Source organism: Pleurodeles waltl, chromosome 1_1, assembly GCF_031143425.1.
Source record: "Pleurodeles waltl isolate 20211129_DDA chromosome 1_1, aPleWal1.hap1.20221129, whole genome shotgun sequence".
NCBI classification, from domain to species: domain Eukaryota; kingdom Metazoa; phylum Chordata; class Amphibia; order Caudata; family Salamandridae; genus Pleurodeles; species Pleurodeles waltl.
The window spans coordinates 578,422,265-578,494,353 of NC_090436.1; positions in this window are offsets into that span (position 1 = coordinate 578,422,265).

Here is a 72,089-nt window from a genome sequence, read left to right on the forward strand (position 1 = left end):
GTAGCACACAATCCCCAACATCAACATTACACATTACCAATGCTTACATATGTAGTGTTCCATGCCAATCCTATACATAATATATGCTCCGTCTCAGCAACATAAAGCTGGGTGGATCAGAGATTGGGGCAGTTCCAGATTGTTAAGTGTGGTGCAAGTGCCATCAGAACACCAACAGCAAGTGTAAAGCCACAACATGAGAATGGAAGTAGACGGAGGGTTGAGTAGGACAAGAAGATGGCAATATACAATTTGGGCAGAACCTACACCTAGAGGATGTGATGCTAAGAAGTCCCCAAACTGCCCACAATACATGTGACATGCAGGTGGGGCATAGGCCTGGGAGAATGCTCATATTAAAGACAGGAACAAAGAACAGGAACCAATATCACAGTGTGCAACTAATAAGAAGACAGGCACGTCACATTACAAATGCCATAACACAGACAAACTAATTGTACAGTATCTCATTGCAGAGCACGATGGCTCTCCTGGGGATATGCCTGTCCTGGACTTCCCTGATGACATGGATGACGAGCAGACAAACATCAGCCAGCAGACCCTCCAAGATGTCCTTGAAACTCTCCAGACCCCACCTTCAGTCACAAGGAAGAGCACAGATACAACAGCCATCAAAGAGGACCTCCCTACCCCCCCAATTGTACTACCTGCCAGCTCCAACCCAGCTGAGGACTCTGATAACACTGGCACCAGCTTTGAGAGGACTGTAGTTGGAGTACAGTGAGAGCTGGCCAAGGAGGTGCGGGTGGGGATGGAAAATATGGCAGCCAGCCTAGAGGGGGCGCGTTTGTGCATGATGTCAACTGCAGAACAGGCAGCAGCCATGCAAGGGCAAACATCAATCTTGCAAGAACTTGAAAAAAAGTGTGAAGGAAATCAGCACAGCAGTAAGAGAGTTGACACAACACCTCCAACAACAAACCTTTCAACGCGTGCACGAATGCAATATTGACCCCCTCAGGGCCAACCTGGCTGCCTACCACAGTGATGTGGCTGATATCCTTAAGAACCAGCAGCTCCTCCTTGCTGCAGTACTGCCCTTAATAGCCCCACAGCTGGCAGCTACCGGGATTTCAGAATCCAAGTCTTCAAACACTGAAGTGTGTGTTGCCCCTTCATACCAACCACCACCAAGGACAGAGGAGACAACACACACATCAGAAGCTGAAGACGTGGAACAGATCACCGTCACCCGTAAGAGTAGCCGGTAGCACTAGTCCCTCCCACATGGCCACTTATAACCAAGGTCCTGTGCTTTGTAACATGCCAGTCTTGCAACAGCTGCTCACAAGCACTGTTCTCCAGCCCACTGTTTACCTTGTCACTATGCCCTGTGATTGTCTCTTACTACCTCATTGGCAATTCATGTCCCTCTGCACTGTATGACACTTCACCCCAGCATGTCCAATGACATATCCTTTTGCACTTGTGTAGGATCACAATGGAAGGTGTCACACTAATGGACTCACAATCTTGGACTATGTAAATATAGCACTTCAGCACTTTAAAATAAATAGCACTTCCACAACCACTTTGTCTCTGTGTAATGTGACACATTAAACGTGAGGGAGATTAGTGATGTTTGGCTCATATCAATGCCCATAGAATGTCAATACAACTGCCTTGAAAGATTGTGGGCTGATAACTATGCACTGGGGTCTGGATTGTACCATCATCTGCCCTTCCTGAGGGTTAATTCTGAGGTAAATACAAACTACACTGTATAATGCTGTGCCGGACAGAATAAGTCTTCTTCAAGGGATGTTTAAGCAGAAAAATATTGTCTTCTAATTTTTCTTCCAGACAATCTTTACATATGTGACATTTGACTCAAATTTTCCTCACACACACCATACAGCAGGAATGGATGTGTATGAGTGTACGTACAAATAAGTAACCTGGCTGTACAATGTAACAAATGATAGGTGTTGCAGTCATGTATACTATACTACATGAGATTATACCACCACTCACCTTATCAGGGTTCAAATGAACATCAGGCTGCAGGCAGACGTAACACAGTGTCCTCAATACCAAATCGGGTCTCAAAGTATGTCAGATTGAAATCATACATCCAAACCTAACAACACATTGGAATCCATAGTAAGCGTGAGTGGTGGGTGCAATGGATGACAGATGCATAGAGAAGTAGCTTTGGTGTAGCTGCCAATGTGACAGCTCAATTGGGATTTGGATGCAGGATGGAACACAAATGCAAATACTAAATTGTCACTGTTCACCCATGCCAAGGCCCGGATCCCCAAGCATATGACACATACTGTAAAGGAGTACCTAAATGTTTATTTAACTGTAAAAAAGGATACTAAAACTAGGGGAAACACCTTAACTAACCTGACCTTTCCTAACTACACATTACCCACAACTGGCCCTAACTACCCTAACCCAAACTTACTTATCACATTTAACTAAACACTCTAAACATCAACTCCCCACCCCACTTATATGACAGGACACATGGACAACAACATATACTAACTTAAACACATATTATCTTATACTAAACAAATTTATTTTTGGGGGTTTATTTTTTTAATATGTATTTTTTTATACACAAAAACACTATCATCACCCCCCACCCACCCACATAAAAAAATGTAGAAAGATCATACCCTCCATCCCCCAACCCACTACTATTCACTAAACTAACAGCCTATTCTAACCTAACACTAAGCCCCATAAACCCACTAATTAAAAGAACCAGAAAAGAGGAGGAAGGGGAGGGAATCATGGGTGAGGGTATTATAGTCACAAGTTCTCCCTCCGCAGGGTCTTCTTAATGGCACGTACCCTCTTATTTACTTGCGACACCTCCTGCTGCAGCCTGTCCAGTCAGCGCAACATCCGTTGCATGTCACGTTGCAGAGCACAAAAATCACCAGTGTTAATGACTGCAGCAGGGGTGGTGTGAGTGCCAGTCGTTGTGGGTTGTCCACTTGGTGGTGCCATGCTTGGAGGGGGAGGTGCAGGTGCTGCTGTCAGTTGTCCTGGAGCTGAGGAAGTTGAATGTCCTGCAGTGGTTTCTGGCATCCTTGGTGCCGCCTAGTTCGTAGTGGCGGTGCTAGTGGTGGCGGCTGTTGTGGACACAGAGGGGCCCCCTTAGGCAAATGCCCTCCACACCCCTGAGGCTCTTTGATGGCGACAATGCTGAGCCATGTGGCGGAACCCAGACTCCACATCCAGAATGTGGCGGTAACGTATCGCCTGCCACTGAAATTCATGGATCTGGCAGACATCCATGTTGGATGCTGTTAAAAAAGATAAACCCAAACATTAGGTACATCATTGTGTGATACAGCTACTGATGAGAATAAGACAATACATCTAATGTAGCTGAATTAGGCCATATCACCATACAGATCACAGATTCTTCCTGAGGAAGTACATGCCAACGCAGCCTACACATGTCCTAGCTAACAGCACATCAATGCTCTAAAAGACGTGTACCAACTTAAATGATCTAAGCATCATTGTTCAGCCATTAGACACATAACAAATGCTGCAAGTCCTCCACCTGTGCAGGGCAACTAATGACTATCTTCTGGATGACAATCAAGCGCCACAAGATCTGTGATTTGTAAATGGAATTTCCAGGATGGTATGCAGTTGCAAATCAAAAGTGGGTATCCTAGGTTTGGACAAGTGATTTACAGATTTACATGTCTGTGTACTACACTTGGATCATCACACCTAGGTACACATTTCATAACCCTAAGCCTGTGCCTAACGGGGGGTGGACTAGCAACACATACTTTCAAACATCAAGGACACCCAGGAAGCTTTGGACAGCTGTACATGGGTTTAGTCAGTCCACCACAGGTAAGGAGGGTGTCCAACTAGGATAGACACAAGCCTTGGACAATCCCATCCACATTTATGTTTGTAATTGCAGGCAATTGTCAACATAATTTGATCCCACCAATACCTCTCCTACAGCAAGAAGATAGATGCAACCACACATCTGGGCAGGAGCTGCATGCACACCTATGACCTTATACTCAAGTTCCAAATACACGTAGCACAACATGTGGAGCTAGATGCTGCTAGGAAGTTAGATATACAGTCAAGCATGTTTATTAGTGAATACGGAGGCTCAGGTCTGTGGGTAAGACTTTGGCATCCCTATTCTGTGAGATTCAGGGTCTGACTTGCTGACTAAATCATGAATATGGCCCTCTGCTAAATTTTCTTTACTCTAAATGTAAAAACAAATGTCACCCTATTCACATGGCCATGCCTACAGGGCTGCACTACAATCCCAAAATATGACCATACACCACTGTTTGTCCAACTCAAATATGGAGAAAAAAGTGAAACTCCAGTCAAGTTACATATCAGATCATGTGCCAGCACATCATACCTTGCTATGTGTCCAACACACAGGAGTCAATCACACAACAGCTGCAAACACAACACAGAACAGAAATATCAACACTTACTGAATATGTCTGGGTCCGCAAATCGAGCCACTTTGCCAATTGTGTAAGGGGCAGGTCCACCTGTAAAGCATGGAAGGGTGAAATGTGGTCAATGTCTGTGCACTGTACAACACTTTCAAATAAAATAACTGTGTGTGACATTATATCTGAAAGTCCAGCCTCTCAGGCATGATGATACTCCAACATATTTGGAACTGCAAACATGTATAGACTCTGTCACTCCGGGGAGTGATACACACACATATGTACACATGCAGTGGCCTTAACTATCATGTGGTGACAAACATGATCCATCAGTTGGCTGCAGACTAATTTATGGAGTGTACTCCTTTCATCATTTGTAGTAATGAGAGACATGCAAAGCCACATTCATGGAGCACTGCAATACCAGTCACTCAGGTATTGTGGCTTGTGCATCAAGGGACAATCAGTTACTGTGTGATGCTCATGTGGGTTGATTGAAGGTCATGATTTATTATGTTTTCTATGTTCCCTTACATGTAGGGCCTTTGTTGTGTGTAGGTTACATATGCTACATTAACAGTGTACCCTGAGCCACATATGGACCCTATGACACCATAATGACAGGGATCCTGTGCTTTACTTGATGACAATTTGGTTCAAAACATGGATTGGCCATTTTCAATATTTTGATACAATGAAATATATGCTGACAGTGTATATTGTGCTCATCCATGACAGAATGCATGGGCACAGGTGTAGTGATTATACATGAAATGTGTCACTCATTTTCCTGTGTACCCATAATGGGTTTTGGAAATCACAGTTAGCCACATTCATCATCTTACATTTGCCAAGTTGGGAGATCAGCGGGTATACATCAAACTGACACTGTCCCAATATTGAAACATGGTTTAGCAAATGTACTACTGTGTCAATCATGATGACATAGGTTTCAAATTGTATGTACCTTCGGAATGGCAGCAGTCACAGGAAGGCTGGTCGTCTGATCTTGGCATACACCCATGTGTGTGATAGCCTCCATACTGGGAAGTTAGTTATTGTACATATGCTGCACTAGATCAGCAGGGGTGTACCAAGCGAAACTAGCAAAGTATTAGGGAACTTTATATTTATGATAAAATTGGTCAGGGGGCCCTTGCACAACATCATGCATGTAATACATTGTGACCATGTATTCCCCAATGTCAGGTATCCCATGATGACACCATAACGTATAAAAAGTGCATGGCTATAGAGTAATACAGATGGGAAATGCATTAGCTCTGTTCCAGCTAGTGAGCCAAAAACCAAAGTAAAACACACAGGTTCATTGAACACAGGGCCAGGGATAGTTGTTATCCCTCAATTTGTATAATTTGCTTCATGTTATATGCTACAGCTATGGAAAGTACCACCAAACATTTTGATATGAACCTGTGTGCATTACTTAGGCATCCATTCCTAATTTAATTGCGGCACAACCAAGTCAAACTATCAGCCTAAGATATTACCGGAGGTTAGAAGGAAATTAGTACGTATGGGCCAGAATACAGTTCAGACATGTATTCAAAATAATTGGGGAACACCTTAAGTTTTTGAATTAGCTTGTGAAAAACATCTCTTTTCTGGTACACACACAGACCATTGATAAAACATATGTTTGAGCCACATTACCATCATCTATTGACATGAAGGCAGCACTAATTTACAAGATCCAGTTGTGTTTTGTAAGTTAGTGCAGCTGTTGCATCAACAAATTACGGTAATGTGTAGCAATTATGGTATAACTCATGGCCAATGTATGTTTTACTTGCATTCCACATGTCCAAAAACATTGCCTGCAGCATATCAACAAATCTGTTACTGTCACTACAGCGCATTTAAATGTGCACATTACTCAGAATTGTACTCACCAACCGGGCCACCAATCACAATACCCAGGTGGTCCAGCAGGTCTTGCTCCATGGCAACAAGGTCAGCCCAGCGGTGCTTCAGTTGGTGGTCATTGCGCGGTGTGTTAAAGATGCGTCGCAGATGGTACAATACCTTTGACCACCGGAGTCTCCTTGTCTCTGTGTGATACCCCTGTATCACTCTGCCACCTGCTTCTGTCATCAAGGGGAGGAAGTGGCACACCAGCCAAATGAATGCCCCCAGCTCCTCCTCACCCATTGTCCCCAGACGAGGCCTACCAAACATGACAGAAATAAAATAAAGGGTAAAGAAGAGAATAAAGGGAATGGAGGGAGGAAAATGAATGAAAAGTAACCCTAAAACAGCACAACTACCCCCAAACTAACAATACCCACAACAGACTCCCAACAGTACAGAGTCAAAATTAGACAACAAATATGACAAATAAACACTTACAAAGAACAACTGAGACAATTACAAATAAAACAGATGACAAATAGGTTGGCACACAGGAGACAAAAGCACAATTGGGACAGACAAAACTCTAAGCACAGCCACACAGTCTAGAAAAATCACAGACTGCAAAGTGAAAGTGAAAGTACACCCACTGTACCAATTCTGTAAACAGGATATCCTATTACATTACGTCCTGCCTCAAATGCGGTGCATTTCTATTATGATGCGTCAAAATATGATGCTTACAGTCTGTGCGTCAATTTTATATGACGCAAATGCTTAAAAATTACCACACATCCATAGTTAAAAATATTTCGCATTGGCAATCAATTTCATGGGGTACAGTGTAGGAAATACCGCTCGGGCCAATGGATGTTACATGGCTGTGGGCGTCATTTTTCAATGCATATGCGGTGATTTTTGACCCATATGCACCTTTTTTTACACATTTGCGTCAAAATGTATGTATTTTACTGGGTTTGTGTCATTTCTCACACTTTTATAGTAAATGACAGCTGTAACTGTACAGAGATAGGCTGTTTGCACCTGCATTGTGCATGCCAGTGTTTGGGCACATGTGGCAGATCACACTACTACTCATGTTGTTGTACCGGATGAGCACTCTTCACTGATGCAATAGATACCCAAACATTTGGAATACAAATTAATATTACCCAGTTTGAGCAGGTTGTGCGTCAATAGAGAATAGCAAGGCTACGCAGCTTAACACATTGACTCATGGCCTGTGTGTCAATATCTGTGAATTGGCTATTTCAATTTTAGTTGGGCCTCTCTGTGAACATCACAAGACGCGTTTTCAAAACTGTGCTTGTATGTATGTGATGTAAATGTGGATAACCATCAGATGCTATTCAGTTTGGAAATGAGTCAGGAAATGTGTTTTCATACACGTAGCAACTAATGCTGTTTGAACTTCCCTGAGTTTTGGGACAAAAGCATCTCCCATGACAAACTATGCACAGGATAGATAGAGGACGGTTGATAATGGCAATGTTACTAGAGTAATCCATCACTTGTACTGGAATGTTGGATACCACTTCCTGGTCACTTGTTTGTATACTACCCATGAGTCAGGCAGTTGAAAATGCTATGTAGGTACACAGTTTGTGACAAAGAGTCCCAATACCAATCCAAAAGGTTTATGTCATTCCACAGTTTCTCTTGTGGCAGTGGAGGACCAGCAGACCAAGCAGCATGTGTTCACATATTTCCAGTGATTATTAGCACAAAGGTTTCCAGTTCAAGTGTGTGGCCATGTGTACCCTGTGTCATTATTGGGCTCCTTGTTGTCACAGTTATGTGCAGGTCTAGTCATGAGTCTGTGGAGCCATTCCCTGCATTAACAGAGTATCCTTCAAAGCAGAATTGACTGAAAGCCAAATAGGAATTGACAACATACATGGGGATGGTCCAGAAGTTTTATGAGACTGACAACAGGGCAACCTTGGTGTGCTCACAAACTTTATGGATCAGTAAATAGAAACCAGCAGGTTCCATCAGAACATTTGTACACAGGGTGGCCTCTAAAATTCCCACTGCAACAGGGAACATCAGTGCCTCTGTGCTGATTAATCTCACAGCTAGTCCCCACGCAAGCACCATCATTGGGTTGCAGCCAGTGTGAATCTTTGTGTGGACCGTCAGGGCACAAACATGTTTTGTCCTTTCATGCACATTAGCAAACGTTGTTTTTTGTGCTGGAGGCACCATACACAATCCATGCATACAGGAATGGTACACTGTCACTGTTTGTCACTAATGCATACATGAAACGCAGACAAGGTATAGGGCAGGGATTAGGCTATTTGAAGACATGTCCCAGACCATGATACAATAAGTAAACTGATTATGCTATACAATCTATTTGAGGATTCATTGTCAACCTACCAGACACAATGCCCCAGGAGGAAAGTGAGGCGATGGAAAGCAACTATGAGACAAATGTTGCCACAGGGAGCCTTTATGGTAACACAAAGACAGGAACCAATCAGACTAACAGGATGGAGGCTCTGTCAGGAACTTACATGAACAAGGCAATTACACAGTGAGCAGACTCTGACTGGAAAAAGCTGGCACAACACTGTGGAAAATGAAAACTGTATTTGTGCTGTGGGCTGCAACGTTACACAATAACCCAAAGGCTGTGTTACACAAGTGATTTATACGGCAATGCACAACAAGGATATACATAAAATGGCAGCTTCCAAGCTGTTCCAGCAGCAAGAGCAGTGCAGGTTCAAATGGCTGGTCTGCATGGAGGTGCTCATAGGTGTGTGCAGCTTCAGTCTCTCACAAGTCCTGTAGGTGAGAATCAAGTTCAAAGGGCCAACAGTACCTTTCACATGGGAAGCATTGGACAGGTGATTACAGGTCCTACAGACTACCAGGCAGTGCATTATTGAACCTGAAGTCCTTGCATACAGATGAACTATGACTATGGCAAGCCATACTAAAGAGGGAAGCACACTGGAGTCAGAATGTGAGTCTGGGTGTGTGTAGATGAAGGATTATCAGGGTACAACTAGTCCATTTACAGGGCCCCCTAGAGAAGGGTGGGGAGAGACTGAAAACATGCCTGTGGCAGGACTTATCACCTGGGATGGCATGCACAGGGCATTTCTTGTGCGCAATGCTTGTCATACCTGGGGAACTTGTGCTATCCATTTGCAGCTTACATGGACTTCTTGTCAGACATACTCCTTGCAAAGATAGCTGATGTCACACTTACTGCTGTCAAGGGTCTGGTCATACATTCCTGTTACCAATGCAATGGCACATCCATTGCCTCAGGTATGAAGCAGTTTATTTCCTAATGATTGATGATGTCTTAGTTGTGTGCCATATGCTGCAATGAACCAAGTTGCCAACATGGATGTGTGCCATAGCTGTGGTACTCTGATATTGCCCTTCAAATGTGAAATGGACAGGATATATGTCATTAACATTGCTTGTGAAGTTGGGTGTACATTCATACCCATCAAATGTGATGTGGCTTTTTCAATATCCTAATCTGTATATCTGTAATGCCCCATGAGGCTAAACTCTAATTATGACTCCTAGGGATCATGTGATGCATAAATAATTACCCAGACCATGATTTAGCTATTAGATTAGGTGTTTAATGACATATGGTAAGACAGTGGTGATGGTGAGTAGAGTTAAAAACAGTTTTGTACAATGTGTTGTCTCCAACACAATCCTGCAGCAGTGTTTGGATGGTCCTGCTCATGTTGATGGACAACATCCTCATCTTCCTCCTTTTCAGGCATTTGTGGGTCTGGTTCATAGAGAGGAATGTTTCTCCTTACACAAATGTGGGGCAGGATGGCACAGGTCAAAATGATCTTGCACACCATTTCCGGTGAGAATAGGAGGCTGCCTCTGGTGATATTGAGGCACCTGAATCTTGACTTCAGGATGCCAAAGGTCCTCTCTACTATGGTGTGTGTCCTCCAATGTGCCTCATTATTATCTGATCCTGTGCTTAGGTTTGCAAATGAGGTCATGATCCATGGCTGGATCCTATACCCCTGATCATCTGAAAGAGAAAATGAATGGAAAATTTTGATGGAGCTTGCACCATGATTATCAGTTTGCATGGCATTCGTTCTCTTGTGTTGTCTGTGTCTCATCTGTGTTTGTGTTATTTTGTGGAATCCTAGGCTTCTAGGATGGACCATCAGCACTGGGATCTTTCAATATCTGAACTGTTGTTTGGCTGATTGACCTGAAATCTTAACTGGGGGTGACATGATACTTCCACACACAGAATCAGTTCCACAGTGGTGGTAACACGGTTGCATCTATATGGCCTGGAAATCTCATCCAATTTAACTTATGCAATAGCATTTGTTAAACATCAGTGAGGCCCTTTGATTTGTCTAGGTGACAATGTACAACACATCTCTATAAGTTGTCAGCACTGATGTGTTGACAATTGACAATGCACAAATATCCCATGTGTGACAAGTTCTATGCAGACCTATTTATCTGCCCTCACCGAGTTGACTCATGTTCAAACATGTACCTGATCTACTGAACCTGGTTCAGGTAAGCTGGCTGTCATGGTTGTGGGGTTGAAGGTTTAAGTGTCGGAAGGTCCATATGCCTGTACATCTGTTGTGTATATGTGTAATTGTCTCTATCCGTATTTGTTGGAATATGCACTTTGCAATATTGTCACATCAATATGTGTTCTTAGCACAGTCCACTTGCTTATTGGTAGTGGGCAATGTTAGCCCAGGAGTGATGTGAGATGTTGGTACAGCCTCAGTGATTCCATGTCCCATTCATTGGAGTCATCATCATCATGCTACGTGTGTCATGGTGTTAGACCTTCAGTGAAACACATTGCATACCCCTTACACATTATATATTGTTTGGAAGGGTGTGTGATTGAGTATCATTGATGTGATATTGTAAGATTCCTCTTCCAAGTTGTACTGTCAGGGCTTGTCATTGTCACTGAGTGGTTTTAAATTGTTCCCTTGTGTCTCTGGAGTGTTATCTGTTGTTATTTGCATCTGCCATTTGTCCCTAGGTGTGTATCCCATTGGGTGAGTATATCAGACATCATGCCTAGCAGTGTCACAACCTCAGTGTCTTCCTGGCCACGTATCAATGTAGTGGTGTATGTGTTGTGTGTCCTACAGGGTTGCTGTGTTGTGTGTATATAACTGGGTTTCTGTACTTACCAACAAGTAGGCCATTGCCATATCTGCCATCCTGGAAGTGTTGATTGATGGTACAGTGGCGGAAGATGGATGAATCATGTACACTCCCAGGATACTTTGCCACAATGTTGGTGATCAATCCCCAGTGATCGACAATGGCCTGCACATTGATGGAGTGTGTGTGTGTGAGAAAGTGGCCTCTTTCTAGCCTTGTTACCCCCACTTTTGCCCTGTTTGTGAGTATATGTCAGGGTGTTTTCACTGTCTCACTGGGATCCTGCTAGCCAGGGCCCAGTGCTCATAGTGAAAATCCTATGTTTTCAGTGTGTTTGTTATGTGTCACTGGGACCCTGCTAGCCAGGACCCCAGTGCTCCTAAAGTGTGCCAAGTATGTGTTCCCTGTGTGGTGCCTAACTGTATCACTGAGGCTCTGCTAACCAGAACCTCAGTGGTTATGCTCTCTCTTTACAAATTGTCACTAACAGACTAGTGACCAATTTCACCAATTCACATTGGCATACTGGAACACCCTTATAATTCCCTAGTATATGGTACTGAGGTACCCAGGGTATTGGGGTTCCAGGAGATCCCTATGGGCTGCAGCATTTCTTTTGCCACCCATAGGGAGCTCTGACAATTCTTACACAGGCCTGCCACTGCAGCCTGAGTGAAATAATGTCCACGTTATTTCACAGCCATTTACCAGTGCACTTAAGTAACTTATAAGTCACTTGGTGAAGGTTGGGTGCTAAGTTACTTAGTGTGTGGGCACCCTGACACTAGCCAAGGTGCCCCCACATCGTTCAGGGCAAATTCCCCGGACTTTGTGAGTGCGGGGACACCATTACATGCGTGCACTATACATAGGTCACTACCTATGTATAGCGTCACAATGGTAGCTCCGAACATGGCCATGTAACATGTCTAAGCATTGGGGAGACAATTCCATGATCCCCCGAGTCTCTAGCACAGACCCAGGTACTGCCAAACTACCTTTCCCGGGGTTTCACTGCAGCTGCTGCTGCTGCCAACCCCTCAGTCAGGTTTCTGCCCTCCTGGGTCCAGCCAGGCCTGGCCCAGGAAGGCAGAACAAAGGACTTCCTCAGAGAGAGGGTGTTACACCCTCTCCCTTTGGAAAAAGGTGTCAGTGATGGGGAGGAGTAGCCTCCCCCAGCCTCTGGAAATGCTTTGATGGGCACAGATGGTGCCCATCTCTGCATAAGCCAGTCTACACCGGTTCAGGGATCCCCCAGCCCTGCTCTGGCGCGAAACTGGACCAAGGAAAGGCGAGTGACCACTCCCCTGACCTGCACCTCCCAGGGGAGGTGCCCAGAGCTCCTCCAGTGTGCTCCAGACCTCTGCCATCTTGGAAACAGAGGTGCTGCTGGCACACTGGACTGCTCTGAGTGGCCAGTGCCAGCAGGTAACGTCAGAGACTCCTTCTGATAGGCTCCTTCAGGTGTTGCTAGCCTATCCTCCCTCCTAAGTAGCCAAACCCTATTTTCTGGCTATTTAGGGTCTCTGCTCTGGGGAATTCCTTAGATAACGAATGCAAGAGCTCATCAGAGTTCCTCTGCATCTCTCTCTTCACCTTCTGCCAAAGGATCGACCGCTGACTGCTCAGGACGCCTGCAAAACCGCAACAAAGACGACTACTGCAACCTTGTATCACTGATCCTGCCGCCTTCTCGACTGTTTTCCTGGTGGTGCATCCTGGTCCCTCATGGGCCACAGCAGCATCCAAAAACCCCAGCTGCGACCCTTGCAGCTAGCAAGGCTTGTTTGCAGTCTTTCTGCGTGGGAACACCTCTGCAAGCTTCTTCATGACGTGGGACATCCATCCTCCTAAGGGGAAGTTTCTAGTCCTCTTCGTTCTTGCAGAATCCACAGCTTCTACCATCTGGTGGCAGCTTCTGTGCACCCTCAGCTGGCATTTCCTGGGCACCTGCCCACTCTCAACTTTGTCGCGACTCTTGGACTTGGTCCCCTTGTTCCACAGGTACTCTCGTCCGGAAATCCACTTTGGTTGCATTGCTGGTGTTGGTCTTCCTTGCAGAATTCCCCTATCACGACTTCTGTGCTCTCTGGGGAATATAGGTGTACTTTACACCTACCTTTCAGGGTCTTGGGGTGGGCTATTTTTCTAACCTCCACGTTTTCTTACAGTCCCAGTGACCCTCTACAAGCTCACATAGGTTTGGGGTCCATTCGTGATTCGCATTCCACTTTTGGAGTATATGGTTTGTGTTGCCCCTATACCTATGTGCTCCTATTGCAATCTACTGTAATTCTACATTGCTTGCATTACTTCCTTTTGCTATTACTGCATATTTTTGGTATTGTGTACATATATCTTGTGTATATTTGGCATCCTCATACTGAGAGTACTCACTGAGATACTTTTGGCATATTGTCATAAAAATAAAGTACCTTTATTTTTAGTATATCTGTGTATTGTGTTTTCTTATGATATTGTGCATATGACACCAGTGGTATAGTAGGAGCTTTGCATGTCTCCGAGTTCAGCCTAAGCTGCTCTGCTATAGCTACCTTCTATCAGCCTAAGCTGCTAGAAACACTTCTTCTACACTAATAAGGGATAACTGGACCTGGTACAGAGTGTAAGTACCCCTTGGTACCCACTAGAAGCCAGGCCAGCCTCCTACAGTGTGCTTCCTGTTGCGGTATAGATGCTCGGTTGCAGCAGGTGGTCACTCATTTTTGGGGACTGGAACTTCTTTTTCCTCCTACGGCATTTACCGGGGCATAGAGAGGGAAGATAAATAAAAAGGGAAGATAGAGGAAGAGAAAGATGGAAAAATGTCACAAAGGGAGACAGCAGAAACCTGCAAGAGTGAGATTGTTATACTGCTCCTATGAATCAAGTAGGACTGTGTATCTGGAAAACATAAATGTCAGTATATTGGGACTCATTCATCCGATATCATCAAGAAATGTTGACATGGTGCCTAGCTAGCTCACAGTGTCCCATCTGAACCCCTAAACACACCAGGGTGCCAGATGGATTTTGCAACCTCGAACATGACTACTCAGATTCCCAAGGAAATCATGGAAACATATCTATCTTTTCTTTGTCACTCAGTCTGCCCAAGGTGAGGCACAGGAAAAATGAAAAAATGTATTTTAGAGCATTTTTTGCAGCATGCCTTATTCTTGCATAAAAAACATAAGCTGTGATTATTAGGCTGATGAGACAAATACAATAACCTTTGCCATATCAATTGGGATAGCCCAACCTCCCATACCTGGGTAAGATGTACCAGTAAGCCAGGAAGCCGGTCTGGTGTAGTGCTGGCTATTGTACTGTCCAAGGTAGGTCAGGATCAGAATCTTCAAAGCTACATTTCAGACACTTTTGTCCTTGTTCTTAGATAATACCAGCAGAAGAACAAGCACCGTTCATGTCACACTATGCCTGAGGTGCAGGTCCAAGGATGGTATGTCTACACTAGCCGAACTATGGGGGTCATTCTGACCCCGGCGGGCGGCGGGAGCCGCCCACCTGGAGGGAACCGCCAGAATACCGCTGCGCGGTCAAAAGACCGCCGCGGTTATTCTGGGTTTCCCACTGGGCTGGCGGGCGACCGCCAAAAGGCCGCCCGCCAGCCCAGTGGGAAACAGCCCTCCATGAGGATGCCGGCTCCGAATGGAGCCGGCGGAGTGGAGGATGTGCGACGGGTGCAGTAGCACCCGTCGCGAATTTCAGTGTCTGCTGAGCAGACACTGAAATTCAAAGTGGGGCCCTCTTACGGGGGCCCCTGCAGTGCCCATGCCATTGGCATGAGCACTGCAGGGGCCCCCAGTGGCCCCACGACACCCCTCACCGCCATCCTGTTCCTGGCGGGTGGAACCGCCAGGAACAGGATGGCGGTGAGGGGGTCGGAATCCCCATGGCGGCGCAGCAAGCTGCGCCGCCATGGCGGATTCCCATGGGCAGCGGATAGTCGGCGGTACACCGCCGACTTTCCGTTTCTGGCCGCAGCTGTACCGCCGCGGTCAGAATGCCCGGCGGAGCACCGCCAGCCTGTTGGCGGTGCTACCGCCGACCCCGGCCCCATCGGTCCTTGACCGCCAGGGTCAGAATGACCCCCTATATCCACAGACAATCAGAATACTTAGGGCAATACATGCTGTGTGCTGAGCCATGGACGAAGTGTACAGACTACATTGGTATCAATAATTACAAAAAACAAGCAACGGGTACACTGATTTCGCACGGCATTACCAGGAGTGAAAAGCCATGTAAAGGTTTACCATCAGAAAGGAAATGGTAAGTTAAAATGCACATTTTAAAACTGAAGCACAAAGCTGGACCTAGCATGCTCTATCACACAATAAAAGGGCAGGGTGTGTCGGGAAGTGGATTAAAAATGCCTGAGGTGGATTCCAGACTATGCTGGTACTGGAGCGGACTTCTGTGCAGAGCACTCAGCACCACCACTTATTTTTTTACAGATTAAGCACTGCCTGGAATGTACTGGTCCATGTGATGTCTCAGTCTATCCACTTTATTTGAAAAATGTTCTCCAATGGTGCATTTGGAAACACAGACAAAAGAGTTTCTATCTGTGAAAGGCATATTTTGAGTGTGCTGGGAAAACACATTTTGAGGCTCCCTCTGTGGAATAACTTTCAATTTTTTACACATTTCTCCTAATTCAAGCATATGTGATGTGAAACCATAGTGAATTAAAAGTTAAACTGTTGAAAATGAGGGCACATTTATACAACTGAAATCTCAAGCTGGCTTGCATCCACAAGCACAACAATTTAAAATCTTTACAAGCATTGATAAAGCCATTTCTGTTCACATTTAGATCTAGGTATTTTCATCTTGCTACATCATTTCTTTTCCCTAGTGCTTCCCCTTTCTTGTTCCTCACCTCCTGCATCTGTGTAGTTCTTTAGCTGTATGGTGGTCTCTGACTAGAGACCATATAGAACATAAGAAACAGGAAAAGGACATAGAGGTAATGTGCGTAAAGGGTGAAGTAGAAGGAGCATGAAAACAGAGGTGAGGTGGAGAAATAGTTGTTGTAGTGCCAGATGTTCAATGTAAATGAAAGGTGGAGTAACAAAAAAAGTTACAAAAGTAGCAAGAGGATGTTGGAGGTAGAGAAAAAGTGATAGATGTAGGTTTTCAGGATGAGATGGAGAGAGAGAGAGTAAGCTGGAGATGTGAATAAGGATATGTAAAAAAAGAGGGTTGGTACAGTGAGGGATGGGGCAGAGAGAAAGAGAGTAAGTATATAGGGAAGTGAGTTAGAGAAGGTAAACATAGTGAAACATGCATGTTTAGAGCAGTAGTAGTGAGAGAAGTGAAGGGCTCTAAAAGGTTCGAGACTGCTGTGAGGTAAAGAGCGGTCAAAATGTAAAGAAATATAAAAGGACAGGTCATATAAAGAAAGTAGTGAGAGAGGTAGAGCGAGGGTTGAATAACAGATGAAAGGGAAAGGGAAAAGATGTAAAGTAGAGCAAGAGAAGTGAGGTAGAAAAGACTACAGAAACGAATACTCATGTAGAGGACAAATAAGATAGATCTAATGGTAGAGTCAGAGAGGTGAGGTTGAGGACTGCATAATGAGAAAGAAGTAGAAAGATAAGTGATATATAAAGAAAGAGAGGTGAGGTAGAGGGTGAGCTGACATAGAGAGGTGAGTGAGAGAAAGAAAGATTCCAAGAAGGGAGTAAGATAGAGAGAGAGGTGAAACAGTTGCAACAAAGGTAGAAGAGAGAAAGGAGGTCGAAAGGTGGAAAAGTGAGGTGCTAAATAAATAGTGAAGTAAAAGTGATGGGTTAGGCAGATAGAGTGAGGTGGGATAGTGAGAGAGGTGAGATGAAGGAATGGGGCATGAAGACATTGTAAATACAGTGAAGGCAAAACGAGAGGTACAGCAATATGAAAGGTAAGTAGCAGTTTAGAGAAAGGTGAAATAGATGGGAAGCAATCGAAGGAGGTGAGATGGAGACATAGCTGTGTCATGGAGAGAGGGAGGGGTAAAGTGGTGAGACCTGAGGTAAAGGCAGGAGGTAGAGAATTTGAAATGATGGCATAGAGTGGCAGAGAAAGGATCAAGGTCATGAGAGAGAAATTACTTGTTGGGAAATGTATTAAGAGAGAGAGAGATAAGGAAGTCATAGACAAGGTAGATGGAACTCAGAGAGAAAAGTGCTAATAAAATAGAGATGTAGCAATAGGAAAAATTGAACTATATAAAGAGAATCGTGAGGTAGAATAGGTCAGATAAAATAAGTAAAGAAACTATTGCCTCCAACTGATAGTGTGAGAGTTATGGTTGATCAGAAATGCTGACATATGCTGACACATAAAAATAAGAATCTGAATTTGTGCACATCTTTATCACAGGGAGTCCTCTGAATGTCCTGTTCACAGTTAACCATTTGGCACCTTGAGTGGTGTTGGCCATGGACAATTACTCACTATGCCCATACCTTTAAACGTATCTGCAGAGATCCTATGCAGAAAGATACTCACCTGAGTTAAAGAAGCTGGGCTCAAAATGTGTGCTTGCTATTTCGTCTATATGGGAGACACAGCTCTGTTTTCCAGAAGTCTTGAGCTGCTGATAGTTGTCAACCACTCTTGTGCTTCAATGTCTTTTATTAAAAGTGTGGGTGTACAGGTGTTGGGAATGCACTGTGTGAGAGAGACACAGTGATCCTAAGGTAATTCATGTCAGATGTGGCTTACACCATGTTTATTGAACTTGAATCCATGCTAACTTGATTTGGGGCCTGATTACAACTTTGGAGGAGGTGTTACTCCATCCCAAAAGTGACGGTAAAGTGACGGATATACCACCAGCCGTATTACGAGTCCATTATATCCTATGGAACTCGTAATACGGCTGGTGGTATATCCGTCACTTTACCGTCACTTTTGGGACGGATTAACACCTCCTCCAAAGTTGTAATCAGGCCCTTAGGGGGTCATTACGACCTCAGCGTTCTTTTCAAAAGACCGCTGAGGCCACGGGAGACAGAATACCGCCATTGCCGGCGGTATTTCTGTCTCCCTATTATGACATTTCCGCTGGCCCAGCGGAAATGTCACATCAACATTGCAGCCGGCTCGTAATAGAGCCGGCGGCAATGCTGATGTGCAGCGGGTGCAGTAGCACCCATCGCACATTTCACTGCCCGAAATTTGGGCGGTGAAAAGCACCACGGGGCTATGCCTGGGGGCCCCTGCACTGCCCATGCCAAGTGCATGGGCAGTGCAGGGGCCCCCAGGGGCACCCCAAGTCCCCTTACCACCGGCCTTTCCATGGCGGTGTGTACCGCCATTGACAGGCCTGCGGTAGGGTACTCATAATCCCCAGGGCAGCAGTGCTGGCACTGCTTCCCTGGGGATTATGACCGCCAGGCGGAATCCTGGCGAGAAAGTGGAGGGGCCGGCGTTATGGCCGTGGCTATTCCGTAACGGTCATAATTTCTGGCGGAACACCGCAAGCCTGTTGGCGGCGTTACCGCCAACATACCGCCGGCCGCCAGGGTCGTAATGACCCCCTTAGTCTTTTGCAATTGGCTGGGAAGCTTTAAGACTTGGTCAATATATTGTGCATGGGTCAATTTTGTATCGTGTCCAAAGCTATGCTACTTGGGGCGTGGTCTGGCCGCCGTTCAGCATTGCAGCCTGAATTCAGTGCTCCATGCGCCAGGCCGAGATGGGGGACACAGAGGGGCCTCCAGCTGCCAGAGGGGCTATTACTGCTACATACCCCTGCCCAGCACAAACAGTGGAGCCCAAAAGTGCCGGTTTCTGCTGCCTAATGCTGGCAGGACCACGGGAACGCTGCCGCCTACAATGGTGCCTGCGGCTCGAATGGAAGAAAGGCAGGTGGCCGGAGGGGATTATCCCCGGTCGTGGGTAGCCCACTAAGGCCTGCCTGAGCCGCTGGCCTACTGGCAGCTCGGACAACGTGAGTGAGGCAAGTCGGTCTCTCCACACTGCCACAAGGAGGTGCTGCGGGAGAGCTGTGCACGGCCGCGGCACAACGCAAACCGGCCTAGGACGCCGTGGGGGCCACTGAGGGGGACACACGGCTGAGCAGTACAGCACCTGACTGCGCAGGCTGTTTTTGGGCCCGCTGCGGCAACTGGACCCTCGGTGCCTAAACCGTGATGCACTTCCCACCCCCAGACATCTAGGTGGGTCGGAGAGTCAATAGAAGAGGTGCAGCACACACCTTAACTTTGCACCCCATGCCGGGGTGGACGCTGGTACCTTGTCTTCCCCCTGGCTGTTGGTGGCTACCGCCGTGGTGAGTGGTGTTAACGTCCAGGCGGATGGTGGGTACATTGGCTGTCTATGGGAGTTATCACCGCCATGGTCTTAATTTGGCAGTAATTACCACCTGCCTGTTGGTGGTATTACCGACACTTTAACAGTCACCGCCTATGTCAAAATGATCACCTAAGTCCGAAAGTAAACTTTTGACCGAGGCCTTCCGTTTGCTGTAGCCGAGCAGGGCTCCATTGCAGTTGGCCTCAAACTTCGACTTTGCCCCGATCTAGTGCGACCAGATGACCAGATTGGCGCTTTTAGTTTCTATGGGCGAAAAAAAAGAATTCTTTAAAAAAATCATATCTCGTGTTCCCCTTAACCAATTTTGATCATGTTTGTGTAATTTTAAAGATAGATATATCCTCTATTTTTATAAATTGGTGTTGGATTTGTATTGTGTTTTTTTGTTCCACTTATTTACTATTTTGTGATTTTCAACTGCTTTACACACCTGTCCTCTGAGTTAAGCCTTGTCACTCATTGCCAAGCTACAAAGGGGTGAGCGGTGATTCATTTATTGAGACCTGACTGGACCTAGTGGGGGTTAGTAGCCTATTGCTAAGTGTAGGTACTTACCTGCCCTTACCAATAATCCACTTTGTAACAATACCAAATATATACACTATTGAAACACTGATATTTTCTTTACTGGTTAATCTTTAAAAAAAAAACACAAAAGTTTTTGGGTTGTCATTATGTGGCGATCGACAACTTTCTTTAGTCGCACTTAAACTTTACTAGATGAAACTTTTCAGAGGCAACACAGTGGATAACATAATTATCAAAATCGTTTCTGATCTGTAAGCTGTCATAGTCTCTTTAAGAACAACAGTGCAAATTTACTGTAGGCTTGACTAATATATACAAAGGATAGATTCTTCATTTATTGACAAAGTTGCATGTATTTTGTACCTAATGCGGTGCCATAACATTTTCCTGCTCTGAAACGGCTTATACTGCTTTTTTAACCGGAAAACAGAGACAGATGTCAAAGTCAATTATATAAGAAGCCTACAGAGACTAGTACTTAGTCAATAATTGCTGTTGTTTTGAGGTACCTCGTTGACAACATAGACCACTGTGTTAATTGAAAACGAATCATAATAAGAACTCTTGAACCTACACGTTTCAGCGTAATTGATAGCTCTAGATCTAACAATGCTTATTATGGAGAATTTTGCTCTACAAAAACTCAAATTTTCCTGTACTTTAAAGAATCATTTAGGTAAGGATGCGTGCCAAGAAACAGATAACTGTAGTACATTTATATTGTGATGGTTCTGTACATAACCGTTTTACACGTCATCCACTGGATTCATATGCCTATTTTTATGGAAGACATCAATATGTGAAGATGTGTGCAGGACCATCATTTCTCATGCTTTTAAATTAAACCCAGCCCAGGGAACAACTATGGACCTCATTTCGACTTCAGCGGTCCTTTTCTAGGACTGCCAAAGCTGCTGTAGGCAAAAGACTGCCAGTCCTGGATGTCTTTAGCCCACTATACCAGGAATATGGATCAGCGGAACACTCTCCACAAACATTGCCGCCAGCTCGTAATTGAGCCGGTGGCAATGTTGTGGTGCACCGGGTGCAAGAGCACCCAGCGTGCATTTCACTGTCCGTAATTCGGGCAGTGAAATGCGCTATGGGTCTGTGTATGGGTGCACCTCGAGGCCCCATTCCACCAGCCTTTCCATGGTGGTGTTTACCACCATGGAAAGGCTGGCAGATGGGGACATGTAATCCCCAAGGCAGCGCTGCCTTGGCAGATTACAACCACCGGGACAGCCAGGCTGCAGGCTGACTGCAGCTGGGCAGTGTTGGCAGTTTGTCTGTGCGCCTCCGCCATGATCATAATGGGGTGGCCGCGGAGGTCTGACACTTGTAATGAGGGCCTATGTCTCAGCAAGGCAGCTACCACCTCAGCCAGCTTAGTGTTGATATAATACGCATGAAATTCCTCTCCCTGGGGACCGACGGGCCACATGGTGTTACCAGCAACTTGTTAACATGAAAGACTTTCATTGTGAGACACATTCTCTAGAAAAAAATCCATGGGCTACAGATCTAAATAGATCTGTATGTGAAAGCCTGTACTGAGCAAACTGGCAGGCTTTCTTTAAGCAAAGATCCCAATTCACAGTGCATGAAAAGACTGCAAAAGGATTGCACACATTAAGGCTTGTTGCATGGAAAATTGGGTTCCCAGAATATCTGTACCTCACTGTGTGACTTGCAATGCTTTGCAGCTGACATCAGTAGTGGAAGAATTCAACTAGTCAGAAAACCATAGTAAGACGTAAATGTTGCTATGGGAGATACAAAGACAAGAATAAGAACCAATCCATCAACTCAGAAGACGAGAAGTGATGTAGATAAGTACATCATAAAAAAATGGCAACGGTCTGTACAAAGCCTACTGTAAGTATGTTTGTTACATTGGATCTGACAACATATAGCTAAATACGTCTGTAGGGCAAGACCTAAAGAGGAATATTGAAATATGAGTTGCATGTATTTTTATTTATGGTTGGAGCAGTGTTCCTTTGTATTTTTAACCTTCTTAATTGGCCTCAAAAGCCTCGACGGCCATGAGAGAGAACAAGAAGTTCATTTGGAGAGGAGAGGTTAGTCCAGAGTTTCAATGGGCCTAACAGAACAACGTCTATGAGATACATCAGCTTGCTCATAGGGCATAGCATGAGTCAGGTCACCATTGCAGGACAGCACAGAAATACCCTACTGCCCCTTCTTTGAGCTCTGGATTCTTTGTGTTTCCCTCTGCTTCGTTGCATGATTACTGCCAGGAAGTGGGCAGATGATTCACAGAGGTTTTGTGGCTCTCATAATAAAATATGAGCCCGGGCTTTCTTGCCACAAGATGGGAAATGTTGAATCTCATCTACCACAACCTTTGAAGTCTTCTTGGCCTCCTCTAAATTGGATGGTAGATTCTACTGCTAAATGCAGAAGTGGTGGGAGTGCAAAAAGTTGAAGCAGTGATGATCAGTTCTTTCCCCTCAGCTTCCCATTTCAACTTTCTTTGAAAAATGTCTAATGCAGATGGTGATTTACCCAGTGCTTAATTTGTAAATAAAAGCATGCCGGTGACCAATGCTCTCCTATGAAACATGCGGCTGCTGCAATTAAATGGGCGAGCATGGAATACTGAGGCAGAGCAATCATGAAACCATCTCGGGATTTTTTATCCATTTACAGCCACCCCATGTCCATTCAGCTCACTCTTTCGGCTTTCTGCCTTTGTGGCAGTTTTTTGTTTTCTCTTTTTCTGTCTTTCCCATATGTGTCTTTTGCTCACAGTAAAAGCTTGAGTTAGAAAAATAAGCGGCATATTTATACTCTGTTTGCACCAAATTAGCATAATTTGTTTTACTCTAAATCGGTGAAAAACTAACTCCATATTTATACTTTGGTGCTAGACTCGTCTAGCACCAAATTTGTGGAGTTAAAGTCATTTTTTGGAAGTGGAAACCTACCTTGCCTTAATGAGATGTAAGGTAGGCATTCCTGTGCATAAAATTACATTATGGCCTTAACGTCATATTTATACTCCTGTGCAAAAATGGTACACGGGAGGGAGGAGGGGTCAAAAAATGGTGCAAAGCTTGCTTTGCCCCATTTTGTAACACCAGGGTCAGGGCAGGCACTAGGGGACCTGTGGGTCTATTTCCATGGTGGAATACCATGGAATAAGCCCACAGGTGCCCTCCCCAGGATCCAGGGACAACCTCACCCACACCAGAGGGACAGCGGAGGATGGGGGACCCCATCCCAGGTAAGTACAGGTAAGTATTTTATTTTTTCAAGTGCCATTGGGGGCCCTGAAATGGGACACCTCTTCATGGCACTGGGTGCATTGGCCGTGCCCAGGAGACCCTGGTCCCCTGTGCTGCTCATTGGGGTGGTGGACCTGACTCCTGTCTTTTATAAGACAAGAGTCATGTGGTATGGATGTTTTGCGTCAGAAAATGACTCTAGCCAGCTTAGAGTCATTTCTTTTACTCTAACCTGCCTAATGTCATTTTTGGGAGCAAAAAACCTTCTTCCTTCTGCCAGCCCAACCCGACTAAAGTATATTTTTTTTGCCACTAGCCTACCCTTTGCACCGGCTTGCACCATTTCAGAAATGGTGCAAGCCGGTGCTAAACATTTTGGTGCAAAACTGAGTTGGTGCAGGGACAATGGCAGCCATCAGTGCTGAGGCCAGAGATTGCAGGGTTCGATGATGGGCAGCCTGACCAGAACGAATGCCCTCCAGGAATGCATTACCGTGTTGCAACTCCCTTTCTACACCCTGGATGGCATTCACAATGGTAGACTGCCCAACAGTTAGTGACCTGAGGAGGTCAATGGCCTCCTCACTGAGGGCAGCAGGGGTGACAGGGGCAGGGGCTGAGGTGCCTGGGGCGAAGGTGATGCCCACCCTCCTGGGTGAGCGGGCACGGAGCGAAGGCTGAGGGGCTGCTGTGAGGGCGGTGCTGGTAGGGGGGGTGGCGGCTGTACCTGTAGAAGTGGGGGGCACAGATGGTGCCGCCACCACAAGGGAGCTCCCATCGGCGGACGAGTATGTGTCGCTGTTTGCTGATCCGGTGACCGATGTGAAGCTCCCCTCGCCCTCCATCCCACTGGTGTATTCAGAGTCTGTGGTGTGGCCCTCCATGGCCATGTGGGATGCAGCTCCCTCGTGCTCCAGTGCCACTGTACCTCCGCCTGATGACGCTGATGCACAAAAGAACAGGGAGAGCACAAAAAGGGGGGAGGTGCGACAGAAGAAAGACAGGTTGAGTGCATGGCTTACCGCTACCGTTGGCGGACAATACTGACACAGCAGCCCCCTGCACTACACTGTGCTCTTGGCATCTACAGATGCAATTCCTGGGATATGGCCTACATGGCTATGAGTGTCATCTGTCCACATAGATGACACAGGGGCATGTATACCTGTACTTGGCACTCTACAGAGGTGGGGTGGGGGGCCACAGGGCCATGCCTTACGAAGGGGCCTAGCCTACGTAACTCGCCCTGGCCTAGGGAAACCCACAGCCCTCCTCCCCACGCAGACCCCTCCACTGCGCGCAAAGTCCCCAGAATGAGAGTGTACTCACCCCCTTGTGTCTGCTGTGATGCCCTCAAGCGCCCATCCAACTCAGGGTAGGCCACCGCCAGGATCCGGAACATCAGGGGGGTCATGGTGCGACGGGCACCCTTCCCATGTTGGGAGGCCATCCCCAGCTGAGCCTCTGCCGTCTTCTTGCTCCAGCGGCGAATGTCCTCCCATCTTTTACGGCAGTGGGTACCCCGTCTCTGGTGGACCCCCAGGGTCCGTACGTCCTTGGCGATGGCACGCCAAATGTCCTTCTTCTGGTGGGCGCTGACCTACATGACATGTACAGGGGAAGAAGAGAAGTCATTACCAACTGCACCATCAAAGTGAGTGGCCCCCATCCCTACCCTTGCCATGTGGCACATGCATTCACAGTCCTTCATGGTCGCAGAACTCTGCCCCCTTCCTACTGACATCCAGCACTCTCCACCCAGCATAGCCCATACAACGTGCTCCCTGTGTACTTACCTGTTGGTCTGGAGAACCGTAGAGTAGCATGTACTGGGGGAGGACCCCGTCCACGAGCTTCTCCAACTCCTGAGCAGTGAAGGCAGGGGCCCTTTCCCCAGACGCAACAGCCATTGTCTCTTCCAGACCGAGGTCACAGCAGCACTTGCAGTGTAGGTCCTCTCCTGTCGAAGATCAGGTATCGAGTGAATTAACAGATAGAAAAGGGCGGTCACTACCGCGGCGGTGACGTCCGCGGCGGTGCGTATCATCACCACCGGCGCACTTCATCATTGGCTCATGGGACCCATAGGGTCCAATGTTAACCAATGCAGCATTGCGCCGCGGTCTACGACCGCCTACCGCGACGATGTACAACGCCAGCGCAGTTACCTCACATCCCATTGTCCCAGTTTAGAGGTCAGACAGCCGCCATTTCAGGGGCCCACATGGCTTCATTTACTACTGCGTCACACATACCTAGGCCTACACTCAACACACATACAGGAAGAGTTTTGTATTTGGTGTCGTGTTCTGTGTAGCTGTGGGTATATCCCTGAGAATTTGTTGACTCTGTGGTCGCTGTTGTCCTTCTTAGGCACCGTCAGCTGGGACATTTGAGGAGATGGCGGAATCCTCCCATGTACCGACCGCTGGTGGACCTGTTAACAATGGAGGAGCGACATTTGATCATCACCTACAGGTTTGACCGTGCCACAATCCAGGAACTGTGTACCCAGTTGGAGCCAGACCTGATCTCACCAATCCGCCATCCCACAGGAATACCCCCTGAAGTGCAGGTGCTACCAGTACTCCATTTCCTTGCAAGTGGATCATTTCAAACAACAGTGGCCATGGCATCAGGGATGTCCGAGCCTATGTTTTCCAACGTGTTGTCCAGAGGGTTGTCTGCCCTGCTGAAACACATGAGGAGCTACCTCGTTTTCCCTCAGGTGGAGGATTTGGCTACAGTTAAAGGTGACTTCTATGCCCTTGGACATATCCCCAACATCATAGGTGCTATTGATGGCACCCATGTAGCTCTGGTCCCCCCCGCAGGAGTGAACAGGTGTACAGGAACCAGAAGAGTTATCATTCCATGAATGTACAGATGGTATGTTTGGCAGACCAGTACATCTCACAGGTAAATGCTATGTTCCCCGGCTCTGTGCATGACGCCTACATCCTGCGGAATAGCAGCATCCCTAATGTGATGGGTCAACTCCAGAGGCACCGTGTGTGGCTATTAGGGGACTCTGGTTACCCCAACCTGTCATGGCTACTGACCCCAGTGAGGAATCCCAGGACCAGGGCAGAGGAACGCTACAATGAGGCCCATGGGCAGACTAGGAGGGTGATCGAACGCACCTTCTGTCTCCTGAAGGCCAGGTTCAGGTGCCTCCATATGACAGGTGGTTCCCTATTCTACTCACCAAGGAAGGTGTGCCAGATCATCATCGCCTGCTCAATGCTTCACAATCTTGCTTTGCGACGCCAGGTGCCTTTTCTGAAGGAGGATGGTCCAGATGACGGTGTTGTGGCAGCTGTGGAGCCTGTGGACAGTGATGAGGAGGAAGCTGAAGAAGAAGACATAGACAACAGGGAGTCAGTCATACAGCAATATTTCCAGTGACACACAGGTGAGAACAATTTTTTTGTCACTTTCACACTTCTACCTCTATCCTGTCTGTCAATTTGAAGCAGTATTTGGTAACTGAGTTGTACATTTCCATTATGGTTTCACAGGTGTGGTTACCAAGGTGTGTCAACTGCTTGCATCCTTCATGGACTTGTGATGTGTGACATAGGTATGTTGGCATCACAATCACAGACTGACTCCAGATTTTTGTGTGGTTCAAGGGTGTTTATTGAAGTGTTAATTATTGGAGGGGGTGGCAAAATGCTGATGGGTGATGATGGAGGAATGTCCATGGCAGAGTCCAGTCTATTAGTCTCACAGGTGCACTGCCCATAAGGGCATAGGAAGTGAAGCTGGGGCAGTTCCAATCTGGACAGGGTAACAAAGTGGGACAGTGCGATGACAATCAGGGTGGTCTCATTTCGTGGCGGGGGTCTTGCCATCTTGCTCTGTCCTGTTCCTGGATCTCAGGGACCGCTTGCGGGGTGGTTCTCCATCTGCAAGGGGTGGGGTGCTGGTGTGGGGGTCCTGTGGTGGGGCGTCCTGTCCACTAGCGCCGGCAGAGGTGGTGGGCAGTTCATTGTCCAGGCTAGTGTCAGGGGCCCCTTGGAGTGCCACGGTGTCCCTCATGGTCTTTTGTATGTCCTTCAGCACCCCTACGATGGTGCCCAGGGCGGAGCTGATGGTTCTGAGCTCCTCCCTGAACCCCAAATACTGTTCCTCCTGCAGCCACTGGGTCTCCTGAAACTTGGCCAGGACCGTAGCCATCGTCTCCCAGGAGTGGTGGTATGCTCCCATGATGGAGGAGAGGGCCTCATGGAGAATGGGTTCCCTTGGCCTGTCCGCCCCCTGTCACACAGCAGCCCTCCCAGTTCCCCTGTGTTCCTGTGCCTCCGTCCCCTGGACTGTGTGCCCACTACCACTGCCCCCAGGTCCCTGTTGTTGTTGGGGTGGTGGGTTATCCTGGGTTCCCTGTAGTGGTGGACACACAGCTGATTGACGTGTCCTGGGTACGGAGGTATGGGCCTGCTGTGTGGGTGCTGTGCCGGTGTTACCAGAGGGTGGAAGGTCAGTGTTGGGCTGTGTCTGTGCAAGGGGAACCGACTGTCCGAGGCCCACAATGGTCCGGGCTGGTCATCTGGATCCAGTTGGCCAGAGCTGCTGTCGTCACTGTGGGCCTCTTCTGTGGGTGGAGTGGAGATGTCTGGACCCTCCTGTCTGGTGACGTTACGTAGTGGTCCTGCAGGGGTATAAGAGCATGATTATTGCATGTGTGTGTGTCATGGTGTGCGATGGGTGGGTGTGTGTGTACCCCAGTGCAAGCATTCCTGTGTGGTGGCTTGTGTGATGATGGTTGGGGGGGTGTTATGGGTATGTGCAGTGAGCATGCTTTAGTGATGGGCGTCCATGCTTAGTTGTGTCATGCAGGGCTTGGTGTTGGGATGTGTAGTTTGTGTTATTGATACATTAGTGAGGAGTTGGAGTGATAGGGGAGGGGGTGAGGGTGGGGGTGTGTGATAGCATGCAGGTAGGGTGGGGGATATGATAGTTAAGATTTGACTTACCAGTGTCCATTCCTCCCCCGACTCCTCCGAGGCCCTCTGGATGCATGATGGTCAAGACCTGCTCCTCCCATGTTGTTAGTTGTGGGGGAGGAGGTGGGGGTCCGCCGCCAGTCCGCTGAATCGTGATGTTGTGCCTGGAGACCACTGAACGCACCTTCCCCCGTAGGTCGTTCCACCTCTTCCTGATGTCCTCCCGATTTCTTGGATGCTGTCCCACAGCTTTGACCCTGTCCACGATTCTTCGCCACAGCTCCATCTTCCTGGCTATGGAGGTGTGCTGCACCTGTGATCCAAATAGCCGTGGCTCTACCCGTACGATTTCCTCCACCATGACCCTGAGCTCCTCCTCGGAAAACCTGGGGTGTCTTTGGCGTGACATGGGGTGGTGTAGGTGATGTGTGGGGTGGTGTATGTGTTGATGAGTGTGGTGATGTGTGGTGGTGTGGGGTGTTTTGTGCGCGGATGTTGTATGGGTGATGGTGTTGTGTGCCTCTGTGTGGTGGGGTTGTCTATTGCTGTGCTCTCTGTCTGTCGCCTTTGTCTATAGTTTTTGGTCATAGGGGTTTGTGGGTGATGTGGGAGTTTGTTTTATATTGTGTTGGGTGTGTGGGAGTGGTGTTTGTATGTGTATAGGTGTGTGTATTTTGAATTGTCCAATGTGTCGGTGTTTTGGAGATGTGTGTGTATTTTGAGCGCAGCGGTGTGTACCGCCAATGGAATACCGCAGTTGAAAGACCGCTGTGTGGATTCATGGGTCGTGATAGCATGGGCGTGTTTCTGTTGGCGTGACAGTGGAGGTTTTGTTTTCGCCAGTTTATCACTGACCTTTGGTGTGGCGGACTTGTGTGGGTGTCTGAATTTCGGCGGAATCCGAGATGTGGGTCATGATAGCTGTGGCGGAATTCCGCGGCCGCAGCCGCAGCGGTGTATTGGCAGTCTTCTGCACGGCAGTAAGCGGCTTTTCCCGCCAATGTTGTAATGAGGGCCATTGTCTAGTACATTGAAGCACACAGAATGGACACTCAGGAAATGCATTAAATTGTGCAGATGATGATTCAAGTGAAATTTTAGAATTTTTATTGGTTAACAGGACAAATAACTGCAAACACACAAGGTGTGTGGAGGGGTTGGGGGAGCAGGTTTCTTATGGCCTATTCAATGTACGCCAGTTAAGCGATTGCCTTTGTGGGTATGGAGGGATGGGTGCAACAGATGGATAAACCTATAAGGGAGTTCCCTTTATGGACGAGGTGGCCAACACACATTATAGTGTCATGCTTCATCATATGACCACCTAGCCCCACCCAAGTAAGATGATACTACCTGGGCGGATTCAAACTCATTGTTAAAAGAACTTCAGAGGGAGTGCTGAAATTTTATCTTGCTGGATAATACAAGGGATCCAGTTCAGAGCAGTGATAGATAAAATTACCTTGCAAATCACCAGTTTGGTTTGAAAATGTAATATTGGTGTTTGTAGCTAAGGTTAAAAGGGGGATGGGGACACCTTTGAATTTAATGGCTCATGGTGTCTAAAAGGTGGGGACCAACATGTTTCTGCCCGCGCTAAGAGCCTAGATGGTCTGGGGCATTCTTCAGGGTCGAGGATCCCTAAAAGGTGTGGAGCTTAACTGAAATGCTCGTAGAGGAAAAGTGAATGCTGTAGGAAGGTAGCCTCTTTCTAGCCTTGTTAGCCCCACTTTTGGCCTGTTTGTGAGTATATGTCAGGGTGTTTTTCCTGCTCACTGGGATCCTGCTAGCCAGGGCCCAGTGCTCATAGTGAAAACCCTATGTTGTCAGTATGTTTGTTATGTGTCACTGGGATCCTGCTGGTCAGGACCCCAGTGCTCATACATTTGTGGCCTATATGTGTTCCCTGTGTGGTGCCTAACTGTATCACTGAGGCTCTGCTAACCAGAACCTCAGGGTTTATGCTCTTTCTGCTTTTTAAAATTGTCACTGCAGGCTAGTGACTTATTTTAGCAATTCTCATTGGCACAATGGTACACCCATATAATTCCCTTGTATATGGTACTTAGGTACCCAGGGTATTGGGGTTCCAGGAGATCCCTATGGGCTGCAGCATTTCTTTTGCCACGCATAGGGAGCTCAGACAATTCTTACACAGGCCTGCCACTGCAGCCTGAGTGAAATAACGTCCATGTTATTTCACAGACATTTTTCACTGCACATAAGTAACTTATAAGTCACCTATATGTCTAACCCTCACTTGGTGAAGGTTAGGCGCCAAGTTACTTAGTGTGTGGGCACCCTGGTACGAGCCAAGGTGCCCCCACATCGTTCAGGGCAAATTCCCCAAACTTTGTGAGTGTGGGGATACCATTACACGTGTGCACTGCACATAGGTCACTACCTATGTGTAGCGTCACCATGGTAACCCTGAACATGGCCATGTAACAAGTCTAAGATCATGGAATTGCCAACCCAATACCATGATCCCCCGGGTCTCTAGCACAGAACCCAGGTACTGCCAAACTGCCTTTCTGGGGTTTCCACTGCAGCTGCTGCTGCTGCCAACCCCTCAGACAGATTTCTGCCCCCCTGGGGTCTGGGCAGCCCCTGCCCAGGAAGGCAGAACAAAGGATTTCCTCTGAGAGAGGGTGTTACACCCTCTCCCTTTGGAAATAGGTGAGAAGGGCTGGGGAAGAGTAGCCTCCCCCAGCCTCTGGAAATGCTTTGATGGGCACAGATGGTGCCCATCTCTACATTAGCCAGTCTACACCGGTTCAGGGATCCCCCAGCCCTGCTCTGGCGCGAAACTGGACAAAGGAAAGGGGAGTGACCACTCCCCTGACCAGTACCTCCCAGGAAAGGTGCTCAGACCTCCTCCAGTGTGTCCCAGGCCTCTGCCATCTTGGATTCAGAGGTGTTGGTGGCACACTGGAATGCTCTGAGTAGCCAGTGCCAGCAGGTGATGTCAGAGACCCCCTCTGATAGGCTCTTACCTTTCTTGGTATCCAATCCTCCTTTCTTGGTAGCCAAACCTCCTTTTTTGGCTAGTTAGGGTCTCTCCTCTGGGGTATTCTTCAGATAACGAATGCAAGAGCTCACCAGAGTTCCTCTGCACTTCCCTCTTTGACTTCTGCCAAGGATCGACTGCTGACTGCTCCAGGACGCCTGCAAAAAAGCAACAAAGTAGGAAGACGACTACCAGCAACATTGTAGCGCCTCATCTTGCTGGCTTTCTCGACTGTTTCCTGGTGGTACATGCTCTGGGGCGTCACCTGCCTTCACCCTGCACTGGAAGCCAAGAAGAAATCTCTTGTGGTTTGACAGAATCTTCCCCCTGCTAACGCAGGCACCAAAAGACTGCATCACCGGTCCTCTGGGTCCCCTCTCATGCTGACGAGCGTGGTCCCTGGAACACAGGAACTCTATCCATATGACTCCAACAGTCCAGTGATCCTTCAGTCTAAGTTTGGTGGAGGTAAGTCCTTGCCTCCCCACGCTAGACTGCAAACCTGTATACTGCATGATTAGCAGCTGCTCTGGCTCCTGTGCACTCTTCCTGGATTTCCTTTATGCACAGCCTAGCCTGGGTCGCCAGCACTCCGTCCTGCAGTGCTCTACCCGCTGAGTTGGCCTCCGATGTCATGGGACCCTCCTTTGTGACTCTGAGCCAGCTCTGGTTCACAAATCTTCTAAGTGCCTACTCTAGTACTTCTGTGGATGCTGCCTGCTTTTGTGGGGGCTCTCTGACTTGCTGAGTCCCCCCTCTGTCTCCTCCTCCAAGGGGCGACATCATGGTCCTTCCTGGTCCCCAGCAGCACCCAAAAATCTCTACCGCAACCCTTGCAGCTAGCAAGGCTTGTTTGGAGTATTTCTGCATGGGAACACTTCTGCAACCTTCATCACGCCGTGGGACATCTTCCATCTAAAGGAGAAGTTCCTAGCTCTCTTCGTTGTTGCAGAAACCTAAGCTTCTTCCATCTGGAGGCAGCTTGCTTGCACCTTCATCCGGGGTTTCCTGGGCTCCTGCCCCCCCTGGACACTATCGCGACTCTTGGACTTGGTCCCCTTGCCTTGCAGGTCCTCAGGTCCAGGAATCCGTCTTCAGTGCTTTGCTGGTGTTTGTGGTTCTTGCAGAATCCCCCTCTCATGACTATAGTGCCCTTTTGTCATAGTAGGTGTACTTTACTCCTACTTTTCAGGGTCTTGGGGTGGGGTATCTTGGACACCCTGACTGTTTTCTTACAGTCCCAGCGACCCTCTACAAGCTCCCATAGGTCTGGGGTCCATTCGTGATTCACATTCCACTTTTGGAGTATATGGTTTGTGTTGCCCCCTAGACCTATGTTCACTTATTGCATCCTATTGTAATTCTACACTGTTTGCATTACTTTTCTTACTCATACTTACCTGTCTTTGGTTTGTGTACATATAACTTGTGTTTATAACTTACCTTCTTACTGAGGGTACTCACTGAGATACTTTTGGCATATTGTCATAGAAATAAAGTACTTTTATTTTAGTAACTCTGAGTATTGTGTTTTCTTAAGAGATTGTGCTATATGATGTAAGTGGTATAGTAGGAGCTTTGCATGGCTCCTAGTTCAACTTAAGCTGCTTTGCCATAGATACCTTCTATCAGCCTAAGCTGCTAGAAACACCTCTAGTCTACTAATAAGAGATAACTGGACCTGGCACCGGGTGTAAGTACCACAGGGTACCCACTATAAGCCAGGCCAGCCTCCTATAAATGCTCGAAAGGAAAATGGGCCTAACTGATTATGCTTCAGGGGTATGTCCCTGTACGAATGAGGCGGGCAGCCTCTGGTCTGGGAACTGATGGAGGGGAGTTGCCTCTTGTAGTCACACTTACTCTAAAAGCGGTATCTTGATTATGCACCTATGTGGTCCGCGTCCCAAGCCACTTGCTTTGGAATTTTTGATTTTTCATTGGTCAACGGCACATATAACCTTTGAATTCCAATTATATGTTGCATTGTAGTGTTTTTAGGCATTTGTTAGGCACTCATTAACCAATAGGTGCTTTTCTGACATTAATTGAGGAATTTCCAAATGATGAAGAGCAGAATTTCGATTATAGGATGAGGAACAGCTAAGTATACAATACTGGGCCTCATGTACAAAGAGCTTGTATTGCCAATGTTATGGCTTTCATTGGGCTGTGGGAAGTTTTGCACTCTGTGGTAAATGAAAGCTAGCAAACCTCCATCCCAGTATTCACATTCACAGTGTACCTGGTTGCAATGGATAAGCATCACAATGCCACAAACAGAGGTATACTGTGAGTGTGACATAAGGAAAAGTATATGATAGCTCATGAGGCTTCTTTCTGCTGCCCCAACATGCACCAGCAACATGTGAGCTGTAAAATGTTAACAGTTTACACTTTATGAATGCTTACTTTTTGTGCTGCACAGATATTAACTAGTGTAAAGGATGTGTGTAGGAATTTTGCTCTGTATACACAATATCAAAATGAGATATAGTGTGCACAGAGTCCAGGGCTTCCCCAGATATTTAACAGAGGCTAGAGTTGATAATACTAATGCTCTCTTTTGTGGTAGTGTGGTCGAGCAGTTAGGCTTAGCAGGGGGTAGTGCAAAGCATTTGTTGTACACGCACACACACACAGTCAATAAATGAAGCACAAACTCAATGACTAACTCCTTGTTTTTATATAGCAAAAATATGTTGCTACTTTATTTCTAGAACCACAAGATTCAAGGTGCAGGTAAGTACATATGTTAGTAAGTATCCAACATATGTATCAATATCCCTGTAATGGGAAACCCATTACAGGGCTACTCCAGACAGCGACTGTTGTCGGCGTACCCAGAGCTGGTTTTGCAGAGAAGTGCCCGTGGGCACTTTGACTAAGGGAGATCCAACAAAATCAGAGTACTTCCAGGGTGACGAGGTCAGAAAGGGAGGAGAAGACGTGGGCATTTTGATGAAGGGAGATCCAACAAAATCAGAGTACCTCCAGGGTGACGAGGTCAGAAAGGGAGGAGAAGACACGAAGAGGAATGAGGACGAGGAAGAGAGAGAACACGCAATGTGGAACGAGGACAAGGAGGCGAGAGAAGAGGCGGAGAGTAAAGAAGACGGTAAAGTGGAAGAAAACATGGAGAAGAGTGTCAATGGAGAGGAGACGAGAGAAAAAGCAAGGACAGAGGGAAACGCGACACCAGACACAGAGACAGACAGGGAGCAAAGCAGAGAGCAAAGCAGAGAGGACCTTGAGAAGACCATGCCACATTCCTGGAGGAACGTGGCTCCACAGGGTAGAGTTCAATTTAAGTAAAAGAGCTCCTATTGGACTTAGGGGACTAGACGGGAGGGTAGGAGAACCCCGAGGTGGGATAACTTCATAGATACGATGGAACAGGTGGTGAAGGAAGCTCCCCATAAACAACTGATGCATGCAACTCACGTGTGACTCACTTGGAGTGATCCCTACCTCACGTCCTCCACTCACACCTTCCCTGGTGAACCCTACACTATACCTTAATATAAAATCAGTTACTTGATACCCGGTTTCTATCTCTTCCTCCTGAGGCACATCGGTCAAGAGCTTGACCTGGGGCTGCCAGTTCCAATCCAAGGCAATCCAGAGTACCGAAGAAACAACCTAGAAAAAAAGAAAAGAATAAAGAAATAACTTTAGGATATTAAAATATTTATATCTCTAGAACACTCTAAAAATAAAAATACAACAAGCATGCTTTAAAACCTCAAATACAGACTGTGGAACCCACAATTATGTATGATACTGGTGTGAGAAAGTAGCCTCTTTCTAGCATGGTTACCCCCCCCCCCCTTTTGGCCTGTTTGTGAGTGTATGTCAGTGTGTTTTTACTGTGTCACTGGGATCCTGCTAGCCAGGACCCCAGTGCTCATAGATAAAAACATATATGTCAGTATGTTTTGCCTGTCTCACTGGGATCCTGCTAGGCAGGACCCCAGTTCTCATAGTTTGTGGCCTAATGCATATGCCTGTGTAGTGCCTAACTGTGTCACTGAGGCTCTGCTAATCAGAACCTCAGTGCTTATGCTCTCTCTGCTTTTAAATGTGTCACTGTAGGCCAGTGACTTCATTTACCAATTTCAATTGGAACACTGAACCCCCCTTATAAGTCGCTAGTATCTGGTACTTAGGTACTCAGGGCATTGGGGTTCCAGGAGATCCATGTGGGCTGCAGCATTTCTTTTGCCACCCATAGGGAACTCAGACAAACCCTTACACAGGACTGCCATTGCAGCCTGCGTGAATTAGTACACACACTATTTCACAGCCATTTTCACTGCACTTAAATAACTTATAAGTCATCTATATGCCTAACCTTCACTTGCTGAAGGTTAGGTGCAAAGTTACTATGTGTAAGGGCACCCTTGCGCTAGCAAAGGTGCCCCCACATAGTTCAGGGCCGTTTTCCTGGATTTTGTGAGTGCGGGGACGCCATTACACACGTGCACTACATATAGGTCAATACCTATATGTAGCTTCACAATGGTAACTCTGAATACAGCCTTGTAACATGTCTAAGATCATGGAATTGTCCCCCCATTCCAAATCTGGTATTGGGGACCCAATTCCATGCATACTGGGGGCTTCTCCATGGACCCCCAGTACTTCTAAACCAGCTCTCTGAGGCTTGCACTGCAGCTACAGATGCTGCCACCTCACAGACAGGGTTCTGCTCTCCTGGGGTCTGGGCAGCCCAGTCCCAGAAAGGCAGAACACAGCTTTTTCTCTGAGAGCAAGGTGTTATACACTCTCCTTTTGGAAATAGGTGTTACAGGCTGGGGAGGGGTAGCCTCCTGCAGCCTCTGGAAATGCTTTGAAGGGCACAGATGGTGCCCTCCTTGCATAAACCAGTCTACACTGGTTCAGGGACCCCTTCTCACCTGCTCTGGTGGGACATTGGACAAAGGAAAGGGGAGTGACCACTCCCCTGTCCATCACCACCCCAGGGGTGGTGCCCAGAGATCCTCCAGTGTGTCCCAAATTTCAGCCATCTTGCTTTGCAAGGTGTGGGGGCACTCTGGAGGGCTCTGAGTGGCCAGTGCCAGCAGATGACGTCAGACACCCCTCCTGATAGGTCCATACCAGATAAGGTAACCAATCCCCCTTCTCAGGGCTATTTAGGGTCTCTCCTGTGGGTTCTCTTCAGATTCTGCTTGCAAGTTTCCTTCAGGAATCCTCTGCAACAACTTCAGACTCTTCTGACCTCAGATCAACTGTAGCCTGCTCCAAGAAACACTGTAACTGCAATAAAGTGTCTACAAGAGACTCTTTTCTTCAGCAACCTCAGCTCCAAGTCAGCAACTGCAACAGTTTCCATGGTGTGCATGCTCTGAGGACTCCCTGTCTTCACCCTGCACCAGAAAGACCAAATAAATCTCCTGTGGAGTAACAGAGTCACTCCCCTGCTCCAATCAGGCACCTTCCAAGGTGATGACTGGTACCCTGGGACTCCTTTCATGGCAACAAGTCTGCTCCTAAGGGCACAGAGGGTAGACATTGTTGACATAGACTGTCCTGCAGTCCTGATGACGCAATTTGGAGGAGGTAAGACCTTGCCTTCCCCAAGGTACCCCCATGTATTGTGTCTTCTTCACTTCCTGAGGCTGCTGTGCACTCTTTGCAAAATTACTTTGTGCACAGGCTTACCCAGGTCTCCAGCAGTCCACCCTGTGATGCTCAACTCACTGAGTTGTTCTCCAGCAGTGTGGGACCTTCTTTTGTTGTGCTGCCACAACCATATTTTGCATCTCCTTCTGAACCTGGATCCTGAGGCTTCTGGGGATGCTGGATGGCATTCTGAGGGCTCTCTAGAGTGCTGAGAGCCCCCTCTTCCACCTCACACAGAGTTGAGTTCAGCAGGTTCCTCCTGGGTCCATCCAGCGCCATTTTGATGAAAAACACTCTTTTGTCGTAGCCAAGGCTTTTGGTGCCTTCCAACAAGAAATCTCATCTGCAACAATCTTCACACCGTGGGACATCTTTTGCATTATGCAGGAACCTGCTGGCATCTTCCTAGGATGCATTTCTGCAGGCTTCTACTAACCAGAGACTCTTCTTTTGCACCCTCTTCTGGGTTAGCAGGGGCCCCTGTCCTTCCTGGAACTTCTTTCAACTTCTGGACTTGGTCCCCTTCCTTTGCAGGTCTTTAGGTCCAATAATCTAGCAGTTGTTCTTTGCAGACTTGGTTGGTCTCAGCGAGACCGGATCCTCAGGGTTTGCGCCTATTCCCAATTTGTCCACCTCTTGGCAGCACCAAACTCTGTTAGCTATCATAGCACAGAGTTAAAGAATGGCCAAGCGGGGGATGGGGTTTAGGTTGGGAACAGCGGGGAAGGAGACCTGCGGAAGCAAGAGTTAAGAACACAATAGCAAGATCATTCACATTAATCTTCATGAACTTTGTTTTAATTCTTTATGGCCTAATAACATGAGAGATCAAGAACTTTTCAATAACGTGACCTTTTTGTAATCATATAATCTGAACATTGAACTCTTTCAAGTTAATAGCAATTACATCACAACAAGAGTCAATGAGTACATTCGTTCCCAAATAATTAACTGCTATAGTACTCATGAATGATACTTGTAGAATAGGCAACTGACTAAACTTGTTTTGTCTAGAAAGATCACATTCTGTTTGATCTAAGTTTCAAGATTCAATTGCCCAGAAATTATTGCGCACCTTATTGTCAGACTGCGCATCAAGATTCCAGTACCTGGAATGATCGCGTGTTCTGCCGATCTGAACTGCAAGGGTTAATTGTCAAGAATGAATCATGCACACTGTTGCCGATTCAACCATCAAGATTCAAATGCCTTGAAATGATCCTGCGCTCTGCCGATCCGAACTGCAAGGGTTAATTGCCAAGAATGAATAGCACACACTGCTGCCGATTCAACCATCAAGATTCAAATGCTTTGAAATGATTGTGTGCTCTGCTGATCCGAACTGCAAGGGTTAATTGCCAAGAATAAATTGAGATCACTGTTGCCGATTCAACCATCAAGATTCAACTGCCTCAAAATGATCGCACACTCTGCCGATCCGAACTGCAAGGATTAAGTGCCAAAAGTAAATCGTACACACTGTAAATCACAAAGCCAAAAACTCAAATGTTTCTAGAAAACACAGTCGAGGCTTGGAGATCAGCAAGATAATGAGGACAGGGCCAGGAAATGTCCAAGTAGGCCTCCGTAACAGGAGCCCTGGAAAATGTTGCTGCTCTGCACTGGGACCATGTGAGCATAGTGAGCATGTGGAGCTGGGCTGGGTTCTTTAAATAGACCCAAGCCCCGCCCAAATGCCACACCCAGCCAGGCTGCAGGAAAGGCTTGAAAATAAACATTACATTACAAACAGCATTAATGAAATTTCAAGATAAATACCTGCAATGCAAAAAGTTAATATGCAATATCAGCACACAATGCATGAATTATTACATTGCATAAGGTTTGTCATTTTGCATTATGTTGCCCATAGAGCGCGCACTCCCCTGGTGATGACAGTTGGCTGCTGCAAAATACCCAAAACAAGGTGTAGTGCCCTAAGGAAACCTGCAGTACTTTACTCCTGCTTTTCTGGGCTCTGGGGTGGGGTAATTTACTTCCCTTTATTGTATTCTTACTCTCCCAGTGATTCTGCACACACTACTCTTGTCTAGGGGGGAATTAATGATTCACATTCCACTTTTTTATTTAGTATATGATTTGTGTTGCCCCTAGACCTATTTTTCTCCCATTGCATTCTATAGGATTTCCTACTGTTAGCATTGTTCTATGAATATTTACTTGTCTCATTTTGGCTCTAGTGCATATATTGTGCATAATACTTACCTCGAGAAGGAGTATTGTCTGTAAGATATTTTTGGTAATGTGTCACCCAAATAAATACCTTTATTTTTTGGTAACACTGAGGGGCATATTCATACTCTGTTTGCACCGAATTAGTGTCATTTTTTTTTACTCTAATTCGGTGCAAAACTAACTCCATATTTATACTTTGGTGCTAGACCCCTCTAGCACCAAATTTATGGAGTTAAAGTCATTTTTTGAAAGTGGAGACCTACTTTGCCTTAATGAGATGCAAGGTAGGCGTTCCAGTGCAAAAAATTACTCTATGGCCTTAACGCCATATTTAGGGGCATATTTATACTCTGCGGCATATTTATACTCTGTTTGCACCGAATTAGTGTCATTTTTTTTTTTTCACTCTAATTCGGTGCAAAACTAACTCCATATTTATACTTTGATGCTAGACTCATCTAGCACCAAGGCCCTGATGTAAACTTTTTTTGCACCGCATTAACGTCATTTTATGACGCAAAAGTGGCGCAAACTTACAAAATATTGGCCCTTATTTATACTTTTTGCTGCAAAACTGCACTAACTCAGTTTTACACCAAAAAGTTTAGCACCGGCCGGCACCATTTCTGTGCACCAGCCGGGCACCATATTTATGGAATGGTGCAAGCCGGTGCAAAGGGTAGGCTAGAGTTTTAAAAAATGACTTTAGTCGGGTGGGGCTGGCAGTATAGAAGAAGAGGGTTTAGCACCAAAAAATGGCTTTAGGCAGGTTAGAGTAAAAAAAAAATGACTCAACCAGATTAGCGTCATTTTATGGTGCTAAACCTACCATGCCACATGACTCCTGCCTTAGAAAAGGCAGGAGTCATGCCCACCACCCCTGTGGCCAGCACAGAGGACAGGGGTCCCCTGGGCTTGGTCATTGCACCATGTGCCATGTATGGGGGCCCATTTCAGGGCCCCCTATGGCACTTTCAAAAATAAAATGCACTTACCTGTACTTACCTGGGATGGGGTCCCCCATCCTTGCAGTCCCTCTAGTGTGGGGGGGGGGTGCCCCTAGGGCCTAGGGAGGGCACCTCTGTGCTTATTCAATGGTGTTCCACCATGGAAATAGGGCCACAGGTCCCCTAACGCCTGCCCTGACCCTGGTCTTAAAAAATGGGGCAAAGCAAGCTTTGCCCCATTTTTTGACCCCTCCTCCCTCCCTTGCACCATTTTTACATGGGAGTATAAATATGGTGTTAAGGCCATAGAGTCATTTTTTTGCACGGGAACGCCTACCTTGCATCTCATTAAGGCAAGGTAGGTTTCCACTTCCAAAAAATGACTTTAACTCCATAAATTTGGTGCTAGACGGGTCTAGCACCAAAGTATAAATATGGAGTTAGTTTTGCACTGAATTAGAGTTAAAAAATAATTACGCTAATTCAGTGCAAACAGAGTATGAATATGCCCCTTAGCGTCAAAAAATGACTCTAATCTGGTCAGAATCATTTATTTTGACTCAAAACTGCCTAACGTCATTTTTTTTTTAAGCTAGCCTACCCTTTGCACCGGCTTGCACCATTCCATAAATATGGTGCCCAGCTGGTGCTAAAAAATGGTGCAAGCTGGTGCAAAACTTTTTGGGGCAAAACTGCCTTAGTGCAGTTTTGCACCAAAAAGTATAAATAAGGCCCTGAGTATTGTCTTTACTTGTGCGTAAGTTCTGTGTAACTATAAGTGGTATTGCATGAGCTTTGCATGTCTCCTAGTTCAGCGTAAGCTGCTCTTCTATAGCTATCTCTATCAGCCTAAGCCGCTAGAACACTACTACATTCACTAACAAGGGATAACTGGACTTGGTGTAAGGTGTAAGTACCCAAGGTACCCACTACAAACCAGGCCAGCCTCCTACATTGGCTGTGCAGGGGTGGGATAAGTACTTGCAATTGTTTTACCACTTTGTTACCTGTGTTTTTCACAAGAAAAGCTTGCTCCAATACTTAGAGCATATATAATATATACTTAGAAACCATTCTCTAACTTTTTAAACATTCTTTATACTTTGCAAAAAGTTTTACAAAGTTCTGAAACGTTTTATCTTTTCTCTAAAAAAGTTAGCTCTGCTATTCTATGAACTTTTTACTCACTTTCCTAAACTTTTTTCTTTCAATATGTCTTGTGTAGAACCTACCCCTAGAGTTGTCAAGACAACATATGAAAATCTTAACCTTAAAAGTTTGAGGGGTCTCTGCACTGAAAGAAGTTTAGGGATTGGGAAGAACCCCAATAAGGAGTTCCTCTTAAATCTTCTTCTTCAGGATGACCAGCGACTCAGCACTGGTCCAGATCAGAGAGGGGAAGAGGTAGAGGATAACTCCAACCAGGAAATCTCAGAGGAGCAAGATGACAAACCTGGGGAGGGCCCTTCCACAGACCTATCAGGCAACAAGCCCCCTAGTATAACTGGTAGTGGTGAGGGTTCAAAATCAAGTAGGACACCCTTCACCCCTAGAGGCCAGGTCACTATAGTGGCCCCTGTTAGAGATAGGTCTGCCTCTGCACACTCTCATCTTACCTCTGTTTCAGAGGCTTCACATAATTCTAACCCTGAGGACCAGTCCCTAGATAGGGATCTCAGAAAGCTGAGGTTAGAGGAGGCCAGACTGAGGCTAATGCAGCAACAGTTGGCCTTAGACAGGGAATCCCTGACTGTAGAGAAAGAGAGACCGAGTTTGGGGATAGTTCCCCATTGTGGCAGCAGCAGTTGTAGGAATACAAATGTTAGGGGACCTTCATTTGATTCTAGAAATCTGTACAAAGTTGTCTCTCTTTACAAGGATGGTGATAATATTAACAAGTGGTTTGCTATACTTGAGAGGGCCTGTAAAGTTCAGAGGGTCCCTCATGTACAGTGGGCTGCTATCCTTTGGTTATCCTTTTCTGGCAAGGGTAGAGACAGACTTCTTATTGTCAGAGAGGATGATGTAGATAATTACCAGGTTCTTAAAAATGCACTCTTGGATGGTCTGGGCTTAACCACTGAACAGTATAGACTTAAAATCAGAGAGACCAGAAAGGAGTCATCACAGGACTGGACAGACTTTGTAGACTGTTCTTTGAAGGCCCTAGAAGGTTGGTTACATGGCAGTAATGTGACTGATTATGAAAGCCTATATAACTTGACTCTTAGAGAGCATATCTTAAATAATTGTATGTCTGACTTGTTGCATCAGTATCTTGAGGACTCCGATCTGACCTCTCCCCAAGAACTGGGAAATAAGGCAGACAAATGGGTCAGAATAAGGGTGAACAGAAAAGTTCATACAGGGGGTGACAAGCATGTCAATAAGAAAGATGGTGAAAAATCTCAGGACAAGCATGGGGATATAAATACTCCTCTGGGGGTGGGGATAAAACTTCTTAATCTTATTCAACCTCTTCACACAATCAGAAAAAGACTTGGTGCTATGTGTGTGGCCAGGGGATAAGTCCTGCTCGGGTAAGGCCCCTGAGCCTACCACCACTAAGACATCAGACTCAAGCCCCCTAGCAGTAGTGGTAATAGTGGTGGGACTACCAATAGTCAATAGGCAATAGTCAAACTAAAGGTGTAGTTGGGTTCACTTTTGAGACCATAATAGAAAGTGGGGTAGACAGTCCCAAGACAGTTTCTGTAACACCTGGTGGCACTGGCCTTGCCACCTTGACTGCTTGTCCCCTTAACATGGATAAGTACAGGCAGTAAATCTTAATAAATGGTGTTGAGGCCCAAGTCTATAGGGACTTAGGTGACAGTATCAATTTGGTGACTGAAAATCTGGTGTCACCTGCACAACACCTCCTTGGACAGAAGTACCAAGTTAGTGATGTCAATAACTCCACTCAGTCTCTCCCCTTAGCTGTAGTTAAACTTAGTGGGCGTGTGTAGGAGGCTGGCCTGGCTTATAATGGGTACCTGATAGTACTTACACCTTGTGCCAGGTCCAGTTATCCCTTATTAGTAGATTAGTAGTGTTCTAGCAGCTTAGGCTGATAGAGGTAGCTATAGCAGAGCAGCTTAGGCTGAACTAGGAGACATGCAAAGCTCCTACCACACCACTTATATCATATAGCACTATTACACAAGAAACCACAATACTCAGAGTTACTAAAAATAAAGGTGCTTTATTTTAGTGACAATATGCCAAAAGTATCTCAGAGGATATACTCCCTTAGGAGGTAAGTAATATACACAAAATATACACACAAACCAAAATCAGGTAAGTAAACAGTTAGAAAAGTAGTGCAAACACTGTACAACACAATAGAATGCAATAGGAGAAAATAGGCCTGGCAGCAACACAAACCATAAACTTGAAATGTGGAATGCGAACCACGAATGGACCCCAGGCCTAGTGTAGTGTGTAGAGGGTCACTGGGAGTGTAAGAAAACACTAAGGGTGTCCAAGATACTCCACCCCAAGACCCTGAAAAGTAGGAGTAAAATAACCCTACTACCCCAGAAAGACAGTAAAGTCGAGATAGGGGATTCTGCAAAGACAACAACTGACTGCAAAGCACTGAAGATGTATTCCTGGACCTGAGATCCTGCAAAGGGAGGGGACCAAGTCCAAGAGTCACTCAAGTGTCCAGGGGGGGGAGGAGCCAACTAAACCTCGGATGAAGGTGCAAAAGGGCTGCCTCTGGGTGGAAGAAGCCAAAGATTCTGCAACAACGGAAGGTGCCAGGAACTTCTCCTTTGGTCAGCAGATGTTGCACGGCGTGCTAAAGGATGCAGAATTGTTTCCACGCAGAAAGACCGCAAACAAGCCTTGCTAGCTGCAAGAGTCACAGTTGAGGATTTTGGGTGCTGCCAGGGCCCAGGAAGGACCAGGAGGTCACCCCTTGGAGGAGGAGACAGAAGGGGTGCACTGCAACAGAGAGAGCCCATGCAGAAGCAGGCAGCACCCGCAGAAAAATCTGAATAGGCATTCAGAAAATCTGAGCATGGCGGTCATCTCAGCACAACAAAAGAGGGTCCCACGAAGTCGGAATCCAACTCGGCGAGTTGGGCAATGCAGGACAGAGTGCTGGGGACCTTGGCTGTGCTGTGCACAAAAGAAGTCTTGCAAGAGTGCACAGAAGCCCTAGCAGCTGCAGTTCATGCAGTGCACTGGATTACTGTCTGGCGTGGGAAGGCAAGGACTTACCTCCACCAAATTTGGACAGAAGGACCACTGGACTGTTGAGGTCACTAGGATCCAGCTTCTGTGTTCCAGGGACCATGCTCGTCAGGATGAGAGGGGACCCAGGGGACCGGTGATGCAGAAATTTGGTGCCAGAGTTGGCAGGGGGAAGACTCCATCGACCCACGGGAGATTTCTTCTTGGCTTCCAGTGCAGGCAGCCCTCATAGCATGCACCACCAGGAAACAGTTGAGAAAGCCAGCAGGATTAGGCACTACAATGTTGCTGGTAGTCTTCTTGCTACTTTTTTGCAATTTTGCAGGCGTCCTGGAGCACTCAGCAGTTGATCCTTGGCAGAAGTCAAATAGAGAAGTGCAGAGGAACTCTGGTGAGTTCTTGCATTCATTATCTGAAGAGAAACCCACAGGGGAGGCCCTAAATTGCCCTCAGAGGAGGATTGGCTACCTAACCAGGTAAGAGCCTATCAGGAGGGGTCTCTTACGTCACTTGCTGGCACTGGGAACTCAGAGGTCTCCATTGTACCCTCACACCTCTGTATTCAAGATGGCAGAGGTCTGGGACACACTGAAGGAGCTCTGGGCCCCACCCCAGGAGTGGTGATGGACAGGGGAGTGGTCGCTCCCTTTTCCTTTGTCCAGTTTCATGCCAGAGCAGTGGCTGGGGGATCACTGAACCGGCGTAGACTGGTTTATGCAAGGAGGGCACCATCTGTGCCCTTCAAAGCATTTGCAGAGGCCAGGAGTGGCTACTCCTCTCAGGCCCTTAACACCTATTTCCAAAGGGAGAGGGTGTAACACCGTCTCTCAGCGGAAATCCTTTGTTCTGCCTTCCTGGGACTGGGCTTCCCAGGTCCCGGGGGCAGAAACCTGTCTGAGGATTGGCAGCAGCGGTAGCTGCAGAGAAAATCCCAGAGAGCCAGTTTCGCAGTACCCAGGATCCATGCTGGAGCCCCAGGGATGCCTAGGATTGTCGCACCAATACCAGAATGGTATTGGGGGGACAATTCCATGATCCTAGACATGTTACATGGCCATGTTCGGAGTTACCATTGTGAAGTTACACATAGGTGGCCTATATGTAGTTCACGCGTGTAATGGTGTCCCTGCACTCACAAAGTCGGGGGAAATTGCCCTGAACAATGTGGGGGCACCTTGGCTAGTGCCAAGGAGCCCTCACACTTAGTAACTTTGCACCTAACCTTCACTAAATGAGGGTTAGACATATAGGTGACTTATATGTTACTTAAGTGCAGTGTAAAATGGCTGTGAAATACCGTGGACGTTATTTCACTCAGGCTGCACTGGCAGGCCTGTGTAAGAATTGTCTGAGCTCCCTATCGGTGGCAAAAGAAATGCTGCAGCCCATAGGGATCTCTTGGAACCCCAATACCCTGGGTACCTAGGTACCATATACTAGGGAATTATAAGGGTGTTCCAGTGTGCCAATCAGAATTGGTAAAATTAGTCACTAGCGTGCAGTGGCAATTTTAAAAGCAGATACAGCATAAACACTGAGGTTCTGGTTAGCAGAGCCTCAGTGCTACAGTTAGGCACCACACAGGGAACACATACATGGCACATTTTAGGAGCACTGGGGTCCTGGCTAGCAGGATCCCAGTGACACAGGCAAAAATAAACATACATACAAGTAAAAATGGGGGTAACATGCCAGGCAAGATGGTACTGCTGGCCCTAAGCAGGTGGTGGTATCACCTTGCTTACCTGTAGATTGTCTCTTAGGGAATGACCTAGAGGCCTCGGGATGGGCTGAGGTAGAGTTTAGTACCCATGCATCCATGCTGGGTATTCCTGAGGAATTGCTTCCTCTCATTTCAAGTGAAATGAAAAAGCAAAGGAGAGAAAAAGGCCTGAAATCTCAGGATTCCTCTCCACCAACAGGTAAGAAAGGTATCAAAGTATCCCTTCCCCACCCTGCCACTATGGATACCATTCCTGTGGTGGGGGAAACCTCTCCTGGGGTGGAACCTGTACCAACGGAGTCCTTAGCTACTACAGCTGGACTCCCAGAGGTAAAAAATACCTCTCTGTGGAACTACTAAAGCAGATGTGCAAAATTGCACCATTTTAGTAAATATGGAGCATCCCTCCAGCCCTCCCAGAGAAACTTTAGTGCAGAAGCCCTGCACTGCCTCTAAACACTTAGGACAGCAGCCCTGTCCTTGTGTGGAGTTCTGGACAGCAGCCCTGCCCTGTTCCAACTCAAGACTCCTCCTTGCTTTCCCTAATTTTAACAGCAGTCTTTGTCCGGGGGGCAGGCATCACCACTAGCTGGAATGCCCTGGGGCACTGTAACAGGAGACCTGAGCCTTTGGGGCTCACCACCAGGAGTTACAGTTCCTGCAGGGGGAGGAGTGAAGCATCTCCACCTGGTGCAGGCTTTGTGTCTGGCCACAAAGAGCACAAAGGCTCTCACCCCATGTGGTAAGAAAGACACCTGGAAGTGACAGGCTGACACAGACTGGTCAGTCCTGCACTAGCAGTTTGGCTAACATACAGAGGGCATTGCTAAGATGCCCTCTTGGTGCATTTGTTAATAAATCCAGCACTGGCATCAGTGTGGGTTTATTGTGCTGAGAAGTTTGATACCAAACTTTCCAGTTTTAAATGAAGCCGTTATGGAGCTGTGGAGTTTGTGATGACAAACTGCAGCCCATATACTCAGTATGGCAACTCTGCATTTACAACGTCTAAAAATGGACTTAGGAGCTGTAGGGGCATGTTGCTCATGTAGTTATACCCTCACCTGTGGTATAGTGCACTCTGCCTTAGGGCTGTAAGGCCTGCTAGAGGGGTGATTTACCTATGCCACAGGCAGTGGTTGGTGAGCATGGTACCCTAACACGGGTGTCATGTCAACTTGGCTTTTTTACTCCCCACAAGCACACACAAGCTGCAGTGGTAGTGTGCATGTTCTTGGTGAGGGGTCCCCAAGGTAGCATAATACATGCTGCAGCCCTTAGGGACCTTCCCTGACCACAGGGCCCTTTCTACCATGGGTACCTTTTACAAGCGACTTAACTGTGTGATAGGGGTGTGTCAATTGTGGAAACAATGGTACAGATTTGGGGAAAGAACACTTGTGCTGGGGCCTGGTTAGCAGGATACCAGCACACTCTCAGTCAAGCTGACATCAATGTCAGCAAAAAGTGTGGGGGGGGCGTGACCATGCCAACTCTTTCCTACAATGTGTCAATTTTATTGCGGTTGGGACCACTTTGTCGTCTCTTTTCTCTTAGGGTTTGCAATGATTCACAATGTTTCTGTGAAATGTAAAAACACTTCAGATTTTTTGCACTGACTTTGCAAATGCAAAGTCTTAATATTCAGTGGGCTCTCTGTCTGAACAATACGTGTAGGCGGAATTTTGAATTCTGCTTGCAGTGATGTATAGTCCTTATTGTCTGACTCCATCTTATGTAGGCCCTGACTCCATCTTGACTAAAGAAGGTCTCATCCTCCCGCTCTCACACAATGGAAGTCACCATATTTCCTGATTTATGCAGAATCAATGTCATGTCTGCTATTCAATGTGGATGTTGACCTTTTCTTTCCAAGAACTGTGAAAGCATCAAGCCATTCAACTAATAACACAGATAAAACACTCAAAGTCATTGCTAGTGTATTGAACCATGTTCACCCATGTCACCCATGTGTGGGAAAGAACACTTGGAAGAGTTACACCAAAGTGTAACCTTACTCCACTGTGGAATCAGAGGAATTGGGTGATTCTGCGTTACTTTTTTATTGTGGAGTTCTGGCCAATTGCCTCACGGACAATTTTTTTCCCACTCAAGCAACACTATCATAATGAGAACAATGTAAGGCTCCAGCAAGCAAGCTGGTGAGAGTGAGCAAGATTTAGCATCCCCTAGCATTTTTTCCAGTTGCTATGCGGCCTTCTGGTGCTATTTTCTAATGTGAGCAGTCGCAGGATGGTTGCAGTCAGAGGGCTGCTCTTCAAGTAGAATTTTCTCCACGAGCATCTGCAAAATCAACTGAAATGGCTGATGCTTTTGCTCACTGTGTATTGCAGTTGATGCTGATTTTTCAGCACGGAACAAGTTACCAGAGCTAAATTGCAGCACAATGTACATTTGTTCCACTTGTTGGCAAAACTCTGCAGAACCTTGCAGAGCTTTTATGTAATTGCACGGAATTCTGCAGGGTGAAATTCCGTTAGTTCTACCGAACCTTAAACATGTGGTTCAGATCTTAAAAGTACATCATTTCACAGCTCGGCAGGGTAATGTAAAGTATCCTTTGACAAATAATCAGGAATACCAACTTGCTGCTACGACTAAATGTAAGATGTGTTTAACTATCGCACAAAATATAGTAAGTCATAAAATGAACATGATAACTAGTCATTTAATTTCAATACCTTGATACTACTAGGTTTTTTAAAATTGGGATGGAGGGTAATTTTGTTTTTCCAAAAACATTTTAAATGCGTGGGTGCGAGACATCCACGCCTACATTCGTTTCTACCTTCATTCTACCTGAAATAAAAAAATAAATGCTCATTGTACTTGTTGCTCTTAAGCAATGTTTTTTCAGATGTATTTACTGAGTACCAAATAAAGCAAAGATACTAATCTACTGCTAGTGAATAGATGTGCCTACAACAGCCATTCTTAACATGAAGCATGCAGATGCCACTAATGCACACTGAGATTACAATGTGCACTGACATTTCTATTATTTGAACAGTAAAACAATATGGTACAAATTTACTGCCACTTTATACTGGGTTTGTGTCACAAAAGCATAAAGTGCTGGCATGGAATTTACTGTAGACAGAAACCCGGATTTGCGTTGGAAAATTCACCAAAGTATCACAAAGTTGTGCTCTGTGCTACTTTGGATCAAGGGGGCATTTGAATGTTAGTATGTAGGCATTCCTGTACAACTTCCCTTGGATTTTGACGCAAATCCCAATCTGGTAACATTCAAAGACAGGGGTTTGCACCAAACCCTCTCTTCATCTTGAGGTGTAAAATGTTTTTAGTTATTCTTATTTTTCCATCTTTGCTTGTGTAATACATTGTACAGTACAAATACAAAATGGGAAAAGCCTTAAAATATAGTTTTTGTCCAGAAAGGTTCCATTTCAGTACATAACCTACGCTTTAGAGAACACACACATTGTTGTACTTCAATGCAAGGGAATGTGCGCTTGTGCCTGGCATCTAAAGGTAGAAATGGCACAGTTTTTTCTCTCTTCCCTTGACACAAGCATCATTGGTTGTTACACTGCAATGTATTATATAGTAGTAACTCTGGGCCTACATGTTTCTTTCCTGACTTAACATATCTTGTTTTCATATACTGCTGGCAATTTACATGGCAACACAACTCTGTCTGTCCACAGTCATTGCCTGGTAGTGGTCAGTGAATTTCATTGATTAATGTTTTGTTGCAGTTTTGTCTTATATGTATAGTTACATGCCAGTTTAGTTTTGAAAGAAAGACTTGCAATGGGGAGATTCTACTACTTTCATATGTTGTTCATGCTAAGTTCTGTTCAGTCACTTGTTACTTGCTGCCCCTTGTCCTTGCTCTTCACCTCACTATGAGAACTGCAATTGTTTAAACTAGATAATGTAAAGTGACCTGGGGCACTTTTATGTAAAGCTCTCCTTTTAGACAGTGCCTAGGATGATAAGAAAACTTTCATGAGCTTTAGGACAACAAGGCAAAGGCCCTCATTACAACCCTGGCGGTAAATCCTGCTTACCGCCGTTCTGACGGCCGTCCAGACACCGTGGCCATGGCGGAAATCCGCTACCGGTATTATGACCCACATCTTGTAATCCGCCACAATACAGACACCCACTCAAGTCTTCCACACCAAAGGTCAGTGATAAACTGGCGATAGCAAAACCCACATTGTCACGCAAACAAGAATACGCCCACACTATCACGACCCACGAATCAACGCGGCGGTCATACAACCGTGGTAAACCATTGGCAATACACACCGCTGCGCTCAAAATACACACACATTTACAAAACACAACCACATTGGTCAACTCAAAATACACACACCTGATACACATACACACACCACACTCACACACTCACACCACTATAAAACACACACCCACATTATCCACAACCCCTTACAACTACATTTTTGGAAGAAGCACAGAGAGAGAGAATAGCAAACACAACACCAGCATCCACAGGCACACAACACCATCACTCATACAACATCCACGCACCTCAAAGAACACACACCAACACAACACATCACACAGCACAACAAACATCACCTCACACATCACCCACATCACACTATGGCACCTCAAAGACACCCCAGGTTTTCTGAGGAGGAGCTCAGGGTCATGGTAGGGGAAATCATCCGGGTAGAGCCACAGCTATTCGGATCACAGGTACAGCAGATGTCCATTGCAATGAAGATGGAGCTATGGCGGAGTATTGTCGACAGGGTCAACGCAGTGGGACAGCATCCAAGAACACGGGATGACATCAGGAAGAGGTGGAACGACCTTTGGGGGAAGGTGAGTTCTGTAGTATCCAGACACCAGGTAGCTGTACAGAGGACTGGCGGTGGACCCCCACCTCCTCCCCCACAACTAACAACATGGGAGGAGCAAATCTTTGCAATCATGCACTCTGAGGGCCTTGCAGGAGTAGCAGGAGGACTGGACTCTGGTAAGTCAAATCTTTACTACTTTATCCGGCCCACCTTACCTGCATGCAATCACAAACTCCTACCCCTACCCTCACACCCATCACCCCAACACCCCACAGATACACCACTATCACAACCCACACATCCTAATACCAAGCCCTGCATGTAACACCAATGCATGGACACCCATCACCAAAGCATGTCAAGTAGAGTGACTCACCCAGGCCACAAAATCACCAATCACACAAGGGCCAAGCCAATAATGCAAGCACAGGAGTAGAGGGTAACTCACCCATTGCACAAGATGACACACACAGATACAATAACTATGCATTTACACCCCAACAGGACCCCTACCCAACGTCACCGGACAGGAGGTGCCAGCCATATCCAGTCACCCCACAGAAGAGGCCCACAGTGATGACAGCAGCTCTGCACGCCTGGATCAAGATGACCAGCCCGGCCTATCAGGGACCTCGGGACAGTCGGTTCCCCTGCCACAGTCCCAAACCACCACTGAATCTCCCCCCTCAGGAAATACCACCACAGCACCCACCCAGCGGGCCCATCCCTCTGTGCCCAGAACACGTCAATCAGCAGTGTATTCACCACTGAAGGGACCCCAGGCAACCCCACTAACCCAAGACAATCAGGGACCTGCGGTCAGTGGCAGTGGGCACACGGTTCAGGGGACAGAGGCACAGGATAACCGGGAAGGTGGGAGGACTGCTGTGTTATGGGGGAGGACAGGCCCAGGGAACCCACTCACCACGAGGCACTCTCCAACATCATGGGAGCATACCATCATTACCAGGAGACCATGTGCATGGTACTGGCCAAGTTGCAGGAGACCCAGCGGCTGCAGGAGAAACAGTACATGGGGATCAGGGAGGACTTGAAGTTCATTAAGACCACCCTGATCACCATTGCAGGGGTGCTGGAAGATATGGCCAACACCATGAGGAAGACAGTGGCACACCAACGGGCCCCTGACACTAGCCTGAACGATGAACAGCCCTCCACGTCCACCGGCGCTAGTGGATAGGAGGTCCCGCCACAGGACCAACAGGCCACCAGCACCCCACCCCCTGCAGAAGGAGAAACACCCCGCAAACGGTCCCTGAGATCCAGGCACAAGACAGAGAACATTGCCAAGACCCCTGCTAGGAAATAAGACTCTCCTGATTGTCACCCTTCTGTCCCACTATGTCACCCTGACAACCTTGAACTGACATTACTCCACCTCCTATGCCCCCTTGGACAATGCACCTGTGATACCAATAGACGGGAGTCCACCATGGATATTCCGCCACCATCACCCCAGCCCATTGCACATACCCCTCCACTGAATAGCATTTAAATAAACACCCTTGAATCACAAAACGATCTAAAGTCAGTCTTTAACAGGTGTGGTATTACAACCTCTCTGACAAATAACAATGTCAATGTTCATTTTCACATACCAATGTTCAACAGTTGTTGGGCAGCAGTAAACAGAGCAGAAGGCAGAAAGTGGTACCCAGATCTGTGAAATGGAAAGCCAAAGTGAACTGTCAGGGTCCATACACAGAGGTAAAAATTGTGCAATGTCCTACAGTAGTATGATATGAGAGGAGCAGTGCCAGTCTCTTACCTGTGTCTCACTAGAAGTATTGCATGATGATGTTGTTTCGGTTGTCCATATCTTCTTCTTCTGCCTCTTCTTCCTCACTGTCCACTGGCTCCACAGCTGCCACAATACCAACATCAGGCTCATCCTCCTGCAGAAAAGGCACAGGGCGTCACAAAGCCAGGTTGTGCAACATACAGCATGCCACGATTATCTGGCACACGTTCTTCGGTGAGTAGTATAGGGAGCCACCTGTCAGATGGAGGCACCAGAACCTGGACTTCAGGAGGCCGAAAGTCCGCTCTATTATCCTCCTAGTTCGCCCATGTGCCTCATTGTAGCATTCCTCTGCCCTTGTCCTGGTATTCCTCACTGGGGTCAGTAGCCATGACAGGTTGGGGTAACCGGAGTCACCTGCAAATATCGAGGGACAACTGTTAGGCACACACCAACCCTTAGGGACTCTCCCATACCCAGACACCTATTTAAACTGTGTTGGGACCTTGGCTTCACCTATTAGCCACACACGGTGCCTCAGGAGTTGCCCTATCACATAAGGGATGCAGCTATTCCTCAAAATGTAAGCGTCATGCACTGAGCCAGGATACTTGGCATTCACATGGGGGATGTACTGGTCTGCTAAACACACAATCTGCACATTCATGGAATGGTAGCTTCTGCGGGTTTCTGTACAACTGCTCATTCCTGCGGGGGGGGACAAATGCTACATGTGTACCATCGGTGGCACCAATAATGTTGGGGATATATCCCAGGGTATAAAAGGCACCTTTCACTGTGGGCAAATCCTCCACCTGAGGGAAAACGATGTAGCTGCGTGTGTGTTTCAGCAGGGCAGACAACACTCTGGACAACACATTAGAGAACATTGGCTGTGACATCCCTGCTGTCAAGGCCACTGTGGTTTGAAAGGACCCACTGGCCAGGAAATGGAGTACTGACAGGACCTGCACTAGAGGGGGGATTCCTGTGGGATGGCGGATAACTGACATCAGGTCTGGCTCCAATTGGGCACACAGTTCATGGATTGTGGCACGATCAAGTCTGTAGGTGATAATGATGTGTCTGTCTTCCATTGTCGACAGGTCCACTAGGGGTCTGTATACCGGAGGATGACGCCATCTTATCATCTGCCCCAGTGGATGTGCCCTATGGAGGAGAAGGGTGAGCAGAGGGTCAATCACCACATAGCTTGCACAAGGGTGTTTTTAACAATTGTGATGTAATCGGTGTGTGGCGATGTCTGTCCGTATTCCTGTCCAAAAGAGCTGTGATGCAGTTAGTTGCCCTGCCATGTGGCCCCCTGAAATGGTGGCTGCCTGACCTGTAGGAGGGACAAGGGGAAATGAGGTAACTGCACTGGCGTTGTGCAGCATCGCGGTAGGCGGACGAAGACCGTGGCACAATTCAGCATTGGTTATCATTGGGCCCTATGGGTTCCAGGAGCCACTGACGATGTACGCCGGCGGTGACGGTACGCACCGCCACGGATGTAACAGCCATCTTCTATCTGTTCACTCACTTGCTACCTGACCTTCAACAGAAGAGGACCTACACTGCAAGTGCTGATGTGCCCTGAGTCTGGAATTGACAATGGCTACAGTGTCTGGGGAAAGGGCCCCTGTCTTCACCGTGGAGGAGTTGGACAGCCTGGTGGCTGGGGTCCTCCCCCAGTACATGCTACTCTACGGTCCTCCAGACAAACAGGTGAGTACACTGTGAGCATGATGGATGGGACATGAATGTATGGAGTGGGGTGGATGGAAGATATGGGGGGGCTGAGGCCAGCATGTGAGGATGGTCAGTGTATGTGTTTTGGGGCCAGGGTGGGAAGGTGTGGCCATGAGTAAGAAGAACTGGACGGGGGTAAAATCCATTCTTACTTCACTTTTCCTCTAGGTCAGAGCCCACCAGAAGATGGGTATTTGGCGTGCCATCGCCAATGAAGTGCGGACCCTGGGGGTCTACCATAGACGGAGCACCCACTGCTGCAAAAGATGGGAGGACCTGAGCCGCTGGACCAAGAAGACGGCGGAGGCCCAGCTGGGGATGGCCTCCCAACGTGGAAGGGGTGCCCGTCGCACCATGACCCCCCTGATGTACTGGATCCTGGCGGTGGCATATCCTGAGTTGGATGGCATTTGAAGGCATCACAGCAGCCACAACGGGGTGAGTACAGTCACATTCAGCTGACTCTGCGCACTATATGAGGTGTCTGGGTGGGGGAAGTGCACTGTGGGTTCCCCTAGGCCAGGGCAAGCTTGCCTGGGTAGGTCCATTGTTAGGCAGGCTCTGTGGCACTCCAACCCCAAAAGTGATGGTGGCCATCTACACCTAGTCAGGCTCCTGTGGGTTCCAGGTGTGCATCAAATGGGCTTAGGCACAGTCCCCCATGGGCAGGTGATTTTCCCAGGTACAGTTAGTGCATGGCCTGGTGCATAGGGCTGCTCCCTGTGTGCTGTTTCCACCAACGATGCTGTTGTTGCTGGCATTGACCATGTGTCTCCTCTGTCTTTCGCCCCCTTTTTGTTTTGTCACCCTGTCCTTGTATGCATTAGCATTTTCTGGTGGAGGAGCATTGGCACCGGAGCAAGAGGGAGCTGCAACCCACATGGCCCATGAGGGTGAATTTATGGAGTCTGAAGGCACCAGTGGGATGGAGGGTAAGGGGATCTCCACGATGGGGACAGGAGGAGACACCAGCGACAGGGACTCCTCCTCTGATGGGAGCTCCCACGCGGTGGCAGGCACCTCTGTGCCCACCGCAACAACAGGTACAGCCGCCACCCCCTTACCAGCACCGCCCTCCCAGAAGCCCCTAAGTGTTTTTCCCGTTCCCACTCAGCCAGGAGTGTGGGCATCTCCTTCGCCCCAGGCACCTCAGGGCCTGCCCCAGTTAGCCCTGCTGCCCTCAGTGAGGAGGCTATTGACCTCCTGAGATCCCTCACTGTTGGGCAGACAACCATTTTGAATGCAATCCAGGGTGTTGAGAGGCATTTGCAGCAAACAAATGCATACCTGGCGGGCATTCATTCTGGCATGGCAGCCCAACAGAAAGCATTTCAGGCTCTGGCCTCAGCACTGATGGCAGCCACTGTCCCTGCGTCCAGTCTCTCCCCTACAACTTCCACTACCCAGAGCCAATCCCCTCTACCTCATCCTATCCCAAGCACACCATCAGACCAGCATGCACACTCATCAACACACAAGAGTGGACATGGCAAACATAAGCACCACACATCCCACAGGCACTCACACAAGCACCATACCCATGCAAACACAACAACATCCACTGCCTCCACTGTGTCCCCCTCCTCCACGTCCTCCACCTCCCTCCCAGTCTCATCTCCAATCACACCTGCATGCACTACATCCTCAGCCACTACCTCCATCACCAGCACGACCATCCCCACACACCGCTCACATGCAATCACCACCTCCACTACCATGCACACGTCCCCTGTGTCCTCTCCCAGTTTGTCTGTGAACCCTCCTCCCAAAGTACACAAACGCAGGCACACACCCACTCAACAGCTATCCACCTCACAAAAGCTTCCAGCCCTTGCACCCTCACCGGAACTCAGCAGACATCAACCTCCTACAACCACTACCTCTTCCTCCATTCCCAAACCCCCTTCATCTTCCTGTCCGGGTGTGTCAAATAAACTTTTCCTGGATAACATTGACCTCTTCCCTACACCTCCCCATCCTTCCCCTAGGGCCAGGATGTCCAGATCCCAGCCCAGCACCTCAGCCACAAAAACCTCGAGCCCCGTTGGTCCCTGCAAGTCCAGTAACATTGTGGCGGCACCCATCAGGGCTGCCAGTGTGCCACCTAGTGAGGCCAAGGATCACCCTATTCTGCCACCTGCCAAGGTGAAGACGGGTCCCACATGCCATAGGGAAAATCCGTACCAACCACCCAGAAAGGCCTCCTCCAAGACAAAAGAGGACAGTGCCAAGGTCCCAGCAGTGACTTCCAAGGTGGGGAAGGGACGCAGGGCCAAAGGGAAGTCACCCCAGGGCACGGAGCCTCCGGTCAGGGACTGGTGTCACCCGTTATGCAAGACAGAACAGAAACCTGTATGGCGGTGGCCACTGCCACCTGCACCACCACCTACAATGCCACCTGCACCACCACCTGCACCACCACCTTCTTGTCTGCTGCCTCTGCTACAGTCCCCAGCATCATCCCCAGTGGGCAGCCGTCCGAGGTTCCGGGAGATGTCCTGCTGTCTCCTTCCACAGGTGCTGACACCAGCACCACAGGCAGCATCTCTGCCGCAGACACCGCCGTAGCCACCGCCACCTGCCCTGCGACGTGCCCAGCCAGTGCCACCACAGCCGACATCAGCATAATCCCCAGTGGGCAGTCATCCGAGGCTGCAGGAGACGTCCTGAACCCTGCACACACTACATGAGGCACCACAACCAGCGCTGGCAGTACCAGCAGTTGGCAAGCTAAGTCGCCGCCATAGAGTATCATGCTACCTGTTCCCAGAAAATCTCGTGGCTCAGACACCCAGGTGAGGGAAAGGGAACTGCCACACCCGAGGTGCAGCACTCTGGACACAAAGCCCCCTCCAGAACCAGTGGAGAACAGCATCCACTACCCCAGTCCTTGGCAGGATGAAGCACTCTGGGCACCAGGCCCCCTCCAGAACCAGTGGAGAACAGCATCTACTACCCCAGTCTTTGGCAGGATGAAGCACTCTGGGCACAAAGCCCCCTCCAGAACCAGTGGAGAACAGCATCCACTACCCCAATCCTTGGCAGGATGAAGCACTCTGGGCACCAGGCCCCCTCCAAAACCAGTGGAGAACAGAATCTACTACCCCAGTCCTTGGCAGGATGAAGCACTCTGGGCACAAAGCCCCCTCCAGAAACAGTGGAGAACAGCATGCACTACCCCAGTCCTTGGCAGGATGAAGCACTCTGGGCACAAAGCCCCCTCCAGAAACAGTGGAGAACAGCATGCACTACCCCAGTCCTTGGCAGGATGAAGCACTCTAGGCACCAGGCCCCCTCCAGAACCAGTGGAGAACAGCATCCACTTGAGAGACTGTGGCCTTGCACAACCCAGGACCAAGCAGTAGGCAAACCACCCACTTCAGATACTTGAGAGACTGTTGCTTTGCACTCCCCAGGACCAATGTGTGGGGACATTGGGCAAACCACCCACTTGAGAGACTTGAGAGACTGTGGCTTTGCACTCCCCAGGATAAAGCAGTGGGCAAACCACCCACTTGAGAGACTTGAGAGACTGTAGCTTAGCACTCCCCAGGAAAAATCAGTGGGCAAACCAACCACTTGGAAGACTTGAGAGACTGTGGCTTTGTACTCCCCAGGACCAATGCGTGGGCAAACCACCCACTTGAGAGACTTGAGAGATTGTGGCTTTGCACTCCCCAGGACAAAGTAGTGGGTAAACCACCCACTTGAGAGACTTGAGAGACTGTGGCTTTGCACTCCCCAGGACCAAACAGTGAGCAGTGCACCCACTTGAGAGACTTGAGAGACTGTGGCTTTGCACTCCCCAGGAGCAAGCAGTGTGCATGGAGCCCCCTCGTAGAGCAGTGGCGTAGTCCCATCATCCAGCTGAGGTGCCCCTCTCCCCTTCCCCCTTAGGTGCCTGTTTTTTTTCCGACCTGATGCCCCAGCGGTGTTCTCTCCATTTGGGGCAGGTGTTATGTGTGGGCCTCGCCCATGCTTTTTGGGACCACTGGTTCACGGACATGTAATGGAACAGTATCCGTACTTGTGTACTTGCTGTAAATATTTGTATATACTGATTTTTTAAATTTATGTTGGCCTCTCTGGATTTTCGATGATTACACTTGTTACAGTCATTTAATTTGCTCCTTGCGTTCTTCCAGGGGGTTACAGGGAGTAAATGTAATGTTGCTGCATGTGTTTATGTGTATGTTGTTGTGGGTGGGGGGTGGGGGAGTTGCGTGTTGCGTGTGTGTGTCACTCTCATTTTCCTCCCCCCTCCCTTGTGTGCTAGGTGCAGTACTCACCGTGGATGTCGCCGCCGTCTTTGATGTTCCTGGTAGAAGAGGAGGTAAACCAACATTGGTAACACCTGTAACTAGGGCTCCATGGTGTCCTGGTTCCTCGTTGGGTGTCGAGAGGTGAGTGGTTTCCGTTCCAAGTTCTGTTTCCGCCGTGCTTTTGATGGCGTTAGTACCACCTGGGAAAAGCTGGTGGATTGGTGCCATGTAATAGTGTGGGCGTTACATTGTCTTCCGCCTCTCTGAAGGGGGTTACGCCGTGGTGTTTGTTGCTACCGCCATGGCGGTCGGAATGTTAAAGTGGCTGTCTGTGTTGGCGGTTTCCACCATGGTCGTGATTCAATTTTTTTTACCGCCGGCCTGTTGGCAGTATTGCCGCTGCTTTATTACCGACCGCCAGGGTTGTAATGAGGGCCATAGTCTCCACAGACCAAAATCCTGCATGAAGTACTGAACTTTGTTGTGTCATAGTTTGTAATCAATGTATGCATACACTCTGCGAAGGAAAAAGAAGGAAAGAGAAAGCTTATTCGGTGGAACTGTGATATTTATTGATGGAGCAGCACCAATGAAAATCCAATAAAAAAAATGTATATATATATTTACTGAAGCAAAAAAAAAGGGTACAGGAGCGTTATAGTCAGTTCCTGAATTTACTCGTACAAAAACATGGAAATTTTGCAGTTATAGGAAGAGTAGGCACGAGTTATAGTTACCTTAGGGTATGAGTTATAGTTACTTGAAAGAACTATAATTATAACTGGTGAATTTCCATGGTTTCGCAAGAGTAAATTCAAAACCTAATTATAACGTTCCTGTAATCTTTGTTTTTTTCAGTGAATTTCTATTTTTTAACATATATTAATTTCCATTATTGTACATTAATCCAACCAACACCATGCATGGCCTTTGGCTATGTGTGGCAGCAGTTGGTCACTGAGGCCAACCTCCTATAAGCTCCTAACCTTGCACCAGGCCCAGCCTTCTCCCATGCACAGTAGAGGTTGCCCACAGGGATTGTCATGCAGTCAGTCCCTGCTGCCAACCCCCCTTACCACCCAACCAGATGCTGTGCACTGCCCTTTGCACATGTACTGTGGAAGTTGTCTGTAGCCACTCTGGGTGTGAGAATAGTTGTGAGAGGCTGTATCTGGTTGTAAGAGTGTCTGTCTGGGTGTGAGAGTGCATACATCAGTGTTTAAGTGGGTGTGTCAGTAAGTGCGTTGGTCTGTGAGTGGGAGCATCAGTGTGTCAGTGGGTCTGTGAGCGGGTGTGTGAGTGGGTGCATGTCTGAGTGGGTCTGTATGGGTGCATGAGGGTGTGACTGGGGCTGTAAGTGAATGCATAAGGGTCTGAGTGGGACTGTGAGTGGGTGCATGAGTGTCCGAGTGGGACTTTGAGTGTGTGCGAAGGTGTGTGAGTGGGTGTGTGAGTGAGAGAACTGATTGACAGAGAGACAGAAAGAGAGAAAGAAAGTGAGAGAGAAAGAGAGTTTTTTTAGGCTTTAATATCTCAAATACTTAGAATTATATATTTTTGTTACATTTTAAAAAATTGATTTATTATTTTTAAAAAAGTATATTTGTTTTGTTAAAAAAAATGGAAATAAGCTTGTCTCGAACCCCCATAGCTATGCGACCTTCACACTGAGCTGCTGGAGTTTTCTTTTTTTCTATTTTCTTTAGCCCTTTATGAGCTATCTGGGATTTCGATGGACCCTTACGGGCTCCCCCTTGTCCCTCTGCATTTATTTCTTTATTAAACAAAAAATGTATTTTAAAAAAGGTCCATCCTGCAGTCCCTGCTTAAATATATATAGATATGAGAGTTGTCCTGAACAAAAGCGCACTCGAAACTCGTCATAATGGAATGTAATAAAGTCAGCAACTTACAGAGAATTCCTTCGCATTTTCATTATTTCAGGCCTTGTATTTACAAACATCTCTGGACACATGTTTCTGGGTTAATCCCTTCATGAGCAGAGAACAAACATTTCCTTTCTTTTTCAAAAGCCAACTGCCTGGCTCCTCAGCAGATTTAATTGCAGGCACCTGGGCCCATATTTATACTTTTTGACGCTAAACTGCGCTAACGCAGTTTAGCGTCAAAAAATTTAGCGCCGTCTAACGCCATTCTGAAGCGCCATGCGGGCGCCGTATTTATGGAATGGCGTTAGCCGGCGCTAGCAGACCGGCGCTGCCTGGTGTGCGTGGAAAAAAACCACGTAGACCAGGCAGCGCCGGCGTAGGGGGAAAATGGCGTTAGGGCGTCTTAAAATGGGGCAAGTCAGGTTGAGGCAAAAAAATCGCCTCAACCCGATTTGCGCCATTATTTTCGCCGCCCAGACGCCATTTAAATTCTGTCTTAGTAAAGACAGGAGTCATGCCCCCTTGCCCAATGGCCATGCCCAGGGGACTTATGTCCCCTGGGCATGGTCATTGGGCATAGTGGCATGTAGGGGGGCACAAATAAGGCCCCCCTATGCCACCCAAAAAAAAAATATATATATAAAAAATTATACTTACCTGAACTTACCTGAATGTCCCTGGGGTGGGTCCCTCCATCCTTGGGTGTCCTCCTGGGGTGGGCAGGGGTGGCAGGGGGGTCCCTGGGGGCAGGGGAGGGCACCTGTGGGCTCATTTTGAGCCCACAGGCCCCTTAACGCCTACCCTGACCCAGGCATTAAATAGTGGCGCAAATGCGGGGTTTTTTGACCCGCCACCTCCCGGGCGTGACTTTTGCCCGGGAGTATAAATACGACGCATTTGCGTCGCCGTCATTTTTTTAGACGGGAACGCCTTCCTTGCATCTCATTAACGCAAGGAAGGCGTTCACGCAAAAAAATTACGCTATTTGCCCATACTTTGGCGCTAGACGCGTCTAACGCCAAAGTATAAATATGGCGTTAGTTTTGCGCCGAATTTGCGTCGAAAAAAACGACGCTAATTCGGCGCAAACGGAGTATAAATACGGGCCCTGATGTCCAGCCGTGAAGGCAGCACGTGTGACCGTATGGATGGTCACTTTCAGAGCAGCAGGTTAGAACACTGGCAGCAAAAACAATTTTCTTACTTTGAATTTGCCCACTGGGATAATGAACTGTGTTTTATAATTTTGTTTGCTTCAGCAACCCACTTGGGATATACATTTTAAAATGTGCAGGACTACCTTTACCAGGATAAACGTTGCAGCTCACTTGAGGTCCACTGGAAAAAAACTGGTATTCAACTGAGATCAGTAATATATATATATTACCTACTGGCATTCACCAGTAGGTACTTATAGTTAAGACCATGTTTTAAAAGTGTTCATGTGAATCTTGTTGTACATGGAAAATATTGAGGTGATCCATCAAGCCGGGGCCAAGAAAAAGGAGGGGTCAAAAAAGTGTGTCTCCCATTATAATTCTAATGGGGATTTTAGACATGACTACAGTCCGAACCGCTGAACGGAATTACACCAAATTTGGTAGAAAGTTAGCTCTTATTCCAGAAAGAGTGCTTTTTGTTATTTGGTGTAAATCCCTTCATTAGTTCTTGAGATATTAAAAGAAAAAGAAATATAGATATCTAGAGGCGTGAAGGATTCGCAAATAATAATGAGATTGTGCAGATAAATCCAGATCTCTGATTGGCTGCCAACACTTCAACCAGGAAGTTTTGGCAGCCTTCTTGGGACACAAAAAAAGGAAAAAAAGGGGGCCAGGGTAGGGACACCCTGACCCCTCAGCTCTGGTGCAGTGGTCACAGAGGGAACAAACTTTTCCCCACAAGTCATGGTGGATCTGGCAAAAAATAAAAAAAAACAATTACAGACTCCACCACTTGCTTAAATAAAGCACATGGGTGTACCAGGCCCCAAGGGGCATGTCACAAATAAGGTGGGGCCACATGGGGACCCCCGACTGGGCTTACTGAATCCCACAGGACCTCAACATACCTGAGGCGATTGTTACATTGAAAGCAGGGGTCATATGGTTCCCTCTCAATGCCAGGGACCACCTCCTCCCCAGGGCAAAGGTTCTGTTGCCTGCAGGGGGGTGTGCATGCCCCCACCACAGCCCTGGGGTCCGCCACCTCCCAGGGACACAATTTCAATTGCATGCAGGGGGCTACACAGAACCCCTGCAGCCCTAGGGACTTCCACCTCCTGGGGCAAAGAGTCAAGTGAATGCAAGGGGGTCATGTGCCCCCCCAACAGCTTCTGGGACCAGCTCCTCACAAGGGCTACAATAAAAGAATGGAGGGGAATGTTGCGGACCCCAGGCACTGGGGACCACCACCTCCCCAGTAAAATGCAACATTGGATGGGACCGTGAGGCCCCCTTGTGGAGCCATACAGGGCTCTTCAGACCACTACCCCACCACAGCTGACTCATGCTTTGTTCCAGGGTGCCTGCCACTGGAACGCAGCTGTTTGCTTTTGCTTTGTGGGAGCTGACAGCTTTCACCAAGCAAAAACAAACATAACTTCACTTTCTGCAAGCGGGAGCTGTCAAACAGCTTCTGCTTGGAGAAAGCAGAGTTTTCATCTGTTTCCCTGGATGCAAATATGCTTGCAGAGAAACATGTGGAAACATTGCTCTTGCAAGCAGGGAGCTGCTATCTAAAGCAGCTCCCTATTTGTGGCAGCAATGCCAGCTCCCAAAGGACATGGAGAGCCATCTAGGACTGCAGGGGCCTTCAGGATCCTCCCAGGGTCCTGTCACTCTCTCTCTCTCTCTTCCATCTCATAATGAGATGGAAGTGAGAAAGAGATTGTTATTCTAAAGGTTTCTCCGTACAATCACCTTAAACAGTCAGGCTAGCAAGATGTTTGGTATGAATGCTATAGGTCTGTTTGGGAGCAGAGCAGAACAGAGTCACCTCTAGCCTAATGGTCAAGGTCTTGTGCTGTCACTCAGGAGACTGAAGATTCATATCCTAGTATCACTTGGAAGTGTGTTTGTTTATTTACTAGTGTTTTGACTGTTAACCCTTCCTAGCGATGGAACACTGACATTTTTTTCCAATCACCTGTCTTGGTTGACTGTCGTAGGTATGTCTGGAAGCATTATAGTGGGGAGTCACCTATGGCTTAAAGGTTAAGGTCGCAAACCTCACACCTCTCGCTCATTTTAACAGACAAATACACTTTTCTTTTTAATTTATCCTAAAATATCTCATTCTATGTATATCATTCATCAAACCCTAAACACTGCTCTCCCTCACACTCCCTCTGTCTCTTCCTCCTAAATTCTCTCTGTCAATTTCTTTCTCCTAATTTCTCCCCCTCTGTCTCAATCTTTCACATTCTGTGTCTCTCTCTTTCTTCCATCCCATAAGGGGATAGAAGAGAAAGAGAGAGATTTGTATTACAATGGTCTCTCCATACAAAGGCTTAAAGGTGTCACACTAGCAAGATGTTTGATTCAAATGGTATAGTTATGTTTTAATACACAGCACACAAAGTCACTTCTGGCCTACCTGTCAAGCTCTTGGACTGTCAGTAGTTTAAAGGTTCAATTCCTGGTGTCTTGACTGTTAACCATTTCTAGTAATGGACCATTGAAGTTTTTTTCACATCAAAATCTGTTGTTAAATTTCATAGGTAAGTCAAGAAAACACAGTAATAAGTCACTTCTAGCCTAGTTGGTAAGGTCTCAGACCCTCATACTGAAGGCTGAGGATTCCAGTCTAGGTGAGTCTATGGTCATTTCCCTGCACTAGTTTCTTTTCAACTTGAATTTTTTACAGTATATACTGAAAGGTGATGTCACCCTTTTTTATTGATAAATTCATTTTTCTTTTTAATTTGTCCAGAAATATCTCATTTTAAGTATATCATTCATCAAAGCCTAAATAAACTCTCTATCTCTCTCCCTCTTACTCTTTTTCTGTTACAAATTTCTCTTGTTCAATCTTTTTCTGCCACTCATATACCCACTCAGATTTTTTGCCCACCCACTGACAGACTCTCTGAAACACTGACTCACCAACTCAGGCTCTGACATGCCAACTCACAGACCCACTCAGACATTGACACACCCACTCACAGACCCATTCAGACCATCACACATCCACTTACAGACCCACTCAGATTCGCCCACACCCACTCACAGACCCACTCAGACCTTCATGCACCCACTAACACACCCACTCAGACACTCATTCATCCACTCACACACCCACTCATGCACACACTCACATCACCACTCAGACCCTCATGTACCTACTCACACCGTGCATGGCCGAAGACTGTGTGCAACACAGTGTTGGGTGGTTATAGAAGGTTATCGAAGGTTGGCTGCAGGGCCTGGCCACAGGCCAGGACCTGCTGCCAACCCCCACAACACAAGGCTGAAGGCATGTGCGATGTTGGTTGGATTAATGTATAATAATTAAAATTACTTTACATAAAACAATAGAAATTCACTGAATAAAACAAAGGTTACAATGACATTCTAGTTAGAAAATAGAATAAAAAAAAAAAACAGAAATTCACTTAGAAAAATAAAGGTTACAGGGATGTTATAGTTAGGTTCTGACTTTACTTGTGCAAAACGTTAGAAATTCTGCAGTTATAGCTAGCGATATTTCAAGTAACTATACCCCGGACCCTAAGTTAACTATAACTTGAACCCTTCCTATGCACTGCTAATTAATCCAGATATTACAGCAGTCATGACAAATCTTTATAACATCATTCAAAATACCAATGAAACATTAGCAGTCAAATTAGTGAAATAAAAACTGTGCATGGAGGGGGCATGAGTTATAGTTATCTTAGGGTGCAATTCATAGTTACTTCAAATAACTCTCAAAAAATGTATATATACATTTTTAAATTTTATTATAAAATATGGATCAATTCCACTGTAGGATCATTTACTTCCCAAATACATTCAATATTCATCCTATGTGGTCATTTTATAATTTTAGTCCATTTGCTGTTGTTATCTTTTAACCATTTTCAGATAAAAAAAATTGTATCCGTGTCATGGTCTGAAGGGTGTGTACATTGAAGAAAAGGAGCCACACAGAAAGAGCTGTTCAAATAGGAGGAGCTAACAGATACTAAGCAACCTTCTGCCGCTTCCTTATAGCTTTGTTGTAGATTCTTCAAAACTTTTAGATGACACTATGGCCCTCATTCTGACCTTAGCGGGCGGCGGAGGCCGCCCGCCAAAGTCCCGCCGTCAGGTTACCGTTCCGCGGTCGAAAGACCGCGGCGGTAATTCTGACTTTCCCGCTGGGCTGGCGGGCGGTCGCCTTCAGGCCGCCCGCCAGCCCAGCGGGAAAGAGGCTTCCACGATGAAGCCGGCTCGGAATCGAGCCGGCGGAGTGGAAGCTGTGCGACGGGTGCAGTTGCACCCGTCGCGTATTTCACTGTCTGCGCAGCAGACAGTGAAATACATTTAGGGGCCCTCTTACGGGGGCCCCTGCAATGCCCATGCCAGTGGCATGGGCACTGCAGGGGCCCCCAGGGACCCCGCGACCCCCCCTACCGCCATCCGGATCCCGGCGGTCGGACCGCTGGGATCTGGATGGCGGTAGGGGGGGTCGGAATCCCCTCGGCGGCGCAGCAAGCTGCGCCGCCTTGGAAGATTCAATGGGGCGGCGGTACACTGGCGGGAGCCCGCCAGTGTTGCCGGTCCGACCCCATTGGAGCACCGCCGGCCTGTCGGCGGTGCTCCCGCGGTCCTCCGCCCTGGCGGTCTTTGACCGCCAGGGTCAGAATGACCGCCTATAAAATGGAGGGCTGTTCTTCCTCAGGAACTCCAAATGAATCAATCATATCAAAACCCATTAGCTCTTTATCATTAGGACTGGTATATGTGGACAGCTTGAACTGAACGTGGTAAAAATATTATTATACATAATACTAAATACAAATTAACAAATATTGGGCCTGATTCTAACTTTGGAGGACGGTGTTAAACCGTCCCAAAAGTGGCGGATATACCACCTACCGTATTACGAGTTCCATAGGATACAATGGACTCGTAATACGGTAGGTGGTATATCCGCCACTTTTGGGACGGTTTAACACCGTCCTCCAAAGTTAGAATCAGGCCCATTGTCTCTAATCAATGATGGTATTTCATACTCTCCTCTCTCAGAATGCAATTAAAAAGTATTTAAGTGTGAGGCATACATGTGCACAAATATCCTAAAGCCTAACACTGTGAGAGCACTGCTAAAATGTCTATTGGTGAGGATTGCACTTGTCATTGAGACAAAGTTAATGAACATTGTCCAATGGTTCCTCCTGTGTTTTCAATTCACAAAATCTAGAATGTTCTGTGATGCATGCCTCTGGTTCATCAGTTGTTATTCATTAATGAAAAGGACACAGAGTGATGCAGCTGCTCCACAACTCTGGCTAGCCTTTGCTCCACTGGAAAGCAAATCATTCTTTTAGTCAATAATTTGCATCCTTCGAGGATACAGTTGTAGTCGTTATGAAAGTCCTTGGCATTACACTGATAAGCAGAGACTGCAATTGGTCATCAGTGCAACATTATACACACCTGTCTCTTTGCAGGAGAGTGTACATTACATTTTAGCGTGGAACACAGAACATACCTTGCATAAATTGGAATGGTGATGATACTCCGGGTCGGGATGGTACACTTTGATATTATTCATTTACAGTTTGGTGTCACCCAGGTCTCACAAACAGATTATACAAATTTCATGTTGCTGTTGGTTCACCATCTGTACTTATGCACATGATGTAGCTACTTCAGTGTTCAATTGTTCAGCAATCCACCATGGTTTCAGCCCAGTGGTGTAGCTGTGGTGAAAAATAATTCCACTAGTGCCCTTTTTAGAGTTTGGTGGACTGTCATGTTTCTGGCAGTAGGTGCTACTGCTGTTTTTTTTTTCTGACCAAGAGCACAAGTGTGTTCTGAAGGCAGGAAACAAAGCCTCATCGGCTTTCAGAGTAGTGCAGTTCAGCACCAGGATAAATAACACACAACACAATACTGCTTTGCTAATCTGCTTTTCGCGGGAAAGCGGACCTGTTTATTAAAAATGTCCTGACATCATGGTTGCAACCACTCAGGGATTGCAGAGCGGGGGTCAACACCACCGGACCCCTAATACACATGTAGCAGTGGGCCAGTTCAAATAATGACAACAAAACACAGGGAAAGCTTTATGGTCTAGAACAGGCAAATAACGAAACAACCCCCAAACCCAGAGTGTCAGAGTAATCATATTTTGCACAATTGCAATGCTTTCAGAGGAGCCATCATTGTTATGACTTTACTGAAGACAAAAAGATGTCTGCCAGGCAGGTGGAGCTCTCCAAACATGAAGGATGTTGTTTTGCCAAGGCAGGAACATGACAGGACTCCCAGCAAAGTCTAAATGAGACCCTTACTCTTCTCTTAACTATTGCAAGACCAGGCAGCTTGACATGTTTACTATAAGCCCATGCTTCTCATTATGGTTCACTTTATACGTGAGTAATATCTTGCTTGGAGTAAAGTATTATTAAATGTCAGTTGTGACAACATATTAACTAAAGTTGTGAACAACATGTCTTTTGTGACCTCACCCATTCAATTAAGTTCAAATGAGAAATATACTGTCAGAAGTAACATTTTGATAGTGAATTCTGAAAGAGTTTTGCTGATTTACATAATATTGTAATTGGTGTCTCAGAAAAAGCATTTTGTCTTTGCCATTACATTTTCCAGAGCAGTGTACTGAGAATGTTTACACAGAAGATCTTAATGCCAAGATGTTGTGACATATTGGTTTATGGATATTCAGAAAGCAGTAAATAAGAAAAATATGCTGTCCCCACAGCCTGAAGACATACAATCTGAAGTTCTAAAATGTGTTGCATATTTTGTCTAACTGTAAAATGCATTGGTTTGCCTTGTGATATAAATCTGAGAATCACAATGTCTTTCTGATCCTGTTTAGTGTTCAAAACCACTCTTTTGAAACATTAGGACGGTAGTGATAGTTAAAGGACTGGAAAAATAATCTGAGTTTACCACTGCACTGTGAATTTCAATTCTGAATATAAAGTTAACTGATATGGCTATAGAAATGGGCAAAACAAACACAGACACACACAAATATATATATATATGCTTGTGGGGACTGTGGGCCTGATTACTACTTTGGAGGAGGGTGTTAATCCGTCCCAAATGTGACGGATATCCTGCCCACCGTATTACGAGTTCCTTAGGATATAATGGACTCGTAATACGGTGGGTGGTATATCCGTCACATTTGGGGCGGATTAACACCCTCCTCCAAAGCTGTGATCAAGCCCTGTGTGTGGATAACCTTTGCAAATGTTTTACAAATATACCAAAAAAAGAAGAATGCTAAGAAACAATTCATAATACAGGATCCTGCTTCAAATCTGCAAATATGTTTTTATTTAATTGTGCTCAGAGAACCCTCATTGCGGGGACTTGAACATGTGTTACCATCCTTGTAGGGACTTTCTCAATAATGATAGTGTGTGATTGAATACTTTCATAAAGAAGTGGCTAGATGCTATTTTGGAGTGCTGTACCTAAATTACATGACAGTTTAGTCATATATGAATAGCTCATTGTGTCTGAGGAGCACACAGAAAATGGACTTTGCTGATCATGCATTTCTCAGCATAAACTTATACCATATCAATTCCATGGAAAGGGATTCACATATATCTAGCCTATTGCTGAGTGCTCACAAACTTTAAGGTATAAGAAAACGCGTAGTTCAAGTAATTTAGATGCCAAAGATCCTGTAATGTGGTCAGATGGGAAAGCCAAGTTGAGATTACCTAGTTCTTTTTCATCACTGGTCATCACCTTCTTTGTACGGCTGTGCAATAATAGGTCCCAAAAATATAGCAAATGATTATAGTAATATTCTAGAGCTGACAGAGAGGGTGTCTGATGATAGTCATTTTCAAGCCCCTGCAGAGTTAATGCACGAATATACTGATGCCCAGGTCACAGCAAATACAGCATTTAATATAGTCATGGCAGGGTCCCCACAGATATAATGTTTGTCATGCTGCAGTTCATGCAAACATAGGGGGTCATTGCGACCCTGGCGGTTGACGAAGAAGTGGCGGTTTTACCGCCAACAGGCTGGCGGTAAAGAAATTGGAATTATGACCATGCGGTTACCGCCATGGTCATCCGCCACTTCTCTGATCAGACCGCCATGGCAGAGACGACGGCTGGAGACTTCGGTCTCCAGCCCGGCGGCCATCACAAGACCACCGGCGGTATCATAACCCGGCTTACCGCCATGGATTTAATGGGGTTTGGAACCGCCATGAAATCCATGGCGGTAAGCACTATCAGTGCCAGGGAATTCCTTCCTTGGCACTGATAGGGGCCTCCGCCACCCCGCACCCCCGAGTCCGTCCCCGACTCCCCCCACACCCCTGCCACCCCCCAAAGGTGGCAGGACCCCCCTCCCCACCCCTTCCCCTGGCATCACAACACAGACACACACCCGACACACATGCAGGCACCACCAACACACATTCCTGCACACACACGAACAAACATGCCAACAGACACACACACAGACATACATACAGACAGACACGCACACATTTCCATTCACACTACACCCCTGCATGCATACACGCACTCACACACCCCCTCTACATACTCACATGCACACCCCCATGCACCCACACATCACACAACACCCCTCCACCCATCTCCCCTAACGGACGATCAACTTACCTTGTCCGTTGATCTTCCGGGAGGGGACGGGATCCATGGGGGCTGCTCCGCCGCCACCACACCGTCAACAGAACACTGCCACTCCAAATCACAGAACGTTATTCGGTGGGCGGTGTTTTGTTGACGTGGCTGTGGAGGTGGAGCAACCTCCACTCCCCGCCGCCCGCCTGTTTGGCTGCTGGTGGCTCTCTGTCTGGAAAAGGATGGAGGGCTGCCAGCAGTCATAATACGCCGAGCGGAAAACCGCCACCACTGGCGGTCTTCAGCACGACGGTCCCTCGGCGGTCCTGTCAAAAGACCGCCGAGGTCGAAATGACCCCCATAGTGTGCTATTGCAGTAACTCACATAGATAGGGTGTGATTATAGTCATCTCCAAGTCCCCACAGTGATAGTGTGTGATTACAATGATATTCAAGTCCCCACAGAGATAGTGTGTGCTTATAGTCATGTTCTAGTGCCCACTGGGATAGTGTGTGATTATAGTCATGTTCAAGTACCTGCAAAGATAGTATGTGATTACAATGATGTTCAAGTCTCCACATAGATAGTGTGTGATTATAGTCATGTTTAAGTCCCCACAGAGATAGGGTGTGATTATAGTCATGTTTAAGTCATGTTATACCAGATATAGCTGGTATACTTCAGCACCTCAAGATCCTCATGGGTGATTTGCCACACTCTATCAATGTTCGATTGATTGACTTCGATAATGAAATTGATGGAGGCCTCAGCTGTTTTAGATGGAGTACCATGACCTTGAACAGACAGTCTCAAAAACAGTCAACAGGATTTTGATCCTTTCTTGGTCGATGCACCATTATATAAACATACTCTTGCAATCATTGTCCCCATTGTTTAATGTGAGCAGGTCTCCTGGCTTGGATTGCCGAAGATGATCAGCAAAGCTTAATGATCAGTCACCAGCGTAAAAGGCTTTCCGTACACAAATACATGGAAATGTTCACAAGCCCATACTACACCCACACATCCATTTTCAGGCTGTGAGTAAGCACTCTCTGTTTGAGATAAACTTCTATGAGCATAAGCTACAACGTGTTGACTTGTATTTGGGTATCCACTGTATTGTAGAAGTATAGGGCCTAACCCAACAGGGCTAACTTCAACCACAATCTTGATGGGAGCTTTGGATTGAAGTACACCATTTCTGTGGCATTTTTGATGGTGAGTTTGATTCTCTTGAAGCTCTTTTTACCTTCTTGTGACCATTTAAAAGAAACATGTTTCTTTGTTAACTCTTTTAATGGAGCATTGGCAGTGGCAAAGTCTTTTATGTATCATAAACAGTAGCTGGCCATTCCAAGGAAAGAATGTACCATTGAAACATTTTGAGGAGATTTAGCATTTGTCAAGGCTTGGACTTTTGCAGGATCAGGAGTCATACCCCCATCATAAAAGATATGGCCAAAGAATTTCAGTTTTGTCTCA